The sequence below is a fragment of the Gadus chalcogrammus genome, chromosome 1 (assembly GCF_026213295.1).
Source record: "Gadus chalcogrammus isolate NIFS_2021 chromosome 1, NIFS_Gcha_1.0, whole genome shotgun sequence".
NCBI lineage: Eukaryota > Metazoa > Chordata > Actinopteri > Gadiformes > Gadidae > Gadus > Gadus chalcogrammus.
In genome coordinates this window covers 14107173-14174940 of record NC_079412.1, presented here as the reverse complement: position 1 = coordinate 14174940, position 67768 = coordinate 14107173, and the positions used below count along the sequence as shown (strand labels likewise).

At 46.2% G+C, this 67768-nt stretch overlaps 7 protein-coding genes and 1 non-coding gene across 11 annotated transcripts; all 8 read left to right on the top strand.

Moving 5' to 3' along the window:
- Window positions 1-226: 226 nt before the first annotated feature.
- On the top strand, window positions 227-13226 carry uba1 (ubiquitin-like modifier activating enzyme 1). 2 transcript variants are annotated; one of them, XM_056590774.1, is made up of 26 exons: window positions 227-422; window positions 3388-3501; window positions 3601-3659; window positions 3774-3942; window positions 4283-4417; window positions 4510-4616; window positions 4737-4827; window positions 4922-5054; window positions 5146-5243; window positions 5336-5482; window positions 5591-5767; window positions 5986-6093; window positions 6193-6273; window positions 6654-6809; window positions 7368-7533; window positions 7723-7919; window positions 8126-8190; window positions 9458-9653; window positions 9770-9844; window positions 9953-10142; window positions 10277-10365; window positions 10480-10572; window positions 10975-11166; window positions 11591-11692; window positions 11776-11876; window positions 12043-13226. In XM_056590774.1, the coding sequence occupies exons 2-26, from the start codon at window positions 3388-3390 to the stop codon at window positions 12176-12178; spliced, it is 3177 nt and encodes a 1058-aa protein (XP_056446749.1). In that variant the 5' UTR covers window positions 227-422; the 3' UTR covers window positions 12179-13226. The 2 variants fall into 2 exon arrangements, with proteins under 2 accessions (XP_056446749.1, XP_056446750.1); XM_056590775.1 differs by lacking the exon at window positions 227-422 and adding an exon at window positions 1649-2011.
- Window positions 11387-11506, top strand: LOC130392259 (small nucleolar RNA U6-53/MBII-28). The gene has a single exon (XR_008896998.1). It is a non-coding gene; the product is annotated as a small nucleolar RNA U6-53/MBII-28 (small nucleolar RNA).
- Window positions 13227-13461: 235 nt separating the features above from the next.
- On the top strand, window positions 13462-19517 carry arhgef3l (Rho guanine nucleotide exchange factor (GEF) 3, like). 2 transcript variants are annotated; one of them, XM_056590788.1, is made up of 13 exons: window positions 13463-13798; window positions 14109-14154; window positions 14258-14308; window positions 14860-14919; window positions 15021-15128; window positions 15226-15384; window positions 15898-15960; window positions 16412-16508; window positions 16825-16901; window positions 17187-17444; window positions 17732-17902; window positions 18210-18402; window positions 18959-19516. In XM_056590788.1, exons 1-13 carry the CDS (start codon window positions 13770-13772, stop codon window positions 19204-19206), a joined length of 1560 nt encoding a protein of 519 aa, XP_056446763.1. In that variant the 5' UTR covers window positions 13463-13769; the 3' UTR covers window positions 19207-19516. The 2 variants fall into 2 exon arrangements, with proteins under 2 accessions (XP_056446771.1, XP_056446763.1); XM_056590796.1 differs by lacking the exon at window positions 14258-14308 and having other exon boundaries at window positions 13462-13798; window positions 18959-19517.
- Window positions 19518-19601: 84 nt separating this feature from the next.
- On the top strand, window positions 19602-26541 carry usp21 (ubiquitin specific peptidase 21). Its single transcript, XM_056590811.1, has 12 exons — window positions 19602-19823; window positions 20397-20701; window positions 21265-21321; window positions 21434-21551; window positions 21669-21783; window positions 22053-22172; window positions 22275-22339; window positions 22462-22649; window positions 22952-23030; window positions 23204-23311; window positions 23457-23571; window positions 23810-26541. Exons 2-12 carry the CDS (start codon window positions 20546-20548, stop codon window positions 23901-23903), a joined length of 1215 nt encoding a protein of 404 aa, XP_056446786.1. The 5' UTR covers window positions 19602-19823; window positions 20397-20545; the 3' UTR covers window positions 23904-26541.
- A 3905-nt stretch (window positions 26542-30446) lies between these two features.
- Window positions 30447-42743, top strand: rbm10 (RNA binding motif protein 10). Of its 2 annotated transcripts, XM_056590732.1 has the most exons (24): window positions 30447-30573; window positions 31161-31234; window positions 31321-31858; window positions 31992-32165; window positions 32305-32374; window positions 33992-34065; window positions 34965-35051; window positions 35154-35214; window positions 35305-35463; window positions 35817-35977; window positions 36281-36378; window positions 36660-36747; window positions 36880-37060; window positions 37152-37270; window positions 37409-37508; window positions 37598-37689; window positions 38194-38379; window positions 39083-39280; window positions 39491-39550; window positions 39860-40054; window positions 40267-40314; window positions 40487-40548; window positions 40790-42102; window positions 42201-42743. In XM_056590732.1, the coding sequence occupies exons 2-23, from the start codon at window positions 31218-31220 to the stop codon at window positions 40878-40880; spliced, it is 2859 nt and encodes a 952-aa protein (XP_056446707.1). In that variant the 5' UTR covers window positions 30447-30573; window positions 31161-31217; the 3' UTR covers window positions 40881-42102; window positions 42201-42743. The 2 variants fall into 2 exon arrangements, with proteins under 2 accessions (XP_056446707.1, XP_056446716.1); XM_056590741.1 differs by lacking the exon at window positions 31161-31234.
- On the top strand, window positions 42269-44604 carry LOC130382840 (leucine-rich repeat-containing protein 23-like). Its single transcript, XM_056590765.1, has 8 exons — window positions 42269-42356; window positions 42451-42554; window positions 42663-42783; window positions 42894-43035; window positions 43118-43248; window positions 43353-43489; window positions 44153-44357; window positions 44439-44604. The coding sequence occupies exons 1-8, from the start codon at window positions 42288-42290 to the stop codon at window positions 44484-44486; spliced, it is 957 nt and encodes a 318-aa protein (XP_056446740.1). The 5' UTR covers window positions 42269-42287; the 3' UTR covers window positions 44487-44604.
- A 784-nt stretch (window positions 44605-45388) lies between these two features.
- On the top strand, window positions 45389-52145 carry LOC130382830 (transketolase-like). Its single transcript, XM_056590753.1, has 14 exons — window positions 45389-45619; window positions 47065-47182; window positions 47269-47382; window positions 47472-47569; window positions 48023-48214; window positions 48537-48664; window positions 48775-48971; window positions 49180-49344; window positions 49872-50028; window positions 50214-50344; window positions 50441-50524; window positions 50608-50704; window positions 50960-51079; window positions 51354-52145. Exons 1-14 carry the CDS (start codon window positions 45513-45515, stop codon window positions 51524-51526), a joined length of 1881 nt encoding a protein of 626 aa, XP_056446728.1. The 5' UTR covers window positions 45389-45512; the 3' UTR covers window positions 51527-52145.
- Window positions 52146-53611: 1466 nt separating this feature from the next.
- Window positions 53612-62905, top strand: LOC130374684 (extracellular matrix protein 2-like). The gene is made up of 11 exons (XM_056581976.1): window positions 53612-53665; window positions 53996-54287; window positions 54567-54739; window positions 54957-55202; window positions 55315-55525; window positions 56138-56253; window positions 57264-57399; window positions 57568-57725; window positions 57815-57954; window positions 60647-60973; window positions 61907-62905. Exons 2-11 carry the CDS (start codon window positions 54098-54100, stop codon window positions 62085-62087), a joined length of 1878 nt encoding a protein of 625 aa, XP_056437951.1. The 5' UTR covers window positions 53612-53665; window positions 53996-54097; the 3' UTR covers window positions 62088-62905.
- Window positions 62906-67768: the final 4863 nt, after the last annotated feature.

The window sequence follows — 67768 nt, the reverse complement described above, 5'->3', positions numbered from 1 at the left end:
TTTTATTGAAATATATTTTACTATCCAATATCATATCTCCATGCTGGTATGGTAAAAATAAATACAACTTTAAAAAATATAATGTATCCTTGTTAAAACTTACACTTGTAAATCCTCTATAGTTAATTATGAATCATTTACATGTTTAGCGGCACCCCTGACCAAGACGTCGGTTGATCCATCGCCGTGCACATGTTGCTGCTTTGCTTTGCTATCAACTGAAATTTTGGTCCTGAGACGCTCGTGCTGGAACAGCCGGGCAGGCACTCGTCCAGAAGCTCACGGAGAGTCACTCAGATCCCGCCACCCTGTCAGACTTCTGGGGAAAACTGTAGAGTTGTCACATTTGTTGTCAGATTTCTTGTTTCAATACAAAGCGTATTTTTTGATACTCCCTATCAGGCCGAGTAAGATCGGATGTGGTAAGTTCTGCACACTTGTGAACGCAAACGTATAGCTGTTGGTAGCTTCAGCTACGTTGCTAAGGTTAGCTCGTCTGCTAACGGGATGGCAGAGAAAATGCTGGGTTGGTTCTGTAGCTCTTCAGCTAAGCTACATGGGCTAATAACTACGCAATCGTGAAGACAACGAGACTTTGTGGTTATTTCATGGCAGCGAGCGTTTCTAACGCCCGGGAATGTGTGTCCTGCATCATGCCTCCTTGACTAAACCCTCCGCTCGGCTGGGAGTAGTGTTTAGTACTGGTTTGCAATGTGGATGTGCACAGTAGAGGAACCTAAGTCCATTCAGTGACAAACAACGCACTTTGGGACTATAGCTTCTTAAAACCAAACGTTGGAGATAAGACCGTAAATAACTTAACTTGCTGACCATATTTAAACTTGGCCATGGTGCACTTTAGCAAGTCCACTGTGACCACAGTCATTGTGGTCCATTTGTGTTAACTGATGGATCTGTTTACTATTGTTGGCCAGTTATTGTATACCAATAATGGCAAACGTATCACTTTCTGGGCATATTTGAAAGCATTCTGTGATTTATGGAGATGTGGATACTGGGTTCCCCTAACATGTGCACAAGAGAACAAGCGGCCCGTTTCCTTGGGCCTTTGTCATTTGCTAGACACCCCCTCCCCCAACACTCCTGCTGCAGGAATGCTCACCCCTAACCTAATATGTCTGGGTCTATAAAGTTAGCATAATTATGGTATGTAACAGTGGCATCTGCTGATCTGTGTATATGGTGCTATCTTGGGCTTTTTTAAAGTGTATACATGGATGTGAACGTATTGCACATGTCTGGTCGACATTATGGTGGGATAACAATTAAGCAGGTGCTACACGCATGGTCTGATTCAGCTTCATATATATTAAATGGCAAGTTGGCCCAAGTCTGTAAGACGCCATGTGGCTTTAGTCTGCAAAGGGGTCTTGATTGACAATCTCCCTGACACAAAGATGCTGCGTTTAACCTTTCGTGTTACATAAAACCATCGCCAGTTGCTTTGCAGCGGTGTCTTCAGCATTAGGGTTTAAAAATGGATACAGCACTGGTACACATGGATTATAACTTTTTTTTTGTAATGCAGAGCGGTCCATTAGAACTGGTGTTTTTTGTATTACCGTTAGATAATTTCTCTACTTCATTGTTTAGCTATGGTGCCCAGGAAGCTTTGGTGCCACACATCTTCTGCGAGAGGCGGGATATACACACACTATGACTCACAGGCCAATGAGAAAGGAGCGGGGACAGCAGCTTCCCTTGCTGGTGCACATCTCAGGTTCTGCGTCATAGCCTCCGCCCCTAGGCTCCGCCCCTGCTCTCTATCTGCCATTTTGGTTTTGTTCCCTTCTGCAGTCGCAAAGCCAACAACACGATTACACAGGACTCGGCGAGACGACATAGTGACTCGACAAGATAGCGAAGACTATTTGCCCCGTTACGTTTTTTAATCTCCCGAGCTGCCCCATCATCATCCTCTTCATCTGTTGTTGACGCCATAAGCAGAGCGAGGTGGTTTGGTTTGAGAAGGGCCAGGGAAGGATTATTGGTAAGAAACCGATCAATGGAGAGCGGGTGCAATGCTAGTCAATCGTTTGTGAAGATGGCTCGTTCAGATTCATAATTTCGGTTTGATTTGAACCGAACAGACGTACGTCATTATGAATGTTTATATTGGCCAGTAATCGTGTTTTCGTGATAATCATGACGACGGTGTTTTGTATCGCAGCGTGCAGCCGCTAGCTAGCCAGTTAAGTTGTGTTCCGCACTGGATGAGGCCTGGACCCGCTTGGGTAGAAGCTGTCAGGCTGCTGGGTTTCTGCTCCTAAGTTATTAATGCTCCGATCGGGTCCAAAAGTGATCCATTGCTAAATCACTTGTGTTACCGTGGTTAACGACCTGCTACGTCCATGTTGGGATCCGATTCTGAAATGATGGCTGACAGAAGATAGATACTTTATAAAAAAATATATATCAAAATTGGTTAACAGCAGCAAATCAAGTTTGTTGAATGAATTTTATATATTCATTGAATTTCTGCGTTTTCGAGGCCAGTGAAATTTACTTTCGTTTCAATAACGATCAAATGTAATCTTTGTTTCGTTTATATCAAGCCCGACCTCTTCCGTTTTAAGTTTCATTTAAGTTACTACAGACGGGTTCTTGTGGATCAATCAGCGTTTCAGGGCGGAGAAAATCGCAGAGGATACCAGATTTTATGTTAATTTGACTACTTTTTCTGTAATGAGCGTCATGTCGAATTGTTTGGCCATAAAATAAATGTATATCTTTTTGTTAGTTGTGCTTATAGTTCTGGTGGCTTTGACGGATCATTGCGTCTACACCTGCCAGTCATTGAAGTGTTGCTGCCTTTACCGCAGTGAAGTTTTAATGATTCAGCTGTTTTGTGGAAACTGGGTAGTCGGTCCTTGTATGTCATAAACAATACCGGTACACAGACAAGCAGCTCTGTCCGATAATGAAAGGACTGATAATGCTGCTATTCATGGCTCTTCCCAGGGCTCAGTTCGTTTTCTACTAGATTTGTGCTTGGCTTAGAGCCATCCCAGCTGCTGCACTGGAAATCCCTTCACCAACATCAAAAGGATGAAGTAGAATTTATCTCTTCAGCTTCTTAATGCAATTTATTACTTGGAATTGGAAACAATTATTTCAACATCTTGTCTGATATCACACAATTTGTTGTGTTAAATTATCTCATTGTAAAACTAGCTAATGCATAATAATTAGGTGTCCTTTGTTGCCACCTAGATACATTTATCAGATGTTACCCATCTATTTTGTTTGGGTAAAAGCTTTTGGTACCATTCGTCAACATAGGAACTGTCCAGTGCTGAGGTGCGTCAGTGGATGTTAATTGCAATTAATTTGGAACGGACGCTAACTCTGGCTTGTGCATCACAGATGTCCAGCTCGCCGCTGTCCAAGAAGCGTCGCTTGTCAGGAACGGAGACGAAGACGGAATCCAACTGCTCCTCCTCAAACTCTAAAACGGAACTGTCCCACACACCTGCCAACGTAAGTGTGACACCCGCAAGGATTGCCTCGCAAGCATGGTCAACACACTCTTAAACTGGTACACTTAACTAACAAGCCGCCTCTGTTGTCCATCTGCAGGGAATGGCTAAGAATGGCAATGATGCTGAGATCGACGAAGGGCTGTACTCCAGACAACTGTAAGTCTGTCACTGCAAACCACACCCAACACAAAGGTTATTTGTCTTCCTGGTGAAAAGACTGAGTTGATTGAAATCCTTCGGCCATGTCTCACACTTTGTGTTCCCGTGTAGCTATGTTCTGGGCCATGAAGCCATGAAGCGCATGCAGAACGCCAAGGTGCTCATCTCTGGCATGAGAGGCCTTGGAGTGGAGATTGCCAAGAATGTTATTCTGGGAGGAGTCAAAAGTGTCGCTGTGCACGATCAGGGTTTGGCTGAATGGAGAGACCTCTCCTCACAGGTGTGCATCCATTTTTGTCTTGCAAATCATTTTATCGGCCTGGATTACATTTTAAGTGATAGAAGCTGACCTTACTGGTCGGCAATGACCTACATTTAGTAGCGGGTGGCTTGTCACAGGGCCACATGATGATGAAACCAAGATCTTGAGGGAGAATGCCAAGCTCTCTTTTGACCCCTTTTGAACTAAGAAGAGTTAAGGCTGCTGCATTTTAGCCTAATTAAATTGGTTGGTAATTGGTGTCCAGTGTAGTAGACTGGTTGTGATGGCAATGCAATATTTGTATAATGTCATTCACGTTCTGTATTTCTGGTATGTCTTTGTTTTTGGTATGCGGTAGTTCTACCTGCGGGAGGCGGATCTGGGGAAGAACAGGGCCGAGGTGAGCCAGCCCCGTCTGGCAGAGCTCAACAGCTATGTCCCCGTGGTCGCCTACACAGGAACCCTCACCAATGACTACCTGACTCAATTTGAGGTACTTACTTTTCATATAACTGCAACACTCGGTTTTCCTTTGGTCCCATGATCAAAGGCCCTTCTTTGAATGCAATGTCACTTTCATCTTAGGTGGTGGTGTTGACCAACTCCCCACTCGAGGAGCAGCTTCAGGTGGGCGAGTACTGTCACAGCAAAGGCGTCAAGTTGGTCATCGCAGACACAAGGGGCTTGTTTGGGTAAGCCTTCTGCGCCTTCCCCCAGTGTCAGCCGACATCCTCTGTTGAAGCATCCGTCTACCTCTTCCAACCCTGTCTGAAAACCATCTGGTGTGTGTATGTGTGTGCTTTGTCTTGCAGTCAGTTGTTCTGCGACTTTGGGGATGACATGGTGGTGTTCGACATCAACGGAGAGCAGCCTCTGAGCGCCATGATCTCCATGATAACCAAGGTGGGTCCCTCCGCTCGCTCTGCAAGTCTGCAGTGCTCTCATGAGCTTCGGAAGTAGCCGATTGAGACGACTGTGTATCCGTATTCTTTGGCAGGACGCTGCCGCGGTGGTCACCTGCCTTGACGAAGCCCGTCACGGCTTCGAGAGCGGGGACTTCGTCACCTTCACCGAGGTCCTGGGTATGACGGAGCTCAACGCTTGCACGCCCGTTGAAATCAAGGTTCTTGGTACGTGAGTTGTGTTCACTTAGTTCCCGCGTGTGCTGATGTATCATTGGATTCATTCATAATTAAATTGGCCGTCTGTTGTGTTCGACAGGCCCCTACACGTTCAGCATCTGCGACACCACCGGCTTCTCTGAATACGAGAGAGGAGGGATTGTGTCCCAGGTCAAGATGCCAAAGAAGATCTCCTTTGTAAGTGACTCACTTTCTATTTCAAGCTGACATGGCACAATGACATGATGGTGACTTTAAAAAAAACTGAACAAATCCTTGTTCCTTCGCAGAAATCCTTCCCCTCCTCCTTGGCTGAGCCAGAGTTGATGATAACAGACTTTGCCAAGTTTGAACGTCCAGGACAGCTCCATGTCGGCTACCAGGCTATCCATGCTTACCAGAAGAAACACAGCAGCCTGCCCAAGCCTTGGTGCCGGGTGAGCGTCCACTCTGCAGCTTCTGACTCCAAGATTGCAATCCATGGTGGCCACTGCAGTGTAGTTTGTACTATTGTAACATGCTGACTTTCTTGTTTGGGTTTCCAGGCTGATGCTGACGAGATCGTAGCTTTGGCTAAGGAGGTGAATTCTTCTCTGACCGGTTCAGCAAAGGTGGAGGAGCTGGATGAACCGCTTATCAAGAAACTGGCATTCGTCGCTGCTGGCGACCTTGCACCCATTAATGCATTCATTGGTGGGCTGGCTGCACAGGAAGTCATGAAGGTAATTCTTCAAAGAGAAAAAGGACAGTACACCAGATACGGGCGATGGGAGTGTGTAAAATGCATTTCCCCCTAAAGTTTAAGAGTCAATACTTCAGTCCTCCCTAATCATTCAGGTTGTTTCAGAGTATTGCTGTCTGCGTGTCAGGGCATGTCTTGTGGTTGCATTGTCCTTTTAACTGTTCTTAACTTATGTGGTTATGTCCGTTTATTGTTCAGGCGTGCACTGGAAAGTTCATGCCCATTATGCAGTGGCTTTACTTTGACGCACTGGAGTGCCTGGCGGAAGAGGAAGGAGTGTTGCTCTCAGAGGAAGAGTGCGCACCTGTAAGTGCCAATATAAACGTACACTCCCTTAATCTCACCAATAAATCAGTGACTGAAACTTCAGCTCACCCCTCCTTATCTCTTCCTCCCCTCCCCCAGAGGAACAGTCGTTACGACGGGCAGATTGCAGTGTTTGGCACCAAGCTGCAGGACGAGCTTGCCAAGCAGCGCTATTTCCTTGTGAGTCAGCCCGTCGAGAGGTTATCAGAAGTTTGCTTGGATCTTGTTGCTGGGTGTGCTATACTCTGTTCTGGAAGGATCGGATAGAAATAGAAATCCCCAGCTGAATAATCTGGTATTTAAAGATTTGTAAAGAATGGGAAATGCCTGTAACCATTTAAGAACCTCAGAATAAAGTAATGTTGTAAATGTACCCGTTTCATCTGGCAAGCAACCAAGAAGCAATAACCCTAATTTTAAAATGCTACTAAATAGAACAGCTGAAACTATAAGCAATCTATTATAAATTCATTGACACTTAGTTTTCTTCTGTCCGATTCTATTGTCTTAACAAAACTGTTTTTAAAATGTCAATGTTCAACCCAAAATGTGACTGTCAGGTGGGAGCAGGTGCCATTGGCTGTGAGCTGATGAAGAACTTTGCCATGATGGGGTTGGCGGCCAGTAAAGGAGGCGAGGTCATCGTGACCGACATGGACACCATTGAGAAATCCAACCTCAACAGACAGTTCCTCTTCAGGCCTTGTGATGTCACGGTTAGTAGCATCATATTGTAAATGTTGAGCACAGTGCTAAGAGCCTGAGCTCTACTGCTGGGATATTATTCTCTGGGTTGAATTACATTGAACCTCCAGTTTCCTATTTGTATTATTCAAGTGCATCCGAAGCGACTGCAGTTGAAGCATGGCTCAGGAGCCATATGATGTACTAAAACAAATGGCTGGGTGTGGGCTGTTGTAGTCAAGCAGGAGTAGTTCTCCTGATTGATGGACTATCTGTTTGGCTAGCAGGTGCAATGCTGTGAAAGTACGCTCAGGAAATGAGCCGGAAAGCAGTTGTAAAAGCCACAAGGATCTAGGGCTGTAGCACAAACCTCAAAGCACTGTTTTGATTGTCTTTTCATTTTGTCAAGCTTTTTGATGCGGAGGTCGCATTTGCGGCCTGACTCCGCATTAACTCTGAGAAGGGTCATTCCATAAAAAATGTCCTGTAATGGTGTTTTCAGTTAATTTGGCTTTTATTTTAAATTTATGCAGAATATTTATAGATCAAAACATTTTAGATCTTCAAATGTCGTATTTTGGCCTGTGCAGAAAATGAAGAGTGAGACTGCGGCGGCAGCGGTGAAGCTCATGAACCCCTCCTTCAACATCACGGGCCACCAGAACCGCGTGGGCCCCGACACAGAGCGGGTCTACGACGACGACTTCTTTGAGAGCCTCCACGGCGTGGCCAATGCACTGGACAACGTTGACGCACGTAAGGGAGTGCTCCTAAATGCCATGCATTCTGTTTTGAAGGGTGACCTGCATGTCACCTGACTTGGGTTGTGCGTCATCAAGACCCTGGGCTTACTCTGATTCATATTCAAGGACTTTATTTACTTTATGTTAAGTATAAAATTGGTTCCCCTTTTTGTAACTTCCCCTTTTGGCTCTCTGTCTGTAGGTATGTATATGGACCGGCGCTGCGTGTACTACCGCAAGCCCCTGCTGGAGTCAGGTACTCTGGGCACCAAGGGCAACGTGCAGGTAGTCATCCCCTTCCTCACAGAATCATACAGCTCCAGCCAGGACCCTCCAGAGAAGTCCATCCCCATCTGCACCCTCAAGAACTTCCCCAACGCCATCGAACACACACTACAGGTCAGTAGGCCAGAGACAGGCGTTGGCAAACAGTACTCGCTTTGAGAAGAGCGCGCAGGGAGCAAGTCCTTCAAAGGGGTCGTGTTTTAGCGCTTTCATAAGTTCTCTTTATTTTGGTATCATACGTTCTCTTTATCTGTACCACACATACACCCTGAAGCTGTGTTTGCACTGCTCTCTAACTTGTGTCCTTTCTCCCTGTTTAGTGGGCACGTGATGAGTTTGAGGGACTATTCAAACAACCTTCAGAGAACGCAATGCAGTATCTCACGTGAGTTTCCCCCCCCCCATGCTGACTTTGGGTGTTGGGAACTATGACGGGATGGACATTGCACTCCACGGTAGAGTGGTCGCCGAAGCCCAGCAAACCCCCCTTTAACCCGTCATTACTAGACTGGCCACTAGTGGAGAGCTCTCACATAGAGAACTGGTTGCAATGTTTTACTTTGTTGCCAAGCAACACTTGCTGAGCAATAGACCCTAGGTGTGGTTTCCATTTTGCCCAAACATTTGGTCTGAAGAAAGAATGTTCTGTCATCCACTTTGAAATGGCTTTGCAATATAGAAGAGAAGTCTGAATTGATGAGCTTCAACAAGATTGAATCTTGAGTACTTGGGTGTGTGCTTGTTTATATTTGATGTTTGTATTTTACATGAAGTAGATTCTAATCGGATGTCGCTGTACGATGAAAATGGATGGACAGGATTTTTTTTTTTTTTTTGTAGACAGGACGACGATTAGCAGCAGTTTCCATTATTGAAGGAAATAATTAGAAGCCTTGGGAGGAATTCTCAGTGTAGACCAATAGAAGACTTGTCCACCACCCTGTGAGGGCTTCAACAAAAGAGTATTTGGCTGCTGGTCCTTCAACTCTACAAAAATGCAATGGCAGCCAAATCCTGCTGAACAGTTGTGTCTGACGCAACACATACTCGCATTTAATAAATGTAATATCGTTTCACACCTGCCCAAAATGGATGTGAGGTAATTCTTGTCCGTTAAACATAAATAAAAAAGAGGAAATGCTTTAAAATAAACAATATTACCATTCAATGCTGTTTGGAGGAACTCGGCAGCTCTCGCCTCCTCTTTTGGTCAGAATCTGACTCGAACCAATGGCAGCAGTATCGTCATGTTCTTGCAAAGAACGTGCCTTTTGCGGGGGGAAAAAGGCGTAATCTGTTCGGATTCCAGCTAATTCAAAAGATCGTGCGAACAGTAGAAAGTATTAGCCTTGATCTGGGAATTAATTGGGTTTGAAAGTGTAGCATGTATTTTAAAACAATACTATCGTTTTCTCAGAAAAAGTTTTTGTTTTGCAAGCGGATATCACCAAATTAAAATCTCTGCGACCATCTGCTGCTCCGAAGACTTTTTCCATCAAAGTATCAGTCGTCGCCCGGTTGGGACCATGTTTTTTTTTTTTGTCCCGCAGGGCATTTTACTCGCGTTCTATGTGGATCATGACTTGGCCCATGGCTTTACTCTGCATCCATCCACTAACTCAATGTGGGTGATATGCTTCTTCTCCTCACAGAGACCCCAAGTTCATGGAGCGTACGCTGAAGCTTCCAGGAGCTCAGCCCCTGGAGGTGCTGGAGGCGGTCTACAAGACCCTGGTAACGGACTGCCCCCACAGCTGGGTGGAATGTGTGACCTGGGCCCGCAGCCACTGGCAGTGCCAGTACAGTAACAACATCCGCCAGCTGCTGCACAACTTCCCCCCGGAGCAGGTACGCCCAGCGCCCACCCCATCGCTCCACTTCAAAGAGGGTCCATACACGGTTTTAACGGCGGGTGTACGGCACGGCATCGAAATTGATGCAGAGCTGTCTTTTTGATTTTACAGCTGACCAGCTCTGGCGCCCCCTTCTGGTCCGGCCCTAAAAGGTGTCCCCACGGCTTAGAATTCAGCACTGACAACGTGAGTTTCCTGTGCATGACTTTCAGGACGCATCGTCCCACTTATTCCATTGTCACCTGCTTGGCATTTCTACAGCATTTTCCTTCTTACATTTTTAAACCCTTCCAGGAACTCCACATGGACTACGTCATGGCCGGCGCCAACCTGTACGCCCAGACGTACGGCATGCCCGGGAGCACGGACCGCGCCGCCCTGGCCAAGATCCTGCAGGAGATCAACATCCCTGTCTTCACTCCCCGCTCTGGGGTGAAGATCCACGTGTCAGACACGGAGATGCACAGCGCCCACGGCTCAGTTGGTGAGGCCTTTCTCTGAACAGCACAGACGCATTAGGGCTCTCAGCCCTGTTAAAAGGGGTGTGGGTGGTCTCCAATTGGGTCCACTGGGAGTTATCCGTCCCTACTCTTAATTATTCTGCGTTTGTGTGCACAGATGACTCGAGACTGGAGGAGCTTAAGACGCTGCTCCCCAATTTGGAGTCTACCAACAAGTTCAAGTTGACCGCCATTGAGTTCGAGAAGGTAACGCCATCACCCACTGACTCATTGTACACACGGCTGTGTTATTGTGTTCCAACACCCTGCCCATTTAAAGACTAAATGGTAATTTAATTGTTTTTCTTCTGTGGGCTTTAGGATGACGACTCTAACTTCCACATGGACTTCATTGTGGCCGCGTCTAACCTCAGAGCAGAGAACTACGACATCCCCCCTGCGGACAGACACAAGGTCGGGCCACATGGACTTTGTTAGGCCCTAAACCGGCTGGGACTGTGTGGTCTTAAGATGCAGGTGTTTTAAATACAACTGTACACCTTGGCTACAAAAGGCCTCTTGAATAGAATAGTAGCATCCATAAGTCTAACCCTTTGTCACCGGTACGGATCCTTACTACAGCTGCTAATTTAGGCACTTTAAAGTGTTGTGCTATAGGTCAGATCAATGGCGGAGAGTGGTATTCGTAGTGATGAGGCCTTTTTCATTTGAGCTATGGCTGGTGTTGTGCTTATTTGATCAGTCTAGATAATCAATCAGGTGGCTCGGGCGGTGCCACCTGTGGTATAATTAATTGAAACCCCACTTCTCTCTCCTGGGGTGTAACTTAATCAAACACCTGTCCCTCCACTCCAGAGCAAGCTGATCGCTGGTAAGATCATCCCGGCCATCGCCACCACCACGGGTTCCGTGGTGGGCCTGGTGTGTCTGGAGCTCATCAAAATCGTCCAGGGACACACCAAGCTGGAGTCGTTCAAGAACGGCTTCATGAACCTGGCCCTGCCCTTCTTCGCCTTCTCTGAGCCCATCGCTGCCCCCAGTCATAAGGTAGGGGTTGTTGCTCTTGTGCTCCGTTGCTTATGGTATGTTAAATAGGCCATCAAACTTGTCTATTGACGAGGCTGACTTATTTTCATGACTTAAACGTTGGATTCTTAAATGTTTTTTTATGGGGGAACTTCAGTCTTAAATACATGATGGTATGTTTTGCGTAATTGAAAATCAAAGGAAAGAGCTTTGTAGCATTTGGAAAAATGGGTGGATCGATCTCCTGTGATGAATCAAGCCATGCTAATACTGATGCAGTTGGCAGGCCAGTGTGACTGCCTGCTGTAAGTGAGTTCAACTGAACTTCTCACGCTGATGGTTTCAGTGTGGGCTGAGGAGAAGACTCGTATCTAGGTCTGTCGTTCACCACACAGGATGGACTAATGGAACGCTAACCTCCTTTCTCGCCCCTGCTCTGATGCAGTATTACGAAATCGACTGGACGTTGTGGGATCGCTTCGAGGTGAAGGGAATCCAGCCCAACGGCGAGGAGATGACCCTTCGGCAGTTCATCGACTACTTCAAGGTACTTTCCCCGCGCCTCACCACGTCCCTGTCATGTTTTGTGTTGCCTTGTTGCGTTGTGTAACCCTTCCTCTTTGTGTGCAGAACGAGCACAAGCTGGAGATCACCATGCTGTCTCAGGGCGTGTCCATGCTGTACTCATTCTTCATGCCCGCTGCCAAACTCCGGGAGCGACTCGAACTACCGTAAGTGTCCCCACTTGGTTTTGACGTGGCAACGTCTGACTCACGAGCACAGTTTAAGAACCGAGAAGCGGAACTCGCCCGGCGGTCACGTTGGCAAAGCGTCTGCTCAATAGACTCGTGGGCATTGTGGACCCTTTTTGTAATTTACTAACTTTGGTTTCCTCAGGATGACCGAGATCGTGACTAAGGTGTCAAAGAAGAAGCTGGGCAAGCACGTGAAGGCCCTGGTGTTCGAGCTGTGCTGCAACGACGAGACGGACGACGACGTTGAAGTGCCCTATGTCAGATACACCATCCGCTGAGACGCATGAACACACACTTACACACGCACACACATACACACACACACACACACTGGGGGAGAGACGCAGGGTGGAGGGTGGGTACAGCCATGGGTTTTGGGGGAGGGGCGGTCTGAAGTCGTTTCGGCCCCATGGGATCAATCAGTTCTCCCTGAGGCCTGTGGTTGTAGCCCAGTGCCTGTTTGTACATAAGCTCCGCTGAGCTGACCTTTCAAAGGCTGTACCTGTCCGCACGTTGGGGAGACAGTGCACGGCTGTGTAGACCGGAGTGTTGTTAGAGGTGGGGAGGAAGCCTGTTTACCGGCCCTCTAGTGAATCTCTACCAGAAACATGTTCCCACCCAGTTTGACAATTATGCGCCTTAGTGTTTGCCTTCCCTTTGTGCCTCACAGCCCGGCTACTGTCTCTCTAACCTCCCCGAGCTTCTCTCTCCCACCTAGGCCTCGGTAACTTCAACAGGGCACCCCCTTTTTATCTCCTCGAACCCTATCTTATCTAGACCTACATTGCGGCTTTTTTCCACAAACACAAGTCATGGACGTTATACCAGTTTCTCATCTCAAATAATGGTAAAAGGTAATTAAGATTTATTTTCAATATTTTTTGTTACTAACCCAAAATGTGGACCTTCCTTCTAATTGAGATTGCAAATTGGAATTGTTAGATGATATGCAAATGAGATGTCGCTGACAGTATAATAATCGAGTGGCTGCGCCAGGACAAGGGCCCTAGCAGACCTGAACCTGACCCCCTCCCCCGTCTGTCTGTCAGGTCACCTGCGCACCAGCTTGCAGAAAGGCACTTGCACATGACTTGAGTTTCCACTTATCTTTATTTTCCATGTGGTGTTTATTTTTCTATTTTATTTGGAGCAGAATTGTGGTGCACAAACCTAGTAGATCACAAACTGTCTTCTTTCTACTTTGTTAAACTCCAGATGATATTACAGTGTAAGAGCAAGGCAATGAGTTGTATCCTGGAATGGGAGCACTTCATGTGATAGTGAATAAACATGTTAAAGATGTTTCCGTGTTTGTCTTCATTTTGTAGATTTATTTCTAAAACGTATTTCTCACAAAGTGTGGTTTGAATTGTCTGGGTTGTGTGCTATTGAAGTTAAGATGTCACTTGTTCGACCCATTTCACCTCCCGAAAATGTACGCAGACTCTGCAAAACATCTAAGGTTTGAATTCATAATCAAAACTCGCAATCTTTTACATTCTGTTTCCCTGTTCATTTCATCAGTTCTGAGCGCAAGGCTTTATTTGAAGGGGGAGGGGTTGGGAGGGTGGCGGGGGCGAAGAATCACTTCCTCTATTTCTCAAGTTTTCACATTAAGTGCTCTTGTCTGACACAACTTTTGAGTGTTAGTGTTCAGCTCTGTTCTAAAGAGCACCATTAGGTACGGCAAGATGTGAAACACGTAAAGGATGTGGTCAGAGCAGCAGTGAAGGGGAAGCAAGTGCACGGTTGCTGGTAGTCGTGAGCAGGTGAACAACGGAAAAACCTGCTCTGGTCATTGGGGCTACTAATTCTAAACTTTGGCAAATAGTTGTTAGAGGATGAATTGAACAAAGATTGCTGAAGACAATGGAAATTGAGGATTCGTTGACTTCTCGGTATGTAAAAACTGGTTAGAGTCTTCGGAATTAGTCTGTATTTTAATTCAGAAGCCACTCTTCGTTAGGTTTTAGGCTTTCTGACACGCTGTAATAGGGTTTCAACTGATGCTGATCTAATGCCTAATGTGATGAAATGTAAGTTCGTAATAGTTTTTATTAAACATTTCCATGTTTGCATTTCAACCCAGCAAGATCAACCCCATGTAGACCCAATGGGCTGACAGATGGGACATAATGTTTAAAGTGAGAACTATAATGTAAATTGTTACCTGATTCTGAATGTGTGCTGTGACTGTGCCTAATATAGGTCTGGTTCAAGAGACAGACAGTGTAACCTCTCGGACCATACCTGTGTAAGTCCACTGCAGTGCATCTGCATATCTTCCCCTTTCTCTTCTGTTGAAGCCTTTATGTTCAGCCTTTTAAAAACCTGTAAACTTCACTTCTAAACTGTAGAAAAAGAGAAAGCAGGAGCCGTTTGTGAATCCTGCTCTCTGCATCACAGAGGTGAGTGATGAGGGATCACTGAGGAGTCTTCCATTCTTTCCTTCTTTCTCTTTAGCAGTTTGTCACTGCTATGCAGTGACAACTATGCATTGCCTTCTCGAAGTGTAACCACAAAAGTGCATGCATGTGTTGGTCTTTGGGAAACTGATCATGCCCTAATGCTGTTCTTTGAAGCAGACGTTTGTGATTCTACACACAAAGCAAGGTTTCCTTCTCCTTCCTCTTTGAAGGTTCACACAGGAAGTGAGCGATCTGCGTAATGCAACAACGTTGTCCTCGACACCCTTCTCAACTATTCATTTTCCTCTGCTTTCTCTCCCCGTTCATGTTGCTTCACCTAGTTTCTCTCTTTGGGGCTGCAATAGTTCTTCTTCCTTAAGCGATCATTTAATTAAATGCGCTGAACTTCTGAATCCATTCATTCTGCCATTCGATTAATCAAATCACCTTAACAATGCACAACCAAATTCCTCCAAACCAGATGATTCCTTCATTTACTCTGGATAAACGTCTTCTTTTTGAAAGAAGATACATTGTTTTCTGTGTTTTAGGATGAAGAGGATGAGGAGGACTACCACGAAAAGACCACAGAGCACAAGAAAGACCCAGAGGTGAACTTCTCATTCCTTTTTATAATTTCTATCAATCCAGGAAGATCTGGACAATTGGTTTATCTTTCTGTGTTAAAACGTCACGGAAACATTATCCCCAGGAACCAAGTACAAAGAGGGTTAGACCTGTGGTGAAGTCCAACAGCCTGACAGGCGTCATAACCCCCGCAAAGACCCCAGCCCTGAAACGTTTTGGACAGTCTATCACGGTAACCTGCACCCACATGAATACATACTGAAGAAAAACCAACAAGCAGCGGTTTCCGTTGTACGTCTACTGACATAACTCCCCGTGACACCCAACAGCGCTCCATCAGCTTCCGAACGGAGGTGCGACCCTTGCCCCCAGCCAACATGCGCTCTCGGCAGAAGCCCCCCTTGTTCACGCGGAAACACAACAGCCAGTGCTGGAGCGACACCGTGGAGAGCCATGACCTCACAGCGAAGGAGATCAAACGACAAGAGGTACAGCATGAGGCCGGGTGAAATACAACGCATGCTAAATCCACGCGCTTACAGAGGTTTTTGGGAGGGGGTCATCGGGGAACTCCTGACACCAAAAGTGGGAAATAGTTGGTGAAACCTTGGGTATTGCACAACTTTGGCAGTTGTAAAATGTTGTGTTTGGCTTTAGAGATTTTTACTCCGAATAAATTATCATTTTCTGGGTATATGTGGCAGATGATGTTATAAGTTATAAAGATGTTATAGTACACTTTTTAGAATCTGCCTGTTCCCAAGTGCCACTCGGTCACTTCGAGGTAAAGAGTGCAATTGTGAAAGAGGATGTGAGTCGGCATGGGACACCATGCTTCCTGTTTGCACCAATCAGCTGTGCATGTGTGTGTGTGTGTGTGTGTGCGTGTGTGTGTGTGTGCATTAACTTGGTTGTGCTTAAGTGCATGTGATTGGTTTGTTCTGGGAGAGAGCTGGGAATGTCGACACGCTTTTAATGTCACTCTCTCTTTCTGCGTGCAGGTTATCTACGAGCTGACACAAGGTGAAAAACAGCTGATAGAGGACCTCAAACTGGTGAAGAAGGTACAACCCCAGAACAGGCCTTAAGCCAATACAGATTTGAAGTCTCAACTAGAGATGTAGCCAGGGTTTGAGAAATAGGGCAGGGGGAGCGGGGTTGTTGGCTCACACACCAACTGCACGTTTCTGAGTACCAGATGGCACACAAAGTGGAAACAAAAGAACAAGTCTACACTGAATTAGGCATGCACTCATCTCAAAGAAGTTCTCAAACGCAGATTTTTATAGTTGTATTTAGTTTGTGTTAAATTTTTAGCTCTAAAAGAAATGACAGAGTCGACCTTATAGCTGGCTACGGGCATGGTGACAACTTCAACATCAGCCAACTGAGGTCAACGCTGTCATCATAGATGGGCTATAAAATTGAACCAACACTGTAACAGAAGACATAGAAAGTGCTTTCCGTGCCACACCTCACCTGTACCTCCTGCTGTCTTGGTGGTGTGTCTGCAAGGTGTACTACGAGCCAATGCTGAAGCTTGAAATCATGACCGAGAGCGAGCTGGGCCATATTTTTGGAACTTTGGATTCTCTCATACCACTTCATGAAGGTAAGATGTCTCCTACTGGAAACTCGCCAATGATGAAGATACGGAATGATCAAAGTCAAATGGTAAATTTGCATTATGGCCGTTGTTTATGTTGAAATATTTACGATATTCTTAAGAATTCCTACCATGAGGTACATACACACAGTGCTTATAAAAAACTGCAAAGTGCAAAAGCAAGTCTTAGCAGTCAGTATATCCGTATTACGGCACAGAGTTCGCGTCTACCATCAGAGTGTTCATTGTGGTTACTTAGTGGTTTTGTTTCAGCATATCTGTCCCCCACCATGCTACAATAACTGTGTATTTGCTGCTGCAGACTTCTTGACTCGCCTAGAGAAGCTGCGAGGATCAGAGAAGACTGTAGGAGAGGTGGCGCCCACTCTGATGAATTGGGTGAGTTATCGCCATGGCAACTATGGACCATCTAAAAAAGGAGAGAGAAAGATAGAGTGGTGAGAGTGGAGAGTTTGTCCTTCAACTTATCGACTTTGTATTTGTCTCTCTCTCTCTCTCTCTCTCTCTCTCCCTCTCCCTCTCCCTCTCCCTCTCTATATATATATATGTCTGTCTGTCTGTCTGTCTGTCTGTCTGTCTGTCTGTCTGTCTGTCTGTCTGTCTGTCTGTCTGTCTGTCTGTCTGTCTGTGTATATTTTCTCTTTCTGAATGGCCCCCTGGAAGTTCCCCTGCCTTGAGGCCTACATCACCTACTGCTGCAACCAAGTCGGGGCCAAGGCCCTGCTGGACCTGAAGAAGCAGGACAAAGCTGTGGAGCGCTTCCTGCTTCTCTGCCAGGAGTCCCCCTTCAGCAGGAAGCTGGACCTGTGGAACTTCCTGGATCTCCCCCGGAGCCGATTGGTCAAATACCCGCTACTGCTCAAAGAGATCCAGAAGTGCACTCCACCGGAGCACCCTGATGAAGACATTCTACCTGACGCTGTGAGTGGTTCTCAGGGGGGATGGATAGTCTAGTTGCTAGGGTGTGTTGGATTCCCAGTCAAAAACTGTTTTTGTGGTTCAACTCCCAGTATCGGCAGTCAACCTGCAGGCTTCATTTAAGAAAAAGCCTCATCCCGATTGATGAAATCGAAAGTAAAACCAACATGGATAAGTCAACTGCTAAATGACTACAAACCATTCCATTGAAACATCCACAGATCCCTGGACGTCATTCTTTAAGCCGGCCAAAACACTTAAATCCTGTTTTTTCTCCGGGGGCCGTTCAGTTGGAGCTGATTCTGAGCATCGTGGAAGAGGTGAACAAGAAGACGGGGGAGGCAGAGTGTCAGTTCTACAGACGGGGTCTGGCCTACATGGAGGAGTCCCAGAGAATACCAGAGATACAGCTCTCCCGCTTCCTCTACTGCCAAGGAGAACTCAAGAACAGCAAGGGACAGGTACTGCTACTTCTGCCCCCTTTTCATTCTTTGTATCAATTATATCCCTCATCCATATTCAAGGAGAACACGCAAATTGTCCAATAATCTTAGTGCAACTAAATAGGGGACTATTTGCGAGGTTGCTTCGGGTTTGATGCCTGAATGTTTAGACATCTCAACCAATATTAAGAACCTAAAACTAGCCTGACATCTCGTTTCCCTCAAGAGCCAGAATGTGTCTTCTGCGGTACCCAAGCCAAATGGTCAGTGTTTTCTTGCTTTCCTTCCATGTGCCTTCGTCTCCGTCCCGCAATCTGCCCCTTAGCGGCTCCATGTGTTCCTGTTCGAGCTGGCCTTGGTGCTGACCCGGCTTGGGGAGGACCGGGACGGGGGCCACCTCTACCAGGTGTACCGCCAGCCCTTCCCCAACGCCCTGCTCAACCTGGAGGACATCCCAGACTCAGAAGCCGGCGGGGGGGGCACCTTCCGTACCGCCTTCACCGGAGGCAACGACAAAGGTCAGAGTCGTGGGGGGGGGGGGCGGGGCGGGGCGGGGCAGGGTGGTGGGGCTCTCCTTGAGGTTTGGGTGTTCCACTCAGTCGGTAGGATTTGAGGGGTCGGATCCCACCGTCTCTCACTCTACCGACAGTGGGGTTCTGTACTCTAAGCCACTTTGCTACCTTGAGCAAGTGGCTTCCTTCCTCCTTCATGACATTTAGAAAATTGTGAGGACAAATTATTATGTACAAGGATAATGTAGAAAATGATGTACTTTGGTTTATCATACAAGTAAATACTAACTGTGGAATAATACTATGGTTTAAATGACAAATTGGTATATATTATGTTCTGTTAGCTGTTAAGGGTTAACAGCTAGCTGTTAATGGTTAACAGCTAGCTGTTAAGCCTTAAGAGACACACCCACAGTTAGCTGTTAAGGCTTAACAGCTAACAGATATGCCGTATCTGAACAATACAATACAATACCCGTAGGTCACGGTATTGTACACCTAAGGCGACCAAATGCCACCTTCCACTTCCATGTCTGTAACTTTCTCCATCTCTCACACACAGTGAGGAACTGCTTCCGCGTGAGTAGCAGGGGCCGCGCCAAAGCCCAGTCCCACAGCCTGCAGGCCAACGACTCCTTCAACAAGCAGCAGTGGATCACCTGTCTGCGCCAGGCCATCGTCCAATCGCGGGACAGGGGTTCCCTGACCAGTCAGAATCTGCAGAGTCCGCCCCCTGACCCCACCCTCAATAACTTAGCTGAACTCAGCCTCAACCCAGCTACAGAGATGACCCACCACGCCACGCACTGACAGATGCATCTCATATGAAAGTGATGCTGTGTGTCTGAGTGTATGTAATGCATACATGGGTAAGCAGTGAAAGGATATGCAATAATATTTTTAGCAGTGATATTTGTAAAATATTTTTTAAAAAGCGTTCGAGTTACACCCACTATGAGAGACAACCAATGTTTTCCTTTAATGTATTTTATGCTGTGAAACTCATGTTACAAACTTTGCAAAAGGTACTTGTGTACATGTCTTTAAGTTTTGTGTCATATATTTTTTAAATAAACGGATGCTTTAAGAGGCCCTCCTTTGGTTGGTGTACTTTGTTTGGCCTAAGTAGACGTAGCGAGATTTACATAGAACAGATTAGTGCAGATTATCTCTCTCTCTCTCTCTTGCTGTCTGTCTCTCTCTCTCGCTCTCTCACTCTCTGTCTCTCTCTCACTCTCACTCTCTGTCTCTCTGTCCCTCCCCATGTCTTCCATCCAATTGGCAGGGGGCATAGGGGAGGTAGACCCAGGGAGCTAACCTACGGAAACTGTAGACGGTCCCTTATGCATTTTTAACAGCTCAGCAGGTGATGGGAACAGAGCGGAGGGACAGTTTGTCCACAGATAGAGTGACCAGCAACTGATCGGGTAGGTGCAAGCACTTCTCTTCGGCCGGGCTAATGCTACAATATTCGTACAGGGTTTGTGTACGATTTACAAAACTCTTTATTTGGATTGAAGTGCATATTTGGCACATGTTTTGCTGCAACAAGGATGCATCTATCTAAGGGGCTTCCTAAAACAGCAGTCTGTGCTGTGCTCTGTTATGCAATAGACCCGTTCTGTGTAGGACAGCACAGGTCAGGGGTAGCGCTTACTCAAAGCGTTTTGTGTAGTTGCTTTGTAACGATGCTTCAATGTTCATGGCTAGAGAGATTGTGTAGTGAAGACGTCAGACAGCCGGGTGACCTTCCGGAGAGGCACATGTTATCACGACGGAGAGCAGAGTACCCAACGCAGATGGGGATGCATTGGAAAGTTGAGGGGATTTACATCCAGGGAGCATGTGTGCATCATTCTACACCGCCGTGGCTTACAGCCCGCTCTTCCTCACTCTGCTATAAATAATCTTCCCAGTCTTATCACCTTGCCGGGAAAGAACAGGAGTATAGATGACTCCCCAACTGTTGTTTGTTGAAATCAAGACACTCTTTCCTGCAGGCTGGTCATGTGACACACACCCTGTGTCTTGCCCTGCCTTACCGTGACCCTGGCCGTAAGGAGACGAAGTGGAAGGAGTTCAACCATCAAGGGCCTCGTTGTCATGTATCTGTTCCTCGGTAGACTGTGTTGAAGGTACTGAAGCAGAAATGCCGGGGGCCAGTGGGGGCAACGTGGAGGGCTCGTGCCAAGCCCTATGCCAGACCCTGATATCCCAGAATGGCCTCCAGAGGGAGACGGCTGACATCTCTCAGTCGGTCCTCTACACCTCGCTCATGGGCCTGCTCCTGGTCACAGATAATGAGGTGGGTTCGAGGAGCGTGATTGACATGAGAACAACATCATAAGTAGGCGGGCACATGAGAACGTCACCTCTGGTTGGATATTGTTTTTTTTGGCTTCTCTTACACATGGTCCATGATTCTGATAGAGAAACGTATACATAGAAAAGGAAATGAGTTACACACACATACAAACACATGTTTAGCGCTGCGTGCATGTTGTCTTAATAGGATGACTCCTCCAGCATTGACCTTCTTTTAGCTTCCCTGGCTAGGCTATGCTAATTAGATTAGTAGGCTAAATCTGTCCCGCCCAGCGTTGTGTACACACACACACACGCACACACACATGCATACACACACACACAAACACACACACACAAACCTTCTGAAATGGACATGTTGTACGGACAAAAAGGTCAGGTACAAACTAAGGGAAAGTTTACCCCGTGAATTGACCTGCTCCTCTCAATGCTATTTATGCTATCTTTTGCTTTTTATTCACAAACTCTAGTGACGGTGATAGTTGAATACTGTTGATAGCAATGGTATAACATTAGCCTCTCCTTCTCTTGCCTCGCTTACAGAAAGAGCAGCTAAACTTGGGGAGTGGAAGAGTTGGCCTTAGGAATGTAGGAAACACTGTAAGTTCCTAAAGCAACTACATTTTACCAGAGTTTTTCAAGTTCTTTATTTAAGTGCACGTGACCCAAAAAAAAAAAATATTCCCTGTCTCCATTGTCCCCGGGGTGCTAGTGTTTCCTGAATGCAGTGGTCCAGTGCTTGTCTCACACGCCCGGCTTGAGGGACTACTGCCTCCTCAAGACGTTCAGACAGGAGAAGAGCTCCAAGGAAGAGGCTAAACTCATGGAAGGTACGCTGTCCACGCACCAAGCCATCCTTACAACCATGCTCCTATTTGGCTCCAAACGCCATTCTTCTCTGCTTGATTGCCATGATCTTCATGTTGATCGCCCTCCTCCTCTCTCAGCGTTCTCTCGGGTGCTGGCGGGCCTTTGGGACGTGGACGGGGAGGACACAGAGGTCAATCCACGACAGTTTTACTCGATCTTCAAAGAAACAGTGCCTTACTTTAGCGGCTACAGGTAAGGATTACACTCGGTCCCCAGGGAGTAGTTTGTTGGACATCATGCAGAGGTCCAGGTGTTCTCTTCTGCATGAGCGTCACACATTGTGTTTAGTAAAAGGTCAAATATAAAAACATCCATCCATGGTGTTGCTCTTAGAGTGACATCATCAAAATCAACATTTTCTCTCTCTCTCTCTCTCTCTCTCTCTCTCTCTCTCTCTCTCTCTCTCTCTCTCTCTCTCTCTCTATCCCCCCCACTCTCTGTCTGACCTTTAATGTTTCCAGTCAGCAGGACGCCCAGGAGTTCCTGCGGTTCCTATTGGACAGACTACACACTGAGGTCAACAGACGTGTGTGTGTGCGACGAACAGGCAAGGAGCCTGTACAAAAATATGCCAAATTCAGGTTAGCATCCAGTATTTATTTACTGAACTCCATGGATTTTTTTTAAGATTTTTCCTCACCTTTACACCAGCGCTAACACCCCCACCATTTGCCACCTCTCAGAATCTCAGAAGAGGCCGCGGCGATGTGGAAGAAACACTTGGAGCGAGATGACAGTAAAATAGTGGGTCAGTTAACAAGCCATTACGGCTGCTGCTCCTCTTACCCTTCTCCCCGATCCCAATCACAACCACGATCATCAATGATTCTCTCCCCTCTCATCATCCTCTCTCTCCCACGGTCCTATCAGACCTGTTCTCTGGCCAGCTGCGCAGCTCCCTCCACTGCTCCGTGTGTTCCCACCACTCCAACACGTTCGACGTCTTCTGTGACCTGTCCCTCCCCATGCCCAAGAGGGGCTCCACCGGCGGGGTGACGCTCAGGGAGTGTCTGGACCTCTTCTCTCAGGAGGAGAAGCTGGACAAGGAGAACGCACCGGTAGGTCGTCAGCAGACACAAGGTGGGCCATACTAAAGTAGTCATATACGGACACAGAACGGAACGCCAGTCACTTGAGGGAGAAAAGGGTTGTTTTTTATGCTGTTAGACCTAGGAGAAGTACATTTAGTGTTTATTTATAATTATGATTATATGCATTGTCAGCAGCAGCAGCATCATCAGCCCCCATCATCAACTTCCGTGTCATTTTAATGTATTTTGCGGATTCATGTGTGTGCTTTTCACAATGTCTTTGTCTTGGTGTCTGTGTCCCTGTGTGTGGCTGTATGTGTGTCTCTAAGATGTGTGAGCGGTGTACCAGGCGAACACAGAGCACCAAAAGGCTTTCCATACAGAGGTTCCCTCAGGTCATCGTTATCCGTATCCATGACAACCATTCCATTCCTTCCTTCTGTCTGATTTGAATGCTATGGACTTTTCCTGTAAAATATGCAGGACACAATAATTTGTTTAGGTGCCGATATTAATGTGGATGTAGATATTGATGGATGTCCATCTTGAAATATGATAAAAACCTTAATACCTTGCATCAGACCTGAACCGTTTCACCATGTCCCGCTGGTCCATCAGTAAAAGCACAGTGTGTGTGTCATTCCCACTACTCAACCTCGACCTTGGACCCTATGGACCTGTTGACTGTGGTAACAAACACTTCTACATCCATTCCCATCCTGTGCGACTAGTCTGTCTTCCCTGTTTGTTTTTGCTTGCTTTACGGTGATTCGTTGAATGTATGTGGTTCTCCACTGTGCAAACGTCTATAAGAGAATCTGTGTCCTCTTGCAGGTGCAGTGTTGTATGACCTGTATGCCGTATGTAACCACTCTGGGACCGTGAACATGGGCCATTACACGGCTTGTTGTCGGGAGGACAATGGATGGTGCTTCTACAATGACTCCAGGTGACATATCCCCACTATATCCCCACTTACGAACAATGCAATGTCTGGTATTCAATACTGGAAACAAAAGCAACACATTATTCGATAATAATATTTCTTGATCATGAAATGGATTGATTGATTGATGAAACTAAAATCTGTGACCTTTTAGCTCAGGCCTTTCTAATTGTGTTCTTCTCCGGTTCTCCCACCTCCTGTCTCTTCCTGTCTTCCTGTCTCTTCCTCCCGCCCCTGGCAGTGTGACTCCAGTCTCGGAGAACCAGCTCCAGACAAACCAAGCCTATGTGCTCTTCTACCAGCGCACTAACAGCAATTCCACTTTAAGGAAATAAACCTCACGCCGGCTGGATGACCTTATAACATCTTGCACAGCCAATCAGGGCCGCTTTACCTCATTGTATACCAAACTAGTAGACACAGCTTTACACTAGCTCTGGCACCTCTGACTTTGTCAGCTAATGCGGACTGAAGTGTTCAATTTTCTCGTTACTTAAGGGAAATAATGAGGATACCTGATATGTAAGAAGGCACTCGAGGGAATTTAGAGGGAAAAGCTATTCTTGTTGCTTACAGAATATTTTGAGCTGTACTGGCCAGCTCTTTCCTCAAGGGACCTAGTTCTACAAATAGACACACTCTCCGTTTGCTGCTATGATTTATTTAGGTTGGCTCGATATCAATGGACTTAATCATGTGGATATAACACCTGGAGTATGTAGACGTTAGAGGATTAACTATGGCACAACTTAAAGATTCAAATCAGGTTTAAGAAGTCTTGAAAAATAGCTTTAAACATATAAACTGAATGTATGCCATTGTAACCCATATTTCAACATGACAGTTAGTTATGTTATGTACTCTAAAAAGTGTTATTTGTTCTTTAAAGGACTTAAATACAGTAATTGCTTGACTAATGCATACATTGGGTTAGACACCTTTTTTTAAGATATATTTTATACTTCACTGTTCCCTGACAAAATACTGAATATTGTGACATTTAGATGACGGCTGACCACCCTGTATTATACCACTCTGAACCAAAAATAAAGTTCCATTTTACAATTTGCCTGAACTTTACTGGCTGCCTAAGGCGCGCATGCGTAGTGTGTACTGTGTAGTGGGCGGAGCTTCTCGTCGGTCAGGAAGAGGAGAAAGGCGGACACAGCAACTTCAAACTGTTATATTACATACTTAGTCGTAACTATTTAGTTCTTTAAAACTAGCGTCAGTTCCTTTATTAAATTCGGATGGACAACGGGTTGTACAATTGTCGTTAGTAGCATTGAAAGAACCATACATTAGATACTCGTCACTAAAACAACACAAAACACGATTAGCTTCGATGCTAGCTAACGCTAGTTGGTTTGACAGGCCCGGGCCAGAACCAGAACCCAGCCCGGGGTGTTCCGTGTTAAACATCCAGAACCAGAACCCAATCCGGGTTGTTCGGTGTTATACACCAATAACCAGAAGCCAGTCTGGGGGATTCATTGTTAAAACACCAGAACCAGAACCCAGCCCTGAGGGTTCCGTGTTATAACACCCAGAACTAGAACCAGAACCAGAACCCAGCCCTGAGTGTTCAGTTTCAAACACCCAGAACCTAGCGCGAAGTTTTCCGTGTTAAAACACCCAGAACCAGAACCCAGCCTAGGGTTTTCCATGTTAAACACCAAGAACCAGAACCCAGCTCAGAGTATGAGTTTATAGGGTAGGATTGGATACTGGGGAGGGCTAAGAAAAATACAGGGGATGCCTTATTTCTAAATATCCAGTAGGGTTGCCGCGGTGTGGACATTTTCATACCGAGTAATACGCTCGTGTCAACACCGGTATTACCGGTATAAACGGTATTAACTTTGAAATATAGGTCAACCGCCATCTTCTCCGTCAACTCTCCTCACACTCGGTGACAGCGGCTGGCAGCGCGCCAATTCTCGGCGTCTTATAACGTTCTATATATAATAGTATATCATACAACGGGGGACCTAAATCCAGCGATCTGATTGGTTCCCAACTGTTGTATAATGAGCGTATACATAACTGCTATGACGCCCGATCATTTTGTGAAAGTTTGCATATCACTCCGCACCTGGAAGTAGAAACAGTTACAAAGTAAAACATATGTTGGATGATGGAGAGCAGTGGCGTGCACTGGTAGACCCAAGGCGGTGCTATAGCACCTGTCCTTTTCCCCCTGGCCCAATCAAGTGCCCTTTTGAAAAAAATAAAATAATCAGAAATATTTTTTATTTTTTTTTAAACAGTGCATGTGGCCCATGCCAACATTATCATATATAAAGGCTTGACAATTAAAAACGTGTGATAATAATGCCCCAAAATATATCCCCCCCCCCCCCTTCCTCGCACACACGTCTCTTCCTTTGTCAACGTGAACGCGCAGAGCGGACACAAACGGTTGCAGCAGCACATCACAGCTGCTGCCCACACACACCTACTCCCCTGCCCTGCCCAACCAGCGATGTAACACATAAATTAATTTTGTCTAGAGTGTATTGTTTGCACCCTAATCCTCCTTTCTGGATACTGTGACTGAGGAGCTAAACAGGAGATTCAACACTGGAAGTCCCACTGCTAGAATCATTCAGTCCTTCCACCCCTTAACGGTACATGCCAACTGGGTAAGCACGCCAAACTCAGAAGCCAAGGAAGCTGTCCGCATCCTCTGTGATCTCTATGGAGAAGACGAGGACCAGCTAAAGACAGAACTAAAGGTGTTCCACTCCAGCTTTCCTGCAAAGGACCTCAAAGAAATCTTTGCCATACTGAGGGAAAACAGTGGCCAGCTCATCTTTCCTGCTATTGTGAAGATGATAAAAATCGATGCAACATTGCCAGTGACAAATGCTTCTGTGGAGAGATCATTTTCAAAGCTGAAAATGATCAAAACTAAACTAAGAAGTCTGTGTGGAGAAGAACGGCTCTCTGACCTTCTCCTGCTTGCTATATATCAATCATAGTGAGGTCATCAACATCTTTAAAGACATGGCACCGAGGAGGTTGCTGCTTTAGAAAGTGATAATGATCACTCTTCACTTCAAAATGAGGCTTTAAAAAAAAATATCTCACACTGCTATAATATGGCAGCCGGCAGTTCCCCATGCTGCATGTTTCATTCCCATGTGTTCTAATGTGATTTTGTGTATGCTGCCTTTAGCTCGAGACCCTCGGCTCCACCCCTTCAGCCCCACCTCTAGACTGCACACCTGGAGACCTGCCGCTGTCTGCTGTTGCCTGCTGTCGCCTGCTGCCCGGTATCCCTGTCCCGTCAACTGTTTAGCAGCTCTTTAGTCTTTGTTTTGTGTTGAGCCAGGAAGCCTGCCATTATGTTTGTTCCCACTTTTCTCCTGGTTCTGTGTTGCCAGGGAGGATTAGAACATGTACTTTTCTTTCATTTAGAATGTTGTCTTTTGTTTCTAGTCAGGGATAGGCTTTTGTTTGTTGTTTTTGCCCGTGGATCTCCCTGAAGACAAGCGCTTGAGTTTGGCAATAAACACCCTTAACTTGGACGACATGACTCCTACTGTTTTTGACATGGTACTATGTTACTCCCCTTACCCCCTAGCCCACTTAGGGGACGTAACACGGCACAAAGTGCCCTTATTTTTCACTGAGCACCTGCCCCCCAAAATGTCTGTGCACGCCACTGATGGAGAGGGTGTAAATTTTGTTACTCCGGGAGTGAGCAAGGCGATGGAGAGACTAACGAAAGCTTAGGCACACGGCGAGTGAACTGCTCCATAGGATAAATTGCCGGCGAACCGCTCTATCGGAGCCTTCTCTCGGAGGGACGCTAAAGTGTGTTGCGTAGCGACCGTCGATGCATAGCGGCAGCCAGGAGGGACTACTTTTTTGTATTCTTTAAGAAAACGGTTACTTTGACTTTCTTGGTTTCTTTTTAAATGTAGTGTGTCTATGACTTTCGTTTCGCCATAACAGTAACCGTTGTATAAAAGCAATAGATCACTTCAGTCAGTGGCATGTGCTCATTATACCACTGTGAAGGGGGTCGCCGGCCCTCCGCTGCGCGTCGGGGCCGGACAACGCCCCTTAACAGTGGTATAATGAGCACATACCACAGCCTGGCGTGATCTATTGCTTAAATATAATTTTATATATCATAATATCACGGCCAAAAGCTCTGTGCGCCTCCGGATGGCCGTAGCGCGGGGAGCTCACGTAGGGATTGGGGACCGGTCTTGTAAGGATGCACGTCAATTCTCGGCGAGACAATTCTCCCGCACAGAGCAGAACTGTGGCCTATTCTACACATTTTAATTTTCTTAATTATAATTATATTATTCATTTTTACTGAATTTGTTTTTTATTACAAAATTACAAAAAATAAATAAAAATAATAACTCGGTGTTGCCGGTGTGCAACACCGAGTAAACAGTGTTAGATTCATAGATTCATACTTTATTGTCATTGTGCAAACTTGTACAATGAAATTGGGGGTGGTGCTCACTACCCATAGTGCAAAACAGTGCAAAAATACAAACACAAACAACAGCAATAGGCACAATAAATATAAATATGCAGTCATAACATATAATTGTCTTTTTTTTTTAATAAATAAATATGGTAGAGGATTTCACATGTCCATTGGGGGGGGGGGGGGGGGGTCAGGCGTTAAGTAGACGAATTGCCCAGGGGTAGAAGGTATTCCTCAGCCTGTTTGTCCGGCTCCCAAGGGACCTGTATCTCCTACCCGAAGGGAGGAGTTGGAAGAAGCCATGGCCGTGGTGTGATGGGTCACTCATAATTCTTTTTGCCCTATTCAGCCCCCGGGAGGTGGCAATGTTCTACAGGGAGGGCAGGGGGCAGCCGATGATTTTTCCTGCCGTCTTAATAACCCCCTGCAGAGTTTTCCTGTCTTTGGCTGTGCAGTTTGCGTACCACACCGTAATGCCATACACCAGTACACTTTCAACAGCAGAGTGGTAAAAGGTCTTCAGCAGCTTTGTCCCCACCTGGCATTTCCTCAGCAGTCTTAGAAAAAATAGCCTCTGCTGAGCTTTTCCGACCACCGCAACCGTGTTGGTGTGCCAGGTTAGGTCCTTACTGACCTGCATCCCCAGAAACTTGAAGGAGGGGACCTTCTCCACGCAGACCCCGTCTATCTGGAGTGGGGTGAGGTCACCTCTCGTCGAGCTCCAGGAGAGCTCGACGTTGGCCTCAACACCGGTAATACCGTATACCGCGGCAACCAATATCCAGTTACTCTTACTCTTGGCACATTCGAACAGGTCTGTTTTGATTGGGGATCTACTGCCCAGCTATTACTCTATATGTTGATGACGTGCCATATCGCTTGCACCTAACAAACCCCCAAGGATCGAGTGTTGTGTAGGGCAGGTGGCGGGGGACGATGGGAAACAATCAAGAGTGCAGTTCCATGCCAGGCTTAACAGAGGGGGACACACAGGAGGAAAACAGTACAGGACGTAACAACAGATACTTCAGAATAAAGATATAAAGATATAAAATATATATATATATGTATATATATATATATTAAATATAAATATATATGTGTGTGTAAACTGTGTATATAGGTGGATCTTACATTATCGCCTACATGCAGTGCCTTGAAAACAGCGGTTAGTGAAAGTGGGATAACCCTTATTGTTGGGGATTTAGTCATTATTGTCCATGCTTCACCTTTTGTGAAAGCTTCCTCCCCTGTCATTGGCTAGTCCTCTTTCCGGCTCATCTTCTTACTCAGGCGCTTTGCAAGGGGTATGCCTGAAAACCAGATTGTATGAGATGTAAACCATGTCACATTGCTCATCGTGATGGACCTTTTCCGTATGCGTGTGTATGTCTGTGTGTCCGTGCGTCGTTTGCACTCCATTACAGGTCTGCATGCAGTGAATATGTGAATATTTGTACTTTCTCTGTGTTTATGTATTGTAGGTAAAGGCCTTTTTCAAATCATTCAACCCCTTGTCCCCATGCCAAAGTTACCCCCAATGGCCAGGTCTGATGGTTCAAACGGGTAATCCAATCAAAACAGCTCCTCAGTGACATGGAAGCTTTCACATGCTTACTGGAAGACATTGTATCATCACTTGAGGCACAATCATTTGACAGTTAATCATTTGTTCAGTTTATAGGACCTTTTTTTATGTATGCAACAGATGCATGTCATTGTTAATAATCTGTGGGTTTAGTCATGAGTGGTGTAGTTGATGAGAAGGATTTGCTTTCAGATACCTGAAGTTAACATATTACAGTGTCCTTAATGTACTGTATGTTGTATAAGGCCTTGTTCTGACATGCGTCTGACATGTATTTCCAGATTGCCTTTCACTTGACTCCCCTTTTATTAATTTGTATCTTATTGTAATCCATTTCATGGTTGTTCTTTGCCTAGTATATTTTAATAGTTTTCTTTAATCCTGCTGTTATGATCATCTTATGCCAGTTGAATGAAAATTGTAACCAGAGCATTATTAATTCAAAATTGAAGGTCAAGCTTGAGGTGAAAGGATTTTAGGGGGGGGGGGGGGGGGGGGGGGGGGGGGAGAGAAATCTTCTGGTTTTTTTTGTACTGTGATATCGTCAAATATATGGAGGTTTTTTTTCCAAATAAAAGCTGGGAATAGGGTTTACTGTTTTGCATCTGTTTCTTTAAAGTTTACACCTAATTGTGGAGGATTATGTTATAAATGTTATAAAATTTGTTTTTTATGTTATAAAATTGTGCATGCCAGTTTTTATCGAGCAAAATGTAATGCACATTGTAAACACCTTCGTAGCTGTCCAATCAGGACGGTGTGAAAGTGCACTGGCGTTTACAGCGCCAATCAGGTAAGCGGGGAAAGGCAGCCTTCCCAGTCGGTCCCGCCTCTGCCCCCCGGCTACAAGCCAGACTTTCTGTAGCCATTTTATTCTGTTGGATTCTGTGGAAAATAAGTTCTGTTCGAGGTTGACCTACATGACAGTCTAGGATATAGTGCAGATCGAGTGGCACTGGTAAGGATTTGTCCTTATTACCTTTTTATCATGACGTAAACAGTTGATATCTTCACAACTTGACAAGGCAGAAGCTATTGCTAACTAGTTAGCGTTCTAACAGCAGCTCGCCATCCAGAAGTGATGACCGCCAGACGTCATTGCTTGAATACTTCTCTGATATGGTTTTGTGGATTTTGAGTTATAACGGTTTAATTAAAGAGCTCACATTGACATCAACTACCGTATATACGTGTCATTGCCATATAGCCTAGTGAACAATACTAGTGTACTGTTGAGGTGTCAGGGCTGATGCTGCAGAGTTGCAGGTGAAATGTGTGCGCAAGTTGGATACAGCTGATCTTACATTATGCACTACTAACACGTTATGCATTAGCCAAATGCATCGTGACAATGCACGATTACATTTATGGTACCAGGTATTTAAATTGTTCTGTTTTTGGGTCTGAAGCATGCATTTTAGAGACTTTTCACAATTTGTTCCCATGTCCCATCCTACGCGTCCCTTTTTAAAATGTGCATTCTATAGTGTGTAGTAGATACGAGCTGGGGCTTGGTATTCAGATAAATAAAATGCATTTCCTTAGTTTTAAAGCTGCCACAAAAGGGGAAGGAGGACAATCATACAAACTCAGTGGCCAAGTATGGACTATGAAAGAAGGTACGCCGTCCACACCTGCTGTTCCAACCAAATCCTTCTACATATGGTTTACATTTTTCAAATAAATTATTTGTTTTTCCCTGAAGGGGTGGGCGTGGTGACCGAATGGGTCGCTATGGCAACTCCTCCAATGATCACAACTTTCGAGACATGGACTACCGAGGCTATGGCCAAGAGGAAGAGGAAGCCGGAGGAGGCTATGACATCAGAGACAAGGGCAACAGACAATATCGCCGAGAGGATCAACCTGGCGTCGTCTGTGACTTCCCTCCAGGTCGTCTCCAGGACCACCCGGGTTTTGCTCAAAGAGGAGAGGTCGGACGCGAGGCGGCAGGCCCGTGCCCGTCGCGTGCCCCGGCTCCCCCGGCTGAACCCGCCTTCCCCAGGCTCCAGAGGGACGAGGACGGACCAGGCCACAGGGAGGAGCCGTTCCGGACCGGCCCACAGGATCAGGCCCGGGGCCAGGGCCAGGGCCAGGGCCAGGGCGCCAGAGGTTTCCATAACGACAGTGCACCCGCTCACCCGGGGCATGGAGACAGCAACTGGGGCCGGGACGTCGGGGCCCCGCAGGAGGAACCGGAATACAATGCAGCTGTAAGGCAAGAGGAGGACATGAACAGAATGGTAAGCTAGACTGACTAAGCAGCATGCATCGCGACATGTTAAGCTGTTAGCTATGTTCCACCATGCAACGTGTTTTGTTTCACTGTAACATATCTCTGAGGCGGTGCGTACCCGTCGGTCTGTTTGTGTGCAGAGCTTCCCAGCGGGGTCAGAGGAAGGTGCTGGGGGGGGCGGTGGCATCCTGGACCTGTCCTTTGAGGAGTTTGACCAGCGGGACCAGGACTACAGGGCAGATTTGGACCAGAACCAGAGGCCCAGCAACATCATCATGTTGCGCATGTTGCCACCCAACGCAACGGCCAATGAGGTGTGTTTGCAGGCAACTGTCAACAAGTCTCTTGTTCATGAATATTCATGGCCTTTGTCTTCTTCGGTTCCCTCCTGGAGAAGCATAGATCCAGGTGTGGCCTTTTTAATGGTTTTTAATGCTCTGTGTCCTCTTTAAGATCCGTGCTCAGCTGCTGGAGCAGGGAATCCAGCCCAGGGAGGTCCGCCTCATGAGGAACAAGTCTTCAGGTGAGAATTTGTCAATTGCCGTCATTTTGCCAACCTTTTCTTTTAATTGTATTACCTATTTTCTCAATACTTAATCACTCACCCTTCACGACCAAACCCTTTCATAGCTAAAGCTCTTTTGCTACTTCTGTGTCCTCTCTGCTTGGTTTCAACCATTTTGTTCCTTCTTCTTTTACCCCCCCCCCCCCCCCCCCCTCACACTCACACCTCCCCTTGTACTGTCTTCCCAAATACTGTGATGGTGGGAGGGGGCGGTTCCTCAGAGAAAAGAAAGCATATGTGTCAATATGCGTACCTCTGGCCTCTGCGCTCAATTCTGCCTCAACTCTCAGCCTTTTGTTGTAACCTTGCGACGAGCACACATTGACCACAACAAAACACCCATGCAGACGGCAGAGGAGATACCCACTCAAACGTATCCAGTGGTGTCGCTCGTGGCCTGGGGGTCTCCCCTCCATGGCACTCTATGTCCACTCTATTTCCACTCTTCTCATTCTCTCCACGCCCTTCCATGCTCCCGCCTCCTCTTCTTCTACTTTGACAAAACAAATGTCTGATGTTAGATGAGCTACATTCACAGACTAACTTTGTCAATAGAGAGTATGCCAGCTGAAGCAGAGTGTGTTTACTGTTTGTTTGTTTTTTGTGTTAGAATGTTTTTTGGTTTGCATGACTGCGTTTTTACATGTCCACTACCTCTGCTGGCTAGGATACGACTGTCTGAGCTCCTCAATGTCTGCCATTATCCATATTACAGCTGAGGCTTCTTTTCATTTCAAAGTTTTCTTCAGAACAAACTCCAACAATCCCAGCTGCACTACTGGTTTTGGGTAACACCTTCCTGTCTAGTTCCATTATGGGAAACCAATATTTTTTTAGTATGCTCATATTGCACTGTTAATACATTTCGCTTCCCGTGTGATTTTGTATTGGGTTTTCTATTTTTATTCATGTAAAACAAATTGCAGCCAAATTACATAAGAGAAAGACCATTGGACATAGCTGCATCCGGCCCATAAAATTGTAGGAGTAGGATGGGTGTTTCAAACAAACCTGTGCACCCATTATGTCCGAAAGCACCGTTGTGACGCTAGAATTGTAGAGCTGTGGGTGTGTGTTTGGTCCACATCTTCAAGTACTCATAAGAGGTGTGTGTGTGTGTGTGTGTGTGTGTGTGTGTGTGTGTGTGTGTGTGTGTGTGTGTGTGTGTGTGTGTGTGTGTGTGTGTGTGTGTGTGTGTGTGTGTGTGTGTGTGTGTGTGTGTGTGCGTGCTTGGGCTTGTTTCTGGGACGCGTTGTAATGGCATCGAAAATGAGTGGGTAGATCTCTCTCTCTATCTTCTCTCTCTCTCTCGCTCTCTCTTTATCTCTCTCTCTCTCCATCTCTCTTTCTCCATCCCTTTACCAGTCCCTGTTGAAAGACTTCCTACGTTGCAACCTCCCGCCCTTGGTGAAACACATGCTGCTGTGTGTTATTTCAAGGGGGTTGAGGAAGCTAAATTGCAATGATATCAGTGCCGATACAGGGTCTCTCTCTCTGTACATGAAGCACTAACCCCTCACTGCGTTGTTGTTATGTTGTTGTTGTTCGGTTGCCATGGCGCTGGGCGGTGTCCAGGTCAGAGCCGAGGATTCGCCTTCGTCGAGTTTAATCTCATACAGGAGGCCAGCCGCTGGATGGAGACCAATCAGGTCACTCTCCCCACACAGACACGCATACATACATACACGTGCATACGCATTCATGGAGCTCACATCTTGCTCCATCATATGCAAATAATCGAAAAAACCCAAGTATGACACAGCCAAACTGGGTGGAACATTGTTGCGACAGAGGTAGGTTGGGGGTTTCATATTTCTTGGGCAAGTGGTTTTGATTTATACCTAAATTGAAAAGTGTTGAATAGAGGCACGCTTATGTTATATCATGCTGATGTCTGTGTGGGATCTAATGGCAGAGGTTATACAATGGGACCTGCCGGCTCCTTTCGCTCTCTCTATACCCTTCTTAAATTGATGACTCTCGAAAATTGAGTCTCTCTCTCTCTCTCTCTCTCTCTCTCTCTCTCTCTCTCTCTCTCTCTCTCTCTCTCTCTCTCTCTCTCTCTCTCTCTCTCTCTCTCTCTCTCTCTCTCTCTCTCTCTCTCTCTCTCTCTCTCTCTCTCTCAAAACAGAGAACTCTAAGCTTGCATTACACAGTAAGCCAGTGTCTTAACTTCCTGTTGTCCACCCCAGATGATCAGCCACTGCATCTGTAAGTACGTGTGTGGCTCAGAGGGGTGAGGCTGGTGCAAAGGGGGGTGGGACGTTGCAGCTGAACTTGACAGCCTTGAAAAAGGACATTTTCTATCCATGCTAAACAGGGCCAGCAAGCCGCACACATACACCAACTCAGGCCGTCCCAGTTTCCCTAAAGCTGAAGGTTGCAATTCTGTGGTGCTCTATTTCCGTCCTATTCTCTTTCTCTCCCTCTCCCTCTTCTTTCATCTCTCATCTCTTGTGAGATGAGGCCTCTCGCATGTTTGGCCTAATTATTGTTGATAATCATTCTCTGCCTCCCTCGCCCCACCCTCTCTTTTCTTTCCTTTCAGAGGGTGCTGTTGATTCTTGGACAGAGGGTGGCTATGCACTACAGTGACCCAAAACCACGGGCCAATGAGGACTGGCTCTGCAACAAGGTTGTGTGTGTTAGTGTGTTAACCATTTTCATGACGACCCATTTTTGGGGTAAACACCGATGGTGTTTACCACACTGAACCAGTCCATTACCATTCCAACAGTGTGGTGTGCAGAACTTCAAGAGGAGAGAGAAGTGCTTCAAATGCAGCGTGCCCAAATCTGGTAGGTGTTGCACCCGTGATGACCCTAACGTCTCAATGTAAGTATACAGTGTTTGCAAACGGCCTCCTCTATGTGTGTGTGTTGTCTCAGAGGCAGAGCTAAAGCTGCCCCTGCTGCAGAGGGATCTGACCTTGGGACTCAAAGAGGGGTCCCAGGGCCTGCTGCCCCTGCCGGCACCCTACCATTCCACCGGTCCCGCCGTGAGCACCACGCACGCCCCGCAGCAGCACGCCGACGTAGCCAACGACAGTGAGTTCTCCTCTCAGTTGTCAACAGCACTTCCTACATAGACACACGCGTACTTCAGAATGAATCATGGGATTTTTTTGGTGGCAATTCTCCATCATATTGAGAAGAGTTGTAGTAGAGAAAGATCCTAAAGGCTAATGAGCTGTTTTTTGCCACATTTGCAAGAGAGAACAATTTCAAACAATGCCTCCACACAATGAAAAATAATTTCATTGTAAATTACTAAACAATAACCTCACATTCCAGGCTCCTATTCTCCCAAAATGGTGCATTATGATGTGAGGTTGTGATCTACAAGCCCTATACAAGGTGAATTAATGTTGATTATTTTCTTCCAAAAAATTCAAAATCAGCTCTCATCTTGAGGAATTTGGGCCCGCACACGTCGGTGGAGGCCATCCTGTCGGCACTGGCCCCCTTCGCCACCCTCTCGCCCTCCAACGTACGCCTCATCAAAGACAAGCACACCCACCTCAACCGCGGCTTCGCCTTCCTGCAGCTCTCCACCATAGTCGTGAGTGCATTCCCCTTTGGTCACATCTAATGGAGTGACTCACTGCAAAAATGACCAGCGCCAGACAAGCCGGTTTCAAACAGAAAGATGAAAGGCTTGAATCAGAGAAGCTCAAGCTGCGGGGGGGTTTTCTGTGCTTGCAAGTTATTTTCTGCATCATGGATAGTCGGCATATTTGATTCTCAAACCGAGTTGATCAGCTCAAGAGTGCATGATCAATGAGTTCTGGATCGATGTCTGGATTGTCCAGCTGACACGGCACGGCGGTTCTAACCATGTGATCCTTATGTCCCCTGGATTCAGGAGGCGTCTCAGCTCCTCCAGATCTTGCAGGCGCTCCAGCCGGCACTCGCCATCGATGGGAAAGCCATCTCTGTGGAGTTTGCCAAGGGCTCCAAACGGTAAGGATTGGCCTCAAAGTGAGAAAAGCAACGCTGTAACGGGCAATAGTTCACGGTGCATTGGACAAGGGACGGGGCATACGCATTCGGCCATAGAAACGTGAATAATGAATGATTTGCAGGGATAAAGCGTTGAATGGGTTAGTTTTGGAAATGGGTATTTTCAATATGTCAAAATGTAATCATATCGAAGAACAACATCAACAACAATTTCATGAAAGTGTCGTAACTCATTGACACTGAGTCTTTTCGGGGTTGTTGTACTTCTCGTCTTCCTCCAGGGACGTGTTTCTGACTGACGGCAGCAGAGTGAGTGCTGCTACGGTGGCCAGCACTGCCATAGCTGCGGCCCAATGGGCTGTCACCCAGGTAACCTCTATGAAGCACTTAGTAGTATATAAGAAGGAAATGCATTCATATACACATCAACGTATACATGGTCAACTTTTCTAATTGAAACTAACTCCTCTTCTTCCTTTTATCTCTTCATTCCTTTACTAGACTGCTCAGAATGGATCGGGTGGAGGCCAGGGTGTTGATTCAGCATTGTACCAGCAGGGGGCAGCAGTGGCTTACAACCTGGATGGACAGGACTATGGCGATGGCACTGTGACCCCAGGGCCGGCCTTGGTAACGGCTGGAGCCGGTTTGATGGGGGCCTATACCGGAGGAGCAGCACCAGGTTGGAATCATCATTTTATAAAGCCCCATCATTCAATGATTTTTCAAAGAGTTGTTTTTCACAAAGATCTTTGTGTGCCTGTGTCTCACAGTGATGTCTGCAGTGATCTCTTGTGATGCTATGCCGTCGACCCGGGAGACAATGCAGAAGCCTCTTGTTCATACCCAGCCTCCCCTCCTCTCCATGGCAGACAAAGCTCAGGCCAGCAAGGTACGGCCCCTACGTCGCTCGCTACACCAAACCGCACCACACCCAGTACCTGTTGCTGCTAGAGGGGGCGTCTCGGAGCGTGTGTGACCTTGTGAAGTGGTGCTGATGGTGGTTTTATCTCCTTGATGTTATTCCCAGGCCTCGGTTGCTCAGCAGGTGGAGATCGTGGGAAAGCCCCAGCCAGCAACCCCCGGCCCCCCTGCCACCCCCGGCACTGAGCATGAGCTCCCCCAATACCGTACGCATGCCAGCGGTTCCTTTGCTGCTCGTGTTTCCTTCCCTTAGTTTCTAGTGCGTGAGTTCTTCTCCTGTGCCTCCTTCTTGCAGCCGTGCCGGACGTGTCTACCTACCAGTATGACGAGAGCTCAGGCTACTACTACGACCCGCTGACCGGCCTCTACTACGACCCTAACTCCCAGGTGAATCCCCCGAGCCAAACGCGTCTTTTGAGTTGCATTGGCGGACGACATCCACGTCGTCTGTGGACATGGAGGATCGAACCCCCAGCCGAATGGTGCTGGGTTTGATCCCCAACATCCCTAGCCTGTCTGTTATAACAAAGGGATGCCTCAAGGGTTTGAATCCTACCTGTTCGTTAGCGGTACAATATGCACATTTATTTTTGTTTGAATGCGCTCAAACTCATTATGTCAGGTAAAGGCTAAATTGATGGCTGCAGGGTTAATCTGTTTAACCCAGATTAGCTGAAGGTTAATCTTTGAGGAATCTATTTTTTTTTTGTGGGCGGGGTTTTGAGAAAATGGGGAGAGGGAGGGGTGAGGAGCAGATCTTGCATTTTGTACCTTTTTACTGACATGTATTTGAACATGTACCTTTCTTTGGGTAAAAGTATCTGCCAAATACTAATGAACAGTTATAGTATAACTGAATTTCCAGTTGTGTGTTCCCTTCGTGCTTCCCAGTACTACTACAACTCCCACAGCCAGCAGTATATGTACTGGGACGGAGAGAAACACACGTACGTGCCCGCGCATACGGACGGCGAGGAGACCGCTGCACCAGGCGACAGCTCTGGGCCCTCTGACTCGCTCACTCCCCCTGGAGGCAAGGAGAGGAAGGACAAGCCTAAGAACAAAACCGCTCAACAGGTTCGCCGGGTTTACTCTTGGGTCACGCTAAAATGGGAATGAAGGCAGTTGTGTATTTATTGTCCCAGGCAGTAAGTGGGTGTTAACCCTCAGGATTTTTTTTATGTTGTTTTATTTTTGTAAAGGTCATGAAGGTCATGAACAGCATGATGAACTTTTTTTTTCAGGGTCCACTACTTTATTTTTAGAATTTTTTCTTCTTACTTGCCAAGGTGGAAAGATCATACGGTCAAGCAATTTGTGAGAATTTTTGGACGTGTATTTGGCAATCACGTATGAATGGAGCGAGGTGTATGGTGCATGTTGTTGATAACTGACTTCACATTCCTCACTGTAGGCCTCGTGGAAATCTCTTCTCAATCTTTTGTAACCACTGCCAGAAATGTAATCAGTGTTTTAAAAATGAAAAACATTTAAGACCCAAGTTTCGGTATTGCACTTCCGAACTCAATGAGTTAGGGGGAACTGGGTGCGTTGCAAATCCGATTCATATTCCAAACATAAGCATGGCCAGTAAGCATGGCCAGTATTATATCGGTATAGGTCCATACTATAAACGGGTTCAATCAGCTTTTTCCCGGCCCCTGTAGGGAAACACTTTCTCCGATGCATGCACGTGATCATGATCATCAGTCTCCCAGTGACTCTTACCCCAGGGGGCTGAGGCGTACGTTGTCGACTCATTGGGTGTTTCTGCTGATAGATCGCCAAAGACATGGAGCGCTGGGCCAAGAGCCTGAACCGACAGAAGGAGAACGTTCGCTCTGTGTCCTCCGCATCTCCCACGGTCAGCTCCGCCGCGCTGGCCGCCGCCTTCCCCCGCCCCCCCGGCCACGCCCGCCTGGACGAACGCAGAGAGGCCGCGAGCGCTGACGCCGGCTACGCGGTTCTTGAGAAAAAGGTATGTGTGTGTGTGTGTGTGCGTGTGTTTGTGTGTCTGTGAAAGCGCCATACTCTCACTCAAAGCTTCACATCGTAGTCCAGACACACTTCAATGTTCAAGGAGTATAGATATATATATATTTTTTTTTACTAGTGTGGTACCATTATATTTTAACAAAACATTGCTTCCAAACATTCCAATTGACCATGAGTTCTGTCTGACCTGTAGGGGGCACTGTCTGAACGGCCTCAAATATTCCTTGACCAGATCACCAGACACACTGCAGAGGTAAGGTGTGCGTGTGAGTGTGTGTGTGTGTGTGTGTGTGCTACCACACACAGACACTTATAGACACTTGGATTCATCACGGCTGACAGACTGTTTGGACCTGTTGGCATATGGTAGAATCCGTCTGAGCAGGTCACCATGACAATAGACTGACTCTTAGGGGGTGAATGCCAGTTCGGGGAGGGGTAACAGATATGAGGGTTTGTGTTAAACATTTAGCAGTCATTTAATACTGTCACTTTGTCATTACCTCTGATCGTTGACCATTTTATGTTTTATTGTTGTTTCCCCCATTTTCTGTCTTTCTAGCTTTCCCCCCCACCTCTGCAGGGTCTGGTCCCAGCCTACAGTGGGGAGACGGACAGCGATGAAGAGGGGGGAGAGAAAGAGGAGAAGGACGGCAGGATGACGGACTGGTCCAAGCTGGCCTGTCTCTTGTGCCGGAGGCAGTTCCCCAGTAAGGAGGCCCTCATCAGGCATCAGCAGCTCTCTGAGCTCCACAAGGTGAGGGTCACACGGCACCAACACACCAAAATAGGTCCTCTCTGCTCTGCTTATTTATGGTTTAATGTAACTACAGGGATTGATTGGATTCTTTATTTATTTTTTAAGTACCACAATCCCATCCAGGATTTTACTTGGACCATGTGAAGAGGTTTTTATTTTTTATGATTCGACGGACCCTGACCGTCGTTATGTTTTGGTTGCCCCAACAGCAAAACCTGGAAAAGAGAAAGACTCAACAGGATGCTGCAGGGAAAGAGGTGGGTCTGAAGGTTCGGGGAGATGGAATGTTGTGTTTCACGAGTCGTGTTTGTAAAGCATTTCTTTCACTGTTGTTTTGTGCGGTTACGGGAAACAGGAACAGCGATCTTGTAATAGGTGTTGCTGCATCCAATCTTATCTTCTCCTTTCCTCGGTTTTTCCGGTTTTAAGCGGCAGAGAATCGCAGATAGACCTGAGCCTCCGGACGCAAAGAGGAGGAAGTTCAGTCCTGTGTAAGCTTGAGTGACGCTTCACACACACAAACAATGGCAACGTTCCCACACATGAGTCAGTTGGTTGCCTCAGGTTTACATACATTATGTCTCTATGCTCAATGTTGCAATGGGATTGTTTTCTGTACCATTGGTTGCACCTCGTAGGATGGACATGCCGACACCCTGGCAGGAACTGTCGCTCACTTCCTGCTCAGAAACGTTTTTTACTCTTGTGTGTTTTGATTTCCTCTCCATGCAGTGACGGGGTCACGGGCACCAGTCTGGGAGCTAGGATGCTGCAGGGGGGCTTGAAGAAGGGGCTTCTCCTGCGCAACATGCAGACGGAGTGAGCCGTCGCCTCCGACGCCACTACCTCAGGAACTGGGACAAAGCCCTGTGCACAACCCTCCGAGTGGACCCGTTGTATCACAGACGGACCACCAGGAGATCACAAAAAGAAAATGGAATCCCAGATGAATTGTGGGTTTTGTAGGGAGTTTCTTCCACTCCAAAGGCTGTGGCACACCAAAGCTTAAGAGGAGGCTGAACTTTTTTGAGCCCTTTTCTCCACAATGGAGGATTATTTAATTCCGCGTAGACTCGCCGTCTAGGCCATTTAAATTGATCAGTTTATAAAAAAAATAAACCGTGTCAAAATGGAGGCCAAGCGTAGGCGTGAGCCGCAATACTCTTCAGCACCACCTGCAGTGAGGGAGGGATCATTGGCTAACTTGGGAGTGGATTAAAAGCAGGTGTTCTCACCTCAAAGCTTGCGCTCTGCCCTTGAGCTTTGGTGTGAAGCAGCCTTAAAACTGTTGTGAAATGATCAGTTGATCTAGGCTGACGGGAGTAATGGCACAGAATGCACCTTTTTACTTCTTAAATTATGCTCTTTTAATCTCTCATAGGATTAACTTTAGATACTTACTGTAAAATATCATACTTCTTATTTCTATGCACAATAGATTTGTTCCAAGTAGATAATTATATGCATTTTAATTGACATGACAAATGGGAAATCAACACTTTTGCACCCCAGCACTCGTGACACATTTGAATAGGACATGACCACACAATAGTGTGGATTTAGAGACGTGTAAATATAATATTGTAATATTTGTGAATGCACAGTGTATATTTCTTTCTGAAATAAGATATTTTTTATTTGAGATTTGTGGACACAAATGTTGTCAAGATCCTATGTAAAGAAGAGTAATAACATTTTCCACTTTACAGCTTGATTGCAGGAGGAAAGTAAAAAAATATGAATTCCTCTAAAGTCTGTTTTTATTTGATGTTATAGTGGTTGACAATCACGGAAGCCAATTCCGGTTATTTGTTTTCTGTTGAATTGTATTTAAATCGATAAGGTTAATGGTAATTGCTTTATTGTAGCTGATGAGTGGCTCCGATTCCGAGCTTTTCGTCCACCTATGTGTACATGAACGTTAAACGTTTCTATGGTTACGACAACAAACGCGGCCCAGAAGCCAGAGCCGCTAATTGAACGGTGCTCGCTAGTTCAGTCATCCTTTAACGTGTTCTACATTAACTGCAAATACCAGCACTTAGGTAAGTTATGAATGGGTTTATAATAACGACATGAGTATGCACATATTGTCGTCTAACCGGAATCTGCTATTCTACGACTTTATGTTTGGACCAAATAGGAAAGTCATCGTCAATGTGTGGACTCTTCCACAACGAGATAAGATCATAAAAAAACTAACCTATTAAGAATAGGGAGAGCATCTGAGATGGACGACGATTCTCTGTCTGAAGGCGAAGGAGAGCTAAAGGAAGTGGCAGAGCAACCTGAGGTCAAGGTGCAGTCATTATTATGTATCTCTATTGTCATCAAGGGAGTGAAGGAGTGCCGTGTAATCTCAGCAGACGAAGTTCTCCTTGTCTGATCGTCAGGTCGGCCCTTTGACCCGCAACACCATTGTGCCTTACCTCTCACTGCTGTGCCGAACAGGAAACGGACTAGCTCATGCTTTTGTCAAACTGGACCTGAATGACAAGTAAGATAATGGACTAATAAAATGCTGACTCTTCAGCACAGAGCATGGGGTTTCTTTGTAGCCAGGCAGTCCCGCTATATATACACACTGTCGGTCTCTGTCCTACAGGAAACTATCAGACCTAGAGGCCCTACGCAAATATGTACACCTGCGTTTCCTGGATGTGTCCAACAATCACCTCACTGACCTTTCTTGCCTGACTTCATTGAACCAGCTGCTTTGGTTGAAGGCAAGTATTGTCTGGGATGCGTCCAATTTGTATGATTCAGTCAACCCTCATTACAAAAAAAAAGCTCTGAAAAGAGTAATTAAATTCGACTTTTTTCTCTATCTCTTTAGATTGATAATAATGCAGTGTCAAGTTTAAAAAAGCTACCTCTAGATCAGTTTCCCTACCTGCAATGGCTGAGCTTGGCTAGGAACCAGTTGGAGGATATGGCGGGCCTGGGTGGAACTGCCCTCGAGAACCTCAATCTTAGTGGTTGGTCTATCAATCAATCATCATTCCCATGCCTTCAGGTAAATCAAATATGACAATACGATGTCCTTATTATGTGTGTTAGGTAACAAAATCCAGAGAGTGCACGGCCTACAGTATGGTCAACTGACCAACCTGGGGATCCTAGAGCTGAGGGGCAACTGCTTGGACACGACCGATGGCATCTATCTTCCAAAACTTCGGAAACTTTATCTGGTAATATGAACCATTCAGAAGTGGCTTACTTAATTCTTACATGTCTGTGCAAAGTTAGGAAGTTGTTAAGACCTGATCTCTGTCTTTCTCGTGTTCTTCTTCAGGCCCAGAACGTCATAAAGCGCCTGGAGGGTCTGGAGAGACTGGAGCTTCTCACCACGTTACACCTCCGAGACAACCAGCTGGAGACCCTGGAAGGCATTAGCCCCAGGATGACATCTCTGAAGTACCTCAATGTCAGGTAGGAGGGTGTCCCAAAAGGACGGACTTTACAGCAAACTAACCCAATTCATCAAAACACTTTGAAATAGCGATCTTATCACTGCAAGATTGGTGTTGAGAGAGAGGGAAAAATACCCCAATAAGGCCCCCTCCTTCTCTCGCTTAATTTATCAGTCAATCAGAAGTGTTCAGGCACCTGTGAATGACAAGCAAGATAGATTCACTGAACCAACCAGATAATAGATACAATTCTCAGATTGGCCAGAAATGAGCCAGAGGAGTGTAAAATCTAAAATGCCTCATACAGAGGCAGGCAGACTGTCAACCAGAACAGATATTCTCACAAAGCATTTTAACCACTAATAGCTGACGGATGGCTATGGCATTTCGAACAACTTACAATGAAATTATGCTCTTACAGTAGCTTAAATGATCCGAAGTGAGTTCCAGGGAATTTGGATCGGCCTACACGTAATCAACAGCAGATTGGTAGTCTGCAGACGTGGGGGGTTAAGTACCTTTGGGCTGGGAATCTAACCCCCTTACTGTTATACTATCGGGCCCCCTGTATCAAATCACAATGTCACCAAATCTTCTATTGTTTTAAAGTTCTCCCTTATCTCTCCAATCCACATTTTTTTCGCATACATTATGATTGACCATATCTCTACGTCTCTCCCAGGGGTAATCTGATATCCAATCAGAAGGCCCTGCAGAGTCTTGTTCCTCTGCTTGGCACACTACAAGCTGTGGTTATCTTGGATAATCCACTGGCTGAGTCCGGGGACTACCGCATTGCGGTGCTGACCTGTCTGATGCACCTGGAGCGGCTGGACAAGGAGCTCGTCTCATCAGAGGAGAGGGCGGAAGCACAGGAGAGACTCAAAGTAACCCAGCGATTCCTCGTGGATTTTACTGAAATGGCCACTGGTGGCGTTTGTTTGACTCTTCTGTTTTCAACACATTAGGAACTTGCGGTGGAAGAAGAAATACCTGAGACGGAGGACACTTCGTGATGGCTACATTAAGGGGAAGTGTTAGTCAACTTCCCATGATGGAACCGGTTTGTGGATATGTTGGTAAATGTGAAAAGAAGAAAGAAGACCCAAGTGCATACCCCCCCCCCCCCCTCACACACACACACACACACACACACACACACACACACACACACACACACACACACACACACACACACACACACACACACACACACACACACACACACACACACACACACACACATTTTATACAGCAAAAAGGGTGTCCCAAATTAATTGCGATTATGCATTTTTTGGTATGTTTAATAAAATATACATTTCATGTTGCTACAAAAACATTCAAGAATATTTCACTGACTAAGTGTTTAAAATTGATATTTAATCTTTAGGTACTAGTGAGTATTACCATTATCCCTTAGTAAGAATGAGAAGGCGAAAATCAACCAGCATTTCCCTGTTGGCTGCCTTCCAGCCATTAACTCAACCGCTTTAAAGGGACAGTGACCAGTCTGGCAGCTATTTCGCTGTTAATTTTTAATCTAGGTCGATTTTCTAGCTACAAATTGTCTCGCAAAGAGTTAATGCATCGTATTTACTTGAGTATTTTGCAGCCCCTACTTTTCTCAATGAATACAACCATTCTTTGAATGAATTACTGTATACTTATACATCTACAGTAAAGCTGTAGGTACAGTCACATTTATGGGGTTATCTAGATGCATAATTTTGATGTTTTAAACGATATATATCATAGATGATCATGTGCAATCATCTCTAGGGAGCACATCGTATATAAAGTTAAGTAATCCAAAAAGGTTCACATTTTGTACTTTCTTGTGCCACATAAGATCGCGTGAGGTACGCTTCGATCCCACCAATGACTGACCGAGGTGGGAGTGGTTCCCGAGGAAGACATAAAAGTCCTCCTCCTCATCGCTACCTCTACCAGCGGCTGTCTAGTCTACGGCGTGGTGCAGGAACACGGTTGTTACAATAAATCGATTAAATAAATTGATAATCATCATCGACTATTGCAAAGCCATGGCTAGCTACCACAAACCCGATGAGAAAACTCTGCAGGGACTGAAAGACGTCGCCAACAAGCTGAGGATCCACTCCATTAATGCGACATGCGCTTCAAACTCCGGGTAAGTCCTTCCATACTAGGCTCAATGATGAGGGACGTTCATTAGCAGATACTAGAAGGCAGAGACCAGAACAGTGTGTTGCATTATACGTGCTGTAGCCTTTGGGGTCGGTCGGCGAGCACGCTGGGGCAGAGCTCGCTGTACTCGCGTGGGCCATTAAAGGCACGTGCGGCTCATAAACATATGCACGGGCTCTATCCAATGAATGGTTGATAAAAGTAACAGAACATGGGTCCTCATCTTCATCGTCTTACTTTGTAACTTTTCGGAGCATTCAAAAAATCAAAAATCATCAACTGGTGTCATTGAGCTGAGGCTTCTCTCGCCTATCGTTGTGTGGGTGTGTTCAGTATGGCGGTTGTACTTTGGGTGTAATGAAAAACACTTGAACGTAGTCATTATTTTTAAAACGTGGCAAACTAAAAGGGAACGTGATATAAAATGGTCGTATTTCACTAATGTTCTTCTTCCTAACTCGAGTCACATGCTCACGAGAGGGTCATGCGGTACACTTGACGTTGATATTTAAAGTTATAGCGGCAGGGGATTTTTAACCCTAAACAATGTTAGTGGTAAAGATAAACCATGGATGATGCTCAAAATGAAACTGTACAACTCCACCTGGAAAACCAGTTTTTTTTATTGTACTTCCTTAGTCATCACAAAGGACAAGGAAATGGACTGTTCAAACCTATAGTTGATACCGGCTCACCAGGAAATGTGCTGTCTGCTCTTGTCTTTCCTAAAGGTGTTTCAAGTCTGAGGAACTGATTTCTGTCATTGCTTTGATCATTCACACACGTGTGATGCACTATTTCAGCGTAGACTGCGTTGCACATCGTCCAATAGTGTAGTTCCAATATCATGTTAATACATCCTAAACATTAAGATTGACGTAATGTTGTTCGTCAGCAGGATGTTGTCTTCCCAGGAAGGACGTGGGGTAAAATATCACTCGCTTGCTAGTATTGTGGAATGGTTTTTGGAATGTAATTTGACACTCGATGTCTCAATGTTTGAATAAGATAACCTCGTGTGTCCCCACAGTGTGTGAAATATTGACCCCTTTCAGATTAACACACATAGGGAAGTTAACCTGTTATGGACCAAGGCATGTTTCTAAACCTGTCTGATTTCAATATTGAATAGCCACAGTCCCACAGCATGTTCTTGACATTTTTATGCATAATGGTTCAGTTAAGGGTTGCGCAAGACAATTTAATAATTTTACAATTTAACAAAATTTGGTTAAACTGGTCTTCACCGACCTGGATTCACCTATTTAATCTAATTGTTATTGGCCAGTACCTGCTAGACTAGTTGCCAATGAAGGAATATTAGCTGGATTTTTTTTTCCCAGTAAAGCATGGGTTGGTGTGTTTTAACAATGCAGCTCTTCTTGGGAGAGTAAACTGCTAACTTGTGTTTTGCCCCTTTTTGTCCAGCCATCCGACCTCATGCTGCAGCGCAGCCGAGCTCATGTCGGTGATGTTCTTTCACTCCATGCGATACAAAGCCGCTGACCCCCGCAACCAGTGCAACGACCGTTTTGTCATGTCAAAGGTTGGCACGTTCACATGAAGTCCACAATCACTATTTGGTGGATGGCAATCATGTGCTTTTTCTAAACAAATGAAATCTATTCCTAGGGCCACGCTGCACCAATCCTGTATGCCGCCTGGGTAGAGGCCAACTATGTGAAGGAAGCAGACCTGCTGAACCTGCGCAAGATAGACAGTGACCTGGAGGGGCACCCTACACCCGTGAGAGATTCAACCATGTCATGTCCCCGTTTCCATGATTTCAATATATTTGTATTATTTTTATGAACTGCTGCTCCTTTTCCCACCAGAAACTGGCCTTTGTTGACGTGGCCACTGGCTCCCTGGGCCAGGGCCTGGGGGCGGCCTGCGGGATGGCCTACACTGGGAAATACTTTGACAAGTCTAGGTGAGGTTTTATTCAGAGCTGGACATTTCTTATGGTGCTGAATCTTGCTGAAGTATTTATCCACCTAACCAGCACCCACGTGCATCACCCAAGTGGGTGCTACTCATTGGTGGTGGTTAGTGAGGTCCCCCCTTCACTGTAGGCGTCTTTGAGTGTTATTAATTATTATTATTCTTCATGTTTAATCTGTTTTTCTTTTATTCCTATATTCCTAGTCTGTTTTACATAGTTTTGAATGATGAATATGTGCTCTGTAAGGTGACCTTGGGTGTCTTGAAAGGCGCCTCTAAATTAAATGTATTATTATTATTATTATTATTATTATTATTATTATCTACATGTGAATCCGAACCGCTAAGATCAATGGGTAGGACTTTGGGTTGTGGTGCGAATTTCTTTACTATTAAAAGAAAAAGGTATAATTTGGTTCCTAATGTTGTTTTTCCCCTGTAGCTACCGTGTGTACTGCATGATGGGTGACGGGGAGTGCTCCGAGGGCTCTGTGTGGGAGGCCATGTCCTTCGCCTCTATCTACAAGCTGGACAACCTGGTGGCTGTGCTGGACGTTAACCGTCTGGGCCAGAGTGAGCCTGCACCCCTTCAGCACGACATGGAGGTCTACCGCAAGCGCTGTGAAGCCTTTGGGTGAGTTTCAACAGGTTGACGCAGTGGCGCCATCTCCTCTTCCTCCTTTAACTTCCTTATGAATTTCTCGTCATTATTTTACCTTCTGTGTTGATGCTTGAAAAATGGCTTGATTATTATTTTTCAATAAACAAAACAGAATTCTCAGACGGATGGCTATGGCATTTCTAACAAATGACACTGAAATTATAACTTGTAAATCTTGCTAAGGGCAACCTGTTTTATTAAAAATATAGTCAAACTAAAATTGGTCACATTGTTCTGAATTAACCACTATTGTTGGGTGTAACATGAGTAACCATGGTGATGTCTCTCGGTGTAGGTGGAACACGTACGTTGTGGACGGCCATGACGTGGAGGAGCTGTGCAAGGCTTTCTGGCAGGCCAAGCAGGTCAAGGACAAGCCCACCTGCATCGTGGCAAAGACCTTCAAGGGCAAAGGACTCAAAAGTAGGCCGGACGAACAGGGAGTGGACCGTGCTCTAGCGGCACCTAAAGCATGTCCTCCTTATCTTCGTATGCAAAATCCGGCTCACGCGTTCCTCTTTCCCTGGGTGCAGACATCGAGGACTTGGAGAACTGGCACGGGAAACCCATCCCCAAGGACCGTGTGGACGAGCTCCTGAAGGAGCTGCAGAACCAGATCCAGGTGCCCAACAAGAAGATGGTCGTCGAGCTGCCCAAGGAGGACACGGCGGTGGCGGACCTCTCTCCCATCCGCCTGCCCAAACCCCCAGCATACAAACTGGGAGACAAGGTACCCCATGGGCTCCCCTCCATGCCGGGCGGAATTTAACTCGGTCTCTGCATGGCTGAAAATGTGCTTTTGTACAAAAGAGTGTTTAAAATATGATCAGTAAAACAACCATTTTTGTATCCCAAGAATTTCTAATTTGGTCGTCTGCAGACACTTGATGATTATTTTTTTCCCTTAATATTTCCTCTGGTCTACCTCCTGTTCTCAGTTTGCGACCCGGCGTGCGTACGGCGTTGCGCTGGCCAAGCTGGGAGAGGCCAGCAAGAGGGTGGTGGCCATGGACGGAGACACCAAGAACTCCACCTTCTCCGAGACCTTCAAGAAGGCCTTCCCCGAGCGCTACGTCGAGTGCTTCATCGCCGAGCAGAACTTGGTAAATCAAGCCCCCTGCAGGAATGATTCTACCTGCTCAGCTTGAAGCCCATTATGTTTCTTGTCTCCTTTCTTGTCTGTATCTGCCTTTAAAGATAATGGCATGCATTGCCTGTATATTGTAATCGCATGAATTGACATCGTGGTAAAAGACAAGTTGCTGAAAAGCCTTATGCTAGTTCGGGTCCTTCTTGTAGTTCCTCTTTATAAACACCAACCATAATCTGCTCCAAATTGTCTTAATCTGTTGCTTGTCCTCATAATCCCAATTAGTTTACTTATCCTTGTCTAAACGGCCCATTTGTGTTGCACCCCAAATCCAATGTTGCATACTAGTGTTTGTGACTTGGCATGCATACATTTTAGGAACATATACAATATAGGAATTATACATTGTCTAATCATTTAAATTCTTTAATGATCACCTCTTTTGAGCTGACTTTCACCTGCATTAGGGTGGCAGTTTTAATCATTGAGTGTTGGTTTACATAGTTAGTTTGATTTTGAAACTACTGCTGTTGCCTGCAGGTCAGTGTAGCCATCGGCTGCGCCACCAGAGACCGCACGGTGGCGTTTGCCAGCACGTTTTCAGCCTTCTTCTCCAGGGCGTACGACCAGATCCGCATGGGTGCCATCTCCCAGTCTAATGTCAACCTGGTGGGCTCCCACTGCGGGGTCTCCATAGGTAAGCTTCCGCCAACCAGCACTTCCAGAGCTCTCATTTAGAAATGGGCCAAGCCGAGGGACGTCGTACAACTGCACCTGTAAATAATGGAAGGGTTTGGCTTATTTACTGTAAATGAAGACCCATGTCCCCGGGTGTCTGGTCAAAGCCCCCTGTCCACTGACCTTGGTTGGGCTTGTCCCCAGGTGAGGATGGGCCTTCTCAGATGGCCCTGGAGGACCTGGCTATGTTCCGTGCCATCCCCACGTGCACAGTCTTCTACCCCAGCGACGCGGTGTCCGCAGAGAGGGCGGTGGAGCTGGCGGCCAACACCAAGGTGGGTGTTCCCCTGGCAGCCGGCCTATCTCTCTATCTGGGATGGGGGTGTAGCGTAGCGGCCCAGGTTCTCATGTGTCGTGCCTTTGTCTTGCAGGGAATCTGTTTCATTCGCACTAGCAGACCAGAATCAAAGGTCATCTACGCCCCAGATGAGAAGTTTGAAGTGGGCGTGGCTAAGGTAAGTGCTACACTTTGTACATGGTTATAACAAATAGACCGTGTATGTCGATTTGACGGGAACTTGACTTTGTTTTTCTGTAGGTGGTGCGCCAGTCTGACGACGATCAAGTGACGGTGATTGGAGCTGGTGTGACTCTGCACGAGGCGCTGGAAGCTGCCGACATCCTGGCTAAAGAGGGTAAGTGACTGGTGCCATCTAGTGGCAGTACAGAAACACTGCAGTTTCCGCCGACTCGATCGCAAGCTTGTCTTAATGCAGGTCTTTGTTTTAAATAACCATGGCCTGAAACGATAGTCTTGTTTTTAAAGTAGTAATCGATGACGAGGTTTACAGAGAAAAACAATATAAAAGCCTTAATTTATTTCAACTTGGATCTCTGGGTTACTGAATGACCTTTCTGACCTGCCGGGTGTTCCTACTGTTCTCCTCCAGGGAAGAACATCCGAGTGGTAGACCCGTTCACCATCAAGCCCCTGGACGCTGCCACCATCCTGTCTGCCGCCAGGGCCACAGGCGGACGCATCATCACCGTGGAGGACCACTACAAAGAGGGTACGCTCAATTTATTTTTGTTCTTCAGATTGACTGCAGGGCTGTACCATCAAATCATTTCCACGACCACGTTTGTTAAGAAAAAGACACTTCACCTCCCAGATATGCGCGAGTCTGACATTACACTTTAGTGGCATATTATTACAAAGTCTGATTTATGAGACACCTGCTACACTTGACTGTACCGCCATCGTATGAACAGTGCTCGGGTTCCTCCCAGCTACTGGTATTAAATTTTGGCCACCCTCACTCTTATCCCATCCTCCCTCCCCAGGTGGTCTCGGGGAGGCGGTGCTGTCGGCGGTGGGGGAGGAACCCGGCGTGGTGGTGACCCGCATGGCGGTGAGCGGTGTGCCCCGCAGCGGGAAGCCCCAGGAGCTGCTGGACCTCTTCAAGATCAGCGCCAAGCACATCGCCCAGGCCGTGCGCCAGACCTACGCCAACTAGAGGAAGCGGAGGAAGGAGCTCTCCACGCAGCACTTCTGCATTCCTCATCCACCGACTCCCAGCAGCTAAATCTCCCGCAGAACCTTTTGACCTCACCTAGTACTCTGGCGCCCACTTGTGGCATTGACTACCGTGTGCAGCCTGTAACTTCTAGTATCCGCTACCCAACCTTTGTGGATTTCAGTAATTCAAGACTGGAGGGAATAAAGGTTTTAATTTGTAGTGCCCTAGCTAAGCGCCATGTTAACTTTTCTTATTCTGTAACCCACCGCAACCCTAAAATGACCTATTTTACAGCTGTTTTTGTTGGTTTCCTACAGCTTGCGGTGTCTACTTATTTTCCATGCACTTGTTTGTATATTCACATGTTTTTGTTCCGTCCAGGTTCTGCTCTACTTGACAATACACTCAGCATTCCACTGTTCGCTTGCTGTTCATTCCATTTGGTGTAGTGCTGAACACTTGGTGGTCCTTGCAGAGTTGAACCGACTGTGTACTATGGGTTGTTTGTGTGGCTGTATGTACTTGACTGCTTTAACTGTTACTAATGGTGGTGAAAATTTGATCTGTCATCTGGATTGCAGTGCTGCGTACCGAAATAAAAAAAGACTTGAGAAAATCCCCACAGTTGTTTTTGAATGCAATACTAGATATTTAATCTGGAGTATAAAAAAAGAACTAGTGCTGTACCAGCAGCAGAGCTTGTCAAGTGCTGCCTGAAAGCCATTCTGGTCTTTCGCTGGAACCTAGGTCCACCAAACCTGAAAGGATGCAGTAGCCTGAGCCAGCCTTTCGTGATGTCATGGTGACCCACTGAAACTTGAACAGGTGTTGAGACCAGTAGTGATCGGTTTGCATCCAACTTGGTTGCCAGTGAGGAAGCAGGAATCTCATGACTACAGAACACAAACTCTTGTCCACTCTCTTTCCTTTGGTTCTCACCTTGTCAATTTGTTTGGGCTTAATAGTTTCTACCAGTACCTCACCCCCCCCCCCCCCCCCCCCCAGTCTGTAGACCTTACCAATTCACACTTCACATATTGCCTTATTTAGCCTCATTGACTTGAACTGCAGGAGGTCCCACTGACCCTGACCTGAGCCTCAGGTCGCACTGTCTGCAGTAGGTGCTACCGATCCTGAGCCTCAGGTCGCACTTCCTGACCTGAGCCACCGGAAGACGGCACCCAAACCAGGAGGAGCTAGCAGAACAGCAACGTTTTGTTTGTGTGTGATTATGGGTCATTAAGCAAGAGAAGAGGTCCAGCCCAGAAAGGGAGCAAATATGACATTGTAGTGTATGATTTAGTGAGTGTTGGGTAGTGTTAGTGTATAGTATTTATTTTTATTACACAAGTAGTTCCTTTTCTTGAAACTTTTACACTTAACCCTAATAGTTGAACGAGTAGGATTCATACTTCAATCTTGGTAACGATCAATTTAAAGGACTTTTGGTTCTGCTTTGGAAGTGTTTATGGTTTATCCCCTGGGTTGTTGCAGTTTACCTTGGGAATACAGGTCAAGACATGGGTGTTTCAGAGTTGAGCGGAAAACGGTCAACACGGCGTCGTTTACAGCACGGCTCTTTATTAAGTGTTCACTTTGACCATCGACGTTTACTTGCAGTACTAAGAGTTGTGTTCGCATCAAAACCCAACCCCAGAATAACTCAGAGTAAAAAAGCCCAATGTCAACATGGAAATTGTAGCAACTGTAGCAGCTGTTTGTGATCCTCCCAACACGGCCGTGTGTGTACAAGGTCAGCGAGGCACATGAGTGGGCAGTGAATTGAGGTTCTACCCACAGTGAGAACAGCAGTTATGCCCTTCTGTCAGTCGGGGGGCTGACTCAGCGTGTGTCTCCGGCCCAGGGTGTGGACACTGCACTGTCTCTACTCCATCGCACTGCGGCTACTGTATGTAAACCACAGCTCCTCCTTGTGTGTACTCATACACACAAGGAATCTTCCATTTTTTTTCCTTTTTTCATACAAAGATGCCAACAAGGGCCCTAGTCAAACAAGGAAGGCTCCAGCTTGAACTGCGGCTGTCTAGGCGAGCGTGTCTAGTCTACATAGCTGGCTGCCTTGCTCGCCGCTGGGTCGGGGTCATGCTCCCCAAGTCAAACCTGCGGTCAAGGAAGGTAAACACAAAAAAGTCCACCTCGGTTGGTATGTCCGAGTGCTGTGCCTGTCCACAGTCTGACAAGCGTGTGTCATGAGCACTATTGTGTTGGAGACAGCTCTTGCCTTGACCGCACTTGTGTCAACGTGAATACATCTCTACCCCCCCCCCCCCCCCACCTCCTCCACCCTCATTCTAGGTTCTTCCATACGGCGTAAAGGGTGGGAGGAAGAGGTGTGGTCTTGGGGAAGCTTGTGTTTACATTGTGTTGTCATTTTTTTTTCCCTTTTCTAACCTTGCTACCTCCTACTTACCCTTTCCAAGATTTCTGTGTTCTCTCTATTTTCAGATGTCTTTCAGCCGGGCAGGTGCTGTCTAAAGAAGAGAACTCATAAATTCATTCTTTGACTTTGACTCTTTCAAACCAAGTCCTTGTATTCACAAGGCTCCAATGTTGGTGCCAGGGTGTAAGACATGGATCTGCTGCCTTACTCTCGCTGTTCTGGTAGTGTCTGTACGTCATGCGGATGGATCGGCCGGCCCATCCGGGCCGAACGTGTTAGAAATTGAAATGGCCCCCCTACCTCTAGTAATGCCTGGAGTATGGGACGGTCAGCAGTCAACCTTTCCGCCTTCTAACGGTACGTTGATTTGATCAAGTTCAGGTCCTTCATTTGTGTTTCACCTCTCCACTGGGCCCCTCTGGGATTCCTATGACCTATCCATTGAATGTGTACTTTGGCTATGTGTTGATTTAATTTGATAGCAGATAATATGACAAATACATTAATGAATGACATTAATTATTGTAACTAATATTCATATGGATTTGAATGATAGATGTTTAAAAACCTGGTGTATTTCTCTGGGCAAACAAGGGTATGCCATTGAAATGTGTAATGTTTCTCTCTGATTGGCAGCTGTGAATGTAGAAAAAAGTGGACATGACCATACCCAAACTGGGGCAGAGGAGAAGGAGGAAGGAGCACCACTTGGGATGGACCTCCAAAAGCTGGAGGAGCGCAGGAAGAAGAGAGGAGCCTGGGGCATGAGGAGACACGCTGCTACTGTTGAGGCCACTGCATACAGACTGGTAAGGAAATCACACTTGTATTATTATTGTCAGTGAGATATAAATCAGCCTGAGGATATTTGTAAACGCAAACTTCGTGTTAAAGTGTTTGGTCGTTTAATTTTCTGTTTGAATGTCTCAAACATCTCACTGCTTTTTAACCATAGCAATGAAGTCTGAAGTCAGCGGAGATAATAAGCGTTGACTCTTTCATGGTGGCTCTTTCTTGTGGTTCTAGGCGGGCTTGGGGCGACCCCTAGCGGGCTGGAAGAAGCACAACAGTAAGAATCAGCTAACTGGGGCCCTGATGTCTGTACTAAAAGAGCTTCATACAGAAAAAAACCGGCTGCTGGACGCAGAACAAAACACAAAGGGCAAGAATGAGGAGGAAGAGGAAGAGGATGATGATGACGATGAGGATGATGACGACGAGGAGGAGGAAGAGGAGGAGGAGGAGGAGGAGGAAGAGGAAGAAGAGGTTTGGGTTCTTGCAATGATCTTAAAAACAAAGGGCAGAGCGGCATATTCATGATACCTTTTTTTTAAGTATTCTTATTATTAATGAGGATATTTTTGGTTGATCTATTCTCTGACAGGGAGAAGGACAGGAGGAGGAGGAGGAAGAGGAGGAGGAGGAGGAGGAGGAAGAAGGGACTGAGGTCCCCTCCAATATGACTCTGGCAGGCTTCAATAGCTCTCTCCCTGAAGCGTGTCAGCCAACCAATGGAATCATCAGCTGCAGGGGGATGGGCCTGGCGTACCTGCCAAACATCTCTGACCTGGAGGTCACACAGCTAGACCTGTCAGGTGTGTTTGTGTGTGTGTGTGTGTGTGTGTGTGTGTGTGTGTGTGTGTGTGTGTGTGTGTGTGTGTGTGTGTGTGTGTGTGTGTGTGTGTGTGTGTGTGTTTTTTTCTCTAGGTGTGTGTATGTGTGTGTGTGAGTATGTGTCTATGTGTACAGATATGTGTTTCCATGAATGTACATGCACAGCAGATGACAGCAAATACAATATGTTATGCATATTTAAACTGCACATTGTGCGGTTTACTATGCCTATGCCCAAAAAAGTGGGGGCAGGATATATATATATATATATATATATATATATATATATATATATATATATATATATATATATATATATATACTTTAGTAGCTTGGGTGTTTGACTTCCAGCTGAATTGTCCTCGGTTTAAACCCCAATTCCCTTTTAAACCAGTAGACGTCGTTAGCTAAGATGTGTGCAGATTAAATATATATTAATGACATGTATATCTAAAACAGGAAATCCTGGTCGCAAGTCGCTTTAAATAAATTCATCGCCCAGTGTAATTGACGCATGATGAAGCTGAAAATTAAGATGATGATGATGATGATGCCGACCCCATCGGGACGGGCTCCCCCTGTTGTCCATCCAGAGAACAACATCAGCCACGTGGCTCCAGCAGCCCTCTCCGGTCTACCAAGGCTGGAGACGTTGGACCTGGGCAGCAACACTCTTGTGGATGAGTCACTCGGCCCGGATGCTCTGACCGTAAGACCCAGCCCTGCCACCCTGCTCTGCTTATTTCACTGAACCTCCTGTCAAACCGCTAACTAGTGACTTCACTGCGCCAGTCCCAACATATCTGTCGGGCTTATATTCATGTTCAGACAGCGTGGCCTTTGTTTTGCTCTCTTTTCCGTTTTTTGACGTTCTTTTGTGCGTCTGTAATTCTGCGTCAACCGCCTGGGTTCATGCATACAACTCGGCTCGGCTGGCTGGGGGCTGGGGCCAGTGCTTCTGAAACGGTTTTCGATTTTTCTTTACACAACTTTATGGAGAAACCAACCAGCACAGGATTTGATGGCGTTAAACGTGATAAAAAAGTATACATATAAAGATATGCCCATTCATTAGATTGTATTCATTATAGGGCAATAAAAAAAAGTGCTGTATTTTATGTGTGATTTCCATAGCAGCTCTGTGAGACCGGTTTAGGAAATCCTTGCTAAGAATGTCCCCATGCTGGCAGACTGAGGATGACCACAGGGGCCCTCCGACCACAAGGGCCAAATCGAGACTCCCACCGCAGATCCTCACCCACACTCTCAAATCAGCCGCTGTCCCAGGCTATAGCCAATGGCTGCGTTGGCCCTGGGGGGACACAGCTGTAGCCAATGGGCCAGAGATGAAAAAGGCGAATTATTTTAAGAAAAAATGAATATATGTATATTTTGTCTTTTAATGGTGTGCTCATTTCCGAGTAATGACAGAGGGCTGGTGAACTGGATTGAGGCATACTGGTTGAGATCTGGCCAAACGGCTTTTAATGGCACACATGCACCACACCAGCAGCCAATAAAGGCACACATATAATAAAACAATTACCCCGAAATACTGGATTGATGGTCAAAGAAAGACATCAGTTTAGTCCGGAGAAATCACATGAGCCGGTCGTGGCGATTCTTGCGTTAGCCAGTGCGAATGGACTGGAAAATATCCCCTTTGCATCTGTGTCTTACTTTCCATTGAATTGTTGTCCATGCTGTGTTGCGTCTCAGAACCTGACCTCTCTGAGGAGGCTGATCCTGGACGGGAACCAGATCACCATGGTACCGGCCGTCCTGCCGCCCTCACTGGTGGAGCTGAAGATGAACCGCAACGCGCTGAACGCTCTCGACCCTCACTCCTTTACTGGTACTGCGTGTGGGTGTGCTTCTGCGTGTGCGTGCTTGGCTTGCGCTTATTGTTTGTATATTGTGTCATTGTCATGAGTGGAAGAACGATAGAAGAAACTGAAACTGATTGAAGAAACTAATCAGATATATAGGCCTATTCATTTTCTATTCTGACCCCACCGTCTAGGTTTGGGAAATCTAGTTTCTCTTGAGTTGCGGGACAATTCCCTGGACGACAGTACTGTGTCTCCCTCAGCTTTCGAAGCGCTAGAGAGCGTTCAGGAGTTGTATCTGGACGGAAACCGTCTGCACTCCATTCCCTGGGGCCTGCCCAACACAGTACAGGTCAGTCCGATGTTCATCCAGACAGTCTCCTCTGTGTCCCTTTGTTCCGTCGCTGACCTGCTGTGAATCATCTGTGTGTGTTTCTGAAGGTTCTGGGCCTCAGCAACAATCTCCTTGAGGGAGTATCAACGGAGGCCCTGAGTGGGTGTATACATTTAAAAAAGCTGGATCTGAGTCGTAACCAGCTGCGCGATGAAGCTATCGCTAGCAAAGCCTGGATCAAACTCACGTAAGTCTCCATTCAATACTATGGACGAAACGTTGATCCACCATTTTATCTATTATCTATCCATCCATCGATCTATCAATCCATCCATCCGTCCGTCCATCCATCCATCCATCCATCCATCCATCCATCCATCCATCCATCCATCCATCCATCCATCCATCCATCCATCCATCCATCCATCCATCCATCCATCCATCCATCCATCCATCCATCCATCCATCCATCCATCCATCCATCCATCCATCCATCCATCCATCCATCCATCCATCCATCCATCCATCCATCCATCCATCCGTCCACCAACCTAACCATAATTTCCCCCTGCGGGTCCTGCTATCCCTCCACTCAACAGCAGAGGGGGTACTTTGTGTGTCGAACACATCTTATTTCTCTCTTTGAGAATTTACAGGGGAATTTGTCTCCTTGGGACCCACACAAAAGTTTCAAGGTGTGTGGGCATGGGAGGGAGTGCTGGTTTGATAATCTTATAACATGTATAACTATATTGTATTGTACAATTTTTTGACCCTTTCATCCAAAAAATCCTATAACACCTTTAGTTCATATGTTAATTCGTTATAATGGGTGGGGACTCCATACCCTGGCAGTGTTAAGTGTTCTACTGTTCCACACTTTGACAGGGGACCCCTGACCTCCTGTCACTCAAACCTATGCAACGAGCTAGGCTACCACCTGGTGAGCTTATTAGTCACCCTGTCATTTAAAGAGAAGTTTAAAAGAGCTTAAGAAGACCGCAGATTTTGATAAAGTAGCGAACACCTAAAGCTTGACTTCAATCCAACACACTAAATTCACACATTTGATGAGCAGACAGGACAGGAAAGGCTAAATAGACACCAACAAGACCCAAAGGGGCCGAGTGCCACTCACATGGTCACAATGGGCTTCGCAGGACATCAAACCTGTAATTAGATTAACTCAATAGTGCCACTTGGGTTGGATTCCCCCTTGAGGTTCTTTTTCTCAAATGCAATATTACTGAGTTTCTATAGCTGTCTGTCCTTGTCTATGTCTGTATCTTCATGTCTTTGTTGGTATGTCTACTTTGAATGTATGAGGACAGATGTACATGTCATGTTTGTAGGGTATTCATGGATATACTTTACGTGTGTTATATAACCAAAGTAGCATCAGCTGTCTGCCCTTACGGGCAGAACTTATTGCTTGGTTGCTTGTATCTGTATGCACCTAGGTCCATGGTATGCACACAGCACGTGACTCGTTTGCACACACGCACACATACGCACGTACACACACACATGCACACACACACACACACACACACACACACACACACACACACACACACACACACACACACACACACACACACACACACACACACACACACACACACACCAAAAAAAAAAGAGGCTAGAATATGACTTTTAGAAATTTAGTACTAAAATGTGTCTTTAGTACAAAATAACCAATACACATAGGTCAGAATGGATGTAAATATGTATATCCATGTATTCCTCTGGATCAATGTGTTAATGTGGGTTTTGGTTACATCTTACATTGTTCGCCCTCACCCAGTTCGGTTCAAACATCGGAGCATTCATGTGCTCATACAAATTGTGTGGCACGTTGGGAGAATAAATCCTGTAGTTTTGCACCATCAACCAAATTACTCTTGTTGTTTAATGAGTCACGAGTGCAACATACGTGTCTTTATGGCCAAAGCGTGGCTATAAAATAAAGTCCTATGAGTGATGAATAATTATTATATATCAGACTCCAGACTTCCTCTGTGCTAAAGGCTATATACTGCTCATTAAGTGACTGTATGAGGTGCGACCGAGGGGATTAAACATCAGACAATCACATTCTACACCTTCTATACAAACTTGTTAACTCTTAACTTTAATGCTTAACGTTCACTTCATAACCTCTCCATACTCCCAGCGCTGGGCCCTCCATCTTATTGCACTGTGAAGTTCATTGGCGTCACTTGTCCCTGAGTAGTAATTGGATCGGCGTGTGTGTGTGTGTGTGTGTGTGTGTGTGTGTGTGTGTGTGTGTGTGTGTGTGTGTGTGTGTGTGTGTGTGTGTGTGTGTGTGTGTGTGTGTGTGTGTGTGTGTGTGTGCATATTTGTACACGTGCAGAGTACCACCGGGGTTTGGATAAGAGTGTCCTGCCCTGCTGTGTTCTCTAACCAACAGCAGCTGCCTGGCACCTCCTGGCCATCCCCAGAGCTCTAGCGCACGCTCCAACAATTTAAACTAACTTCACGGCGGTTCCTGCACTCTCTAACTCAAAATCCTGATGTTTTCTTGGCTCCTGAGTAATACCAAATCACCCTCATCACTTCCAATTCGCTTTGATTTCAGCATTGCATTTCCTTCCCTTCTTGCTTGCGATCTCCCAAGGCCCGTGCTCTCGCTGTGCCTTGTTGGCACCTCAGTCCCCCCCTCGTCCACCCCCCACCAGCCGCCCCAGGCTGCACTGCACTAAACCAGATCACATTTTGTACAAGTGGTTTCACGTAATAAAATATAAACTATATCGACGAGGCACCACATGTTGATAATAACACACCAAGATCCTAATGAGTTCCGAGCACATTACGCAACTGAGCCGGCTTTCTGTTCTCTGCACTGGGAGACCTATTGTCGCGCTTTATCTTGGTGTCATCATGTGATCTTTCAATGTTTTCCTGTTTTCCAGTGCCCTGGAATCATTGGATTTGTCCTTTAACCACCTGGGTTCGATACCCGAGAACCTGCCCCGCTCCCTTCTGCATCTAACCATCCAGCACAACACCCTACGCCACATCCCTGGCTTCTCGTTCCGCCACCTACGACCGGGTCTCCGCACACTGCGTCTGTCCCACAACGCGCTGGGCGATAAGGGCGTCGCACACGTCTCTTTTGTGGGAGCGTACCGCTCGCTGACTGAGCTCCACCTAGACGACAACGGGCTCACGGTGGTGCCGCGCAGCATTCGGCAGTTTAAAAACCTCCAGGCCCTGCGGCTGGATGGCAACCACATCAGGTAGGAACTGGGCTAAGCTAGCCCCCTTCTGCGCCATGCAAGGCTACCATTATTGGATTATGTAGACTTGGGCCTAATCCAGTAGACTTGGAAAAGACGAACTGCAGAACCACAGCCAACTCAGTAAATTAAGTCCTGTCTTTGGTGCCTAGGGCCTATGGACACAAACAAATACAATGATTCCCCACAAAGCCTTTTTTTCTATAAAAAACGAATACACTTTAACTTAATATTCCGGCCTATATGCGATAAAATCAGATTGTGTGGAGTCAGAACCGCACAGAGCCCCAAATATATATGCAATATAAAAGGACCACTGTTTCCTCATGCCTGGGAAACAAGGGCCCAATTAGGGCTCTGCACACATAATCTCAGACTAATTACTCAATCACCGAGCTGGACTTGGCCTTATGCCCAGAATATCTAAAACACTCACATCCAGGTGCACTATTTCATGTATTCTACCAAACATGTTACTACAAAATATCACCTAAGATAGAAAATAGAGATGCACTCATTTTGGGGGGAATTTCAGAGAGATAAAACTAATAATAACAATGCATATGGTATTACATCTTGGGGGAGTATAACAGCTCTTTCTGAGCATAAAACACAAGTCATATGACTGCAAATGAAACTAGCTAGCCAGTTTCACTCACACTCCATTTTTCTTGCGCTAATTGTGTTGTGTATCTTTCATGTAGTTGAGCTATTGTGTCGCGTATATGTCATGTTGTTGAGCTAGTTGTGTCGTGTATATATAATGTTGTTCAGCTAGTTGTGTTGAAGATGTCATGTGGTTCTGCTAGTTGTTTTGCGTGTATATATATTATATATATATATATCATGCTGGTTGCATTGTGCGTATGTCGCGTGTGGCTGAGCGGTGTCGTCAGGTATAAAGTGGTGCACATGTGGTTGTGTAACCCCCAGGACGGTGAAGCGGTGGGCTCTGTGTCCTCCACGTAACGCGGGCTCCAGCCTGACCTCGCTCCACCTGGAGAACAACCTGCTGAGGGAGGACCGCCTCCCCCCCAGGGCCTTCTCCTGCCTCCCGGACCCCCAGGGGCTGGTCCTGCAGCCACAGAGGGCCCCCACGCCGGACCTATTATAGGCTCAGTAGAGCACGACCTTAAGGCTGCTGAGACGTGCTTCTGTATCTGTGAGTCTGCATACGTATGGCCAGGATTCTTGAGAGCTGGGAAAAGCCAGGCGTGTTTTGGAGAGCCCTAATGATGTTAGCGATAGGGACAGGGGGTCGGCCGATGTTAGCTCGACCAATGATACATATCACCTTCCAGACACGTAACGCACCCAGTCGTACTAGACACATTTAGTCCCAAAATGCCCAGGGTCAACTGCAACCCCCTCCACAGAATGGCGATCTTTGTGACGTAGTCTATGGCCGGATGCTGACTATGATTTGGTTAGCATCCGGTGTATGTCAGCTATCCAAGTGGTCAACAATCAAAACAACCCCAAAACCTCCCTGTCCTGATAAACAGCCACAGAATCTCTACTTCATCATCCAATGCTCTACTCTGAGCTCTGCGTTCATCTTGTCTGCTTAGCTTGTTCCATTACTCAAGAATCAGTTGTGTGTGTGTGTGTGTGTGTGTGTGTGTTTTGTGTGCAGAGTGCAGACATGTGCATAGGTGTCAGTCAAGACACATGTAATGTTAACATACTCTGCAAAGAATGTGTGCAAAAGCGTGTTTTAGCATTCTTTTGGCAATGCAGGTTTATTTATATATCGCCACCATTCAAAGTGCTTTTTTAGGTAGGAAATCACATTTTATGTTTTTTTTTGTTAATAAATATATACTGCTGCTTTCACATCTGTATCCTACCAAGAATCAAAGAATGCACATCCGTGTCTTTTTGAATTTCATTGTCCTGTATTTGGATCCTGTGATTTAAAAAGAAAGAAAATTCTTGTCCAATATTACTGTCCCTTTTTTTGTTCTGATTATCAAATCAGACGTTTCCACAATATGATTGCTTACATTTAAAATATTGCATTTTTGTAAAGTAGATAGTCCAGGGATTTCAGCTCTCAAGCTGTGTTACTCTCCTATAACATGAAGCCAAGTGAGTCCAGGATGGCTGTTTGGTCCAGGGCATGTGGAGGTGGTTTTTGGGGTATGTGGAGGTGGTTTTCTGGGGGTGTGGAGGTGGTTTCTGGGCATGTGGAGGTGGTACTCCTGGGACATTTTTGTGGATAAGTGTCTGGATGTCTGGGTTGATAAATGAGTAACAGGATGTGCATATAGCTGACAACACAGGATGCTAAGGCAAGGAAATAAAACTTAATTTAATTAGGTCATCTACTTAATGAGTAAGACCAATAGAATGGGAGACTATTTAATTCATCTAAATCAGCAAGGACTTATAGAATGAGAAACTATTCAAGTCATCTCGTAAATCAGTAAGGACTCATAGAATGAGAGACTATTTAAGTTATCTAGTAAAGCAGTCAGGACTAATAGAAGATATTCAATTCATCTAATCAGTAAGGACTAATAGAATGAGAAACTATTAAAGTCATCTAAATCAGTAAGGATTAATATAATGAGAAATATTCAAGTAATCTACTTAATCAGTAAGTAAGTAAGACAGGACTATCACTCATAGATGGGTTACGTGTGCATGTGTGTTTGTATATGTGTGTTTTTGTGTGTGTTCTGCTGTGTGGGCTTGCATATATGAGTGCTTGTGTCTAAGTCTGTGTATATGTGTGTCATTTTTGTGTGTGTGTGTGCGTGAATGTCTGTGTTTCTGCATCCATGTGTTTATTTGCGAGGCTGTATGTGGTGTGTGTCTCAGTGTGCAAGTGTATGGGATGATGATTACAGTGTGTGTGGTGCACAGCAGTTAGGTTGGGTAAATGTGATGATTTGGCTGAGTGACATGGAAACAGCAGGCAGGAGGTTGATGGGAAGCAGAGAATAGAGTCAGGAGGGCCATGGTTAGACGTTCCCATGAACCATTTAACCCAGTGATTGCTCTCGCAGCGACAGTACACGAGATACAAACACCCAGGTAAGGGTAGCATCCTCTATATAATGTCAACTGCAAGTCCGGTCAGTTAAAAGCACAAAGAGGACCAGAGAGTTAGCCTTGGGTTGAGCTGAGATAAAGTGGATAGAGAGAGAGGGGAGGGAGAGAGAGAAGAAGAGAGAGAGAGGGAAGAGAGAGGGAGGTAGAGAGAAGGGCGGGAGAGAAGAAGAGAGGGAGAAGGGACAGAGAGGGCAGGGAGAGAGAGGGGAGGGAGCTAAAGAGATGGAAGGGAGAGAGGGGAGAGAGTGGTTAAGCAGAGTAGAGGAAGCAGGGAGCTGGAGTGCGTTCAGAAATCTCTCTGAGACGTGGGGGGGGGGGGGGCTGCGGGGTCCTGCCAGACGTTTTCACACAGTGACTCCACGTCTCCCAATGTTCCCCCCAGCCTCTTTAGTTCTCCTCAGCACATCCGTCCCCTCACTCCCGCCCTCCGCTTCTCTCTCCGCGTACCCCCTGCTGCACCCTCCTTTATTTCCCCCTGCCTCTTACCCAACACTTTGAGACAATGCTCCATTCTTCTGCGCAGGCTGTTTGCCTAGCAAGCTCTGTCAGTAATGCGGGTGGGATGCTCGCAAGAGCGATTAGTGTATTGGTATGTGTCTGAATGGTCTTTGCATGTGTTAGTCGCCTTGTGTGTGAGTAGACATGTGGGTATGTGTCTGAGTAGGGTATGTGTGTGATTGGGTTTGTGTGAGTGGGCATTTGTGTGAGTGGGTTTGTGTGAGTTTGTGTCAATGTTTTACTGCTTATGTTGTGTGCGTGGGTGTGTGTGTGTTTATTTTAAGTTTTTGTGTGACTGCATATGGTACGTTGTATGTATGTATGTGTGTATTTAAGTATATGTTTTCTGTGTGTTTAAGGGTCATTATACACATTCGAATATGTGCTTGTGGTTTTTGCATAGCATGTGTGAGTGTGTGTGTGTTTGTGTCTGTGTCGCTGAGGCCTACAATGGTGCAGCCACATCCATACTGGAGTCAAAATAACACTTATCGTATTTCATAGCAGACTGGACCTTATGCAATTCTTCAGATGAGAAAGAGAATCTTTATTTTCTGGAAAGTTCATTGCATATGTAAGCAAAGTATCTTCTCAGGTATATGCTGTGGGGATATAGGGCAGAAAAAGGATTGCTCTTTATATAGTGGCGAGCTCAGCCTGGTTGGTATGAATGTCGACCGAAAGCATTGGTCCACAGGAAGAATTGTCCAAGACGGAGAGAGAGAGAGAGAGAGAGAGAGAGAGAGAGAGAGAGAGAGAGAGAGAGAGAGAGAGAGAGAGAGAGCGAGCGAGAGGAGGAGAGGGGGGAAACAGAGCAGAAATGAACAAAGATAATAAACAAATGCAGTGGTGGTGGTGGAAAGTAGAACGGAATGATGGACCACGATTCAGAAACAAACAAAATGAAGACAAAAGGAACACACACAAACACTCTTCACTTTCCCTCCATGGACGTAATCACACGTTAGTCACGCACATATGGCGCAGTCGCTTTAACGGTACAGTCCTGTATAGAGACAGCAGTAGCACCAGCACCAGCACATGAGGGGTCTAAGGAACTGCTGTGTGCACATCTCCGCAGCTGAACTTGCACATGCAGTACTGTAAGTGCACCTGTTCTTGTCTTCACCAATTGGTTGCTTAATCATCCATCTATCTGAGTGAGGCCACAGGGATACGGATGTTTCACACTCTTGACTGCATTATACACATCCATATTCTGATATATTTGGACATAGTGTCCATGTAGGAGTGTGTGTGGACGGCGGCTGGTTTAAGCAGCCTCACCTGGCGGAGTCTGATTGATTGGACTCTGGGGCTGGGGGGAGGTTGCACACCTGTTGCACATTGAGTAATCAGTGTGCAACAGGTTAACCAGCCATCTGCACGTGACCTCGAGTGATCTCCTGCGTGGCTGTGTTCATTAACTACAAGTACAACTTTAGCCATAAACCGGATTTAACACCTCTCCCAGTGCATGGGTCATTTAGGTTTGGAGGAGCCCAGAAACGTCCCTTAAGTTGGAGTGTGGCAGCCAGCTAGGTGGAGAGTAGCAAGGACATTCTCTACATTCCATGTTATGTTAAAATAAAGTCCCTCGCCCGGCAATGTCTTATTTGTACAGAAAGAGTCATGGCCTATTGGTTGTAGCTTGAGCTGTAATAGAGAGCCCTCACACTTTTATTCACCCAGATAGTGGCTGTCACCCCCGGCAACAGCCACTTCCTGTGTTTGTTATTGGAAGGACAGAGCACTGGCTGATCAAATAAAAGCCCCAGACACTCACAGAGCAGGACCTGGGGGAGTGTAACAATGACCAATCAAAATAAGTAAAGGCGTTAGTTTGGAGAGCAGAAGGAGGATGAGGAGATGAAGAAAAGGGGGAGGAGATGAGGAGAGAGGTGGAGGAGAATAGGGGGGGGGGGGAGAGGAGGAGGAGAAGAGGGAGAGGAGAGAGGTGGAGGAGATGACGGAGGAGAAGGAGATAGTTGGGGAGAAGAGGGGGGCTGTAGAGGAGGGAGGTGGAGGAGACGAGGGAGGAGAAGGTGATAGGTGAGGAGAAGAGGGGCTGAGGAGGAGGAAAGAGGTGAATAAGATGAGGGAGGAGAAGACAGAGACAGAGGCGGAGGTGAAGAGGATGAGAGCAGAGGGAGGAGAAGAGGAAGGGAGGAAGAGGAGAACGATGAAGAGGAGAGGGAAAAGGAGGAAGGGGACGAGGAAGGAGGAAGAGAAGGAAGAGACGAGGGAGAACGAGAAAGAGGTATAGCACATGATGAATAAGTTATAATAAGAGACAGATCCCAATGGAGAAACAAAAGGTCTGGTTGCAATGAAAGGAGCTAAGGAATCGCAGTTCGTTCTACAATATCTAAGAGACTTCCCATCCTCCATCAGCCCAAAATATTGTCCTAAGCAGTCCGACAGACGATAATAGATGCAGGAAAAAAGTCCAGTTCAACATAACTATATATAGTGCTTTAAAAATATAAGCAGTATTTTTCCATTTGTTCATATTTTTTTTACAGCCGTAGACCCACACACAATATGTGTGTCATGTCTGTGTGGATGCACTAAACACATACACTACTGCACATGAACACACAACCGGCCTGCATGCACACACACACACACACATACACACACACACACACACACACACACACACACACACACACACACACACACACACACACACACACACACACACACACACACACACACACACACACACACACACACACACACACATTTAAGTAGCACCCTAGCACACTAACGAATAGGCATTTTAATCTGTGGAGACACTTACTTTAGGTTAGACACACGTAGGATAAAAAGAGTTTAATTTGAATGCCAAGCCCTCCAGCTACAGCCCAACACCATAATCAACCTAACCGCGGGGAGAGAGAGAGAGAGAGAGAGAGAGAGAGAGAGAGAGAGAGAGAGAGAGAGAGAGAGAGAGAGAGAGAGAGAGAGAGAGAGAGAGAGAGAGAGAGAGAGAGAGAGTGAGAGAGAGAGAGAGAGAGAGAGAGAGAGAGAGAGAGAGACGGTTAGACACAATTATGCAGGTACAGAAGAGCAGTTTAAATCGACATCAGTCGTTTTGAGACATAAGAATCAAAATAGCAAGAGATTAAAAGACTAGATGTGGTTTATAGGATACCAATCCGTCACCTCTGATGAACCCTGCTGCGCTCTAAGGATGAAAGCGCTCTATCATGCCCTGATAACAGATTTTAA

Bases quoted from the DNA above. Each gene is read 5' to 3' on its own strand.
- uba1 (XM_056590774.1), top strand. From the start codon at position 3,388: ATGTCCAGCTCGCCGCTGTCCAAGAAGCGTCGCTTGTCAGGAACGGAG. The intron at 3,943-4,282 runs GTGTGCATCCAT...GGTATGCGGTAG, and splicing joins GGAGAGACCTCTCCTCACAG to TTCTACCTGCGGGAGGCGGA. The intron at 5,483-5,590 runs GTGAGCGTCCAC...TTGGGTTTCCAG, and splicing joins TGCCCAAGCCTTGGTGCCGG to GCTGATGCTGACGAGATCGT.
- arhgef3l (XM_056590788.1), top strand. From the start codon at position 13,770: ATGGAAATTGAGGATTCGTTGACTTCTCG. The intron at 13,799-14,108 runs GTATGTAAAAAC...TGCCTAATATAG, and splicing joins GAGGATTCGTTGACTTCTCG to GTCTGGTTCAAGAGACAGAC. The intron at 17,445-17,731 runs GTGAGTGGTTCT...GGGGCCGTTCAG, and splicing joins AAGACATTCTACCTGACGCT to TTGGAGCTGATTCTGAGCAT.
- usp21 (XM_056590811.1), top strand. From the start codon at position 20,546: ATGCCGGGGGCCAGTGGGGGCAACGTGGAGGGCTCGTGCCAAGCCCTA. The intron at 21,552-21,668 runs GTACGCTGTCCA...CTCCTCTCTCAG, and splicing joins AGAGGCTAAACTCATGGAAG to CGTTCTCTCGGGTGCTGGCG. The intron at 23,312-23,456 runs GTAACAAACACT...GTCCTCTTGCAG, and splicing joins CTATGGACCTGTTGACTGTG to GTGCAGTGTTGTATGACCTG.
- rbm10 (XM_056590732.1), top strand. The intron at 36,379-36,659 runs GTAAGGATTGGC...GTCTTCCTCCAG, and splicing joins TTTGCCAAGGGCTCCAAACG to GGACGTGTTTCTGACTGACG. The intron at 39,551-39,859 runs GTAAGGTGTGCG...CTGTCTTTCTAG, and splicing joins TCACCAGACACACTGCAGAG to CTTTCCCCCCCACCTCTGCA.
- LOC130382840 (XM_056590765.1), top strand. From the start codon at position 42,288: ATGGACGACGATTCTCTGTCTGAAGGCGAAGGAGAGCTAAAGGAAGTG. The intron at 42,357-42,450 runs GTGCAGTCATTA...TCTGATCGTCAG, and splicing joins CAGAGCAACCTGAGGTCAAG to GTCGGCCCTTTGACCCGCAA. The intron at 43,036-43,117 runs GTTGGTCTATCA...TATGTGTGTTAG, and splicing joins CGAGAACCTCAATCTTAGTG to GTAACAAAATCCAGAGAGTG.
- LOC130382830 (XM_056590753.1), top strand. From the start codon at position 45,513: ATGGCTAGCTACCACAAACCCGATGAGAAAACTCTGCAGGGACTGAAA. The intron at 50,345-50,440 runs GTGGGTGTTCCC...TTTGTCTTGCAG, and splicing joins AGCTGGCGGCCAACACCAAG to GGAATCTGTTTCATTCGCAC. The intron at 51,080-51,353 runs GTACGCTCAATT...CTCCCTCCCCAG, and splicing joins GGAGGACCACTACAAAGAGG to GTGGTCTCGGGGAGGCGGTG.
- LOC130374684 (XM_056581976.1), top strand. From the start codon at position 54,098: ATGTTGGTGCCAGGGTGTAAGACATGGATCTGCTGCCTTACTCTCGCT. The intron at 54,740-54,956 runs GTAAGGAAATCA...TTGTGGTTCTAG, and splicing joins AGGCCACTGCATACAGACTG to GCGGGCTTGGGGCGACCCCT. The intron at 57,726-57,814 runs GTCAGTCCGATG...GTGTTTCTGAAG, and splicing joins GCCTGCCCAACACAGTACAG to GTTCTGGGCCTCAGCAACAA.